Source organism: Plectropomus leopardus, chromosome 15 (genome assembly GCF_008729295.1).
Source record: "Plectropomus leopardus isolate mb chromosome 15, YSFRI_Pleo_2.0, whole genome shotgun sequence".
Lineage (NCBI taxonomy): Eukaryota > Metazoa > Chordata > Actinopteri > Perciformes > Serranidae > Plectropomus > Plectropomus leopardus.
This window is the reverse complement of record NC_056477.1, coordinates 17,063,366-17,133,194: the sequence shown is the minus strand read 5'-3', so window position 1 is coordinate 17,133,194 and position 69,829 is coordinate 17,063,366. Positions and strand designations below refer to the sequence as shown.

At 37.6% G+C, this 69,829-nt stretch overlaps 8 protein-coding genes across 11 annotated transcripts in view; 5 read left to right on the top strand and 3 right to left on the bottom strand.

The window, feature by feature from the left end:
- gclc (glutamate-cysteine ligase, catalytic subunit) overlaps positions 1-5,027 on the top strand; it is a 12,224-nt gene extending 7,197 nt beyond the window's left edge. Inside the window, exons 6-16 of the mRNA XM_042501945.1 lie at positions 72-208; positions 376-450; positions 674-790; positions 1,515-1,653; positions 1,769-1,881; positions 2,005-2,097; positions 2,210-2,314; positions 2,450-2,531; positions 2,610-2,719; positions 4,071-4,191; positions 4,285-5,027. Coding sequence (XP_042357879.1) covers positions 72-208; positions 376-450; positions 674-790; positions 1,515-1,653; positions 1,769-1,881; positions 2,005-2,097; positions 2,210-2,314; positions 2,450-2,531; positions 2,610-2,719; positions 4,071-4,191; positions 4,285-4,466 — 1,274 coding nt within the window. The 3' untranslated portion in view covers positions 4,467-5,027. The remainder of the gene's footprint in view (positions 1-71; positions 209-375; positions 451-673; positions 791-1,514; positions 1,654-1,768; positions 1,882-2,004; positions 2,098-2,209; positions 2,315-2,449; positions 2,532-2,609; positions 2,720-4,070; positions 4,192-4,284) is intronic.
- Positions 5,028-9,343: 4,316 nt separating this feature from the next.
- Positions 9,344-25,499, top strand: elovl5 (ELOVL fatty acid elongase 5). Of its 2 annotated transcripts, none has more exons than XM_042501973.1 (8): positions 9,344-9,417; positions 13,901-13,965; positions 14,337-14,524; positions 17,744-17,821; positions 18,466-18,637; positions 19,165-19,289; positions 20,516-20,650; positions 21,578-25,499. In XM_042501973.1, exons 2-8 carry the CDS (start codon positions 13,908-13,910, stop codon positions 21,698-21,700), a joined length of 879 nt encoding a protein of 292 aa, XP_042357907.1. In that variant the 5' UTR covers positions 9,344-9,417; positions 13,901-13,907; the 3' UTR covers positions 21,701-25,499. The 2 variants fall into 2 exon arrangements, with proteins under 2 accessions (XP_042357907.1, XP_042357906.1); XM_042501972.1 differs by lacking the exon at positions 9,344-9,417 and adding an exon at positions 9,421-9,487.
- A 5,443-nt stretch (positions 25,500-30,942) lies between these two features.
- On the bottom strand, positions 30,943-40,601 carry fbxo9 (F-box protein 9). The gene is made up of 13 exons (XM_042502773.1): positions 40,433-40,601; positions 37,650-37,751; positions 37,072-37,200; positions 36,909-36,966; positions 36,558-36,657; positions 35,074-35,204; positions 34,858-34,972; positions 34,525-34,643; positions 33,315-33,405; positions 33,138-33,233; positions 32,915-33,008; positions 31,466-31,620; positions 30,943-31,379 (listed from the first exon to the last, which is right to left on the bottom strand). The coding sequence occupies exons 1-13, from the start codon at positions 40,433-40,435 to the stop codon at positions 31,271-31,273; spliced, it is 1,302 nt and encodes a 433-aa protein (XP_042358707.1). The 5' UTR covers positions 40,436-40,601; the 3' UTR covers positions 30,943-31,270.
- Positions 40,602-43,405: 2,804 nt separating this feature from the next.
- On the top strand, positions 43,406-53,259 carry LOC121954996 (serine/threonine-protein kinase ICK-like). Of its 2 annotated transcripts, none has more exons than XM_042502769.1 (14): positions 43,406-43,610; positions 45,669-45,931; positions 46,045-46,099; positions 47,229-47,350; positions 47,449-47,528; positions 47,628-47,760; positions 47,847-48,018; positions 48,981-49,148; positions 49,230-49,610; positions 50,186-50,394; positions 50,515-50,657; positions 51,531-51,647; positions 51,734-51,841; positions 52,424-53,259. In XM_042502769.1, the coding sequence occupies exons 2-14, from the start codon at positions 45,831-45,833 to the stop codon at positions 52,573-52,575; spliced, it is 1,941 nt and encodes a 646-aa protein (XP_042358703.1). In that variant the 5' UTR covers positions 43,406-43,610; positions 45,669-45,830; the 3' UTR covers positions 52,576-53,259. The 2 variants fall into 2 exon arrangements, with proteins under 2 accessions (XP_042358703.1, XP_042358702.1); XM_042502768.1 differs by having other exon boundaries at positions 45,665-45,931.
- A 1,425-nt stretch (positions 53,260-54,684) lies between these two features.
- On the top strand, positions 54,685-60,901 carry LOC121954785 (glutathione S-transferase A4-like). Of its 2 annotated transcripts, XM_042502485.1 has the most exons (8): positions 54,685-54,791; positions 54,887-55,010; positions 55,336-55,387; positions 55,623-55,755; positions 55,844-55,979; positions 57,882-58,007; positions 58,781-58,958; positions 59,880-60,901. In XM_042502485.1, exons 2-7 carry the CDS (start codon positions 54,924-54,926, stop codon positions 58,916-58,918), a joined length of 672 nt encoding a protein of 223 aa, XP_042358419.1. In that variant the 5' UTR covers positions 54,685-54,791; positions 54,887-54,923; the 3' UTR covers positions 58,919-58,958; positions 59,880-60,901. The 2 variants fall into 2 exon arrangements, with proteins under 2 accessions (XP_042358419.1, XP_042358418.1); XM_042502484.1 differs by lacking the exon at positions 59,880-60,901 and having other exon boundaries at positions 58,781-59,147.
- A 305-nt stretch (positions 60,902-61,206) lies between these two features.
- On the top strand, positions 61,207-62,983 carry LOC121954312 (glutathione S-transferase A4-like). Its single transcript, XM_042501710.1, has 7 exons — positions 61,207-61,288; positions 61,402-61,520; positions 61,611-61,662; positions 61,873-62,005; positions 62,093-62,228; positions 62,375-62,500; positions 62,653-62,983. The coding sequence occupies exons 2-7, from the start codon at positions 61,434-61,436 to the stop codon at positions 62,788-62,790; spliced, it is 672 nt and encodes a 223-aa protein (XP_042357644.1). The 5' UTR covers positions 61,207-61,288; positions 61,402-61,433; the 3' UTR covers positions 62,791-62,983.
- A 64-nt stretch (positions 62,984-63,047) lies between these two features.
- tmem14a (transmembrane protein 14A) lies at positions 63,048-65,359 on the bottom strand. Its single transcript, XM_042501711.1, has 5 exons — positions 65,286-65,359; positions 64,085-64,167; positions 63,875-63,976; positions 63,693-63,780; positions 63,048-63,570 (listed from the first exon to the last, which is right to left on the bottom strand). The coding sequence occupies exons 2-5, from the start codon at positions 64,158-64,160 to the stop codon at positions 63,528-63,530; spliced, it is 309 nt and encodes a 102-aa protein (XP_042357645.1). The 5' UTR covers positions 64,161-64,167; positions 65,286-65,359; the 3' UTR covers positions 63,048-63,527.
- An 893-nt stretch (positions 65,360-66,252) lies between these two features.
- Positions 66,253-69,829, bottom strand: part of agpat5 (1-acylglycerol-3-phosphate O-acyltransferase 5 (lysophosphatidic acid acyltransferase, epsilon)) — a 15,171-nt gene continuing 11,594 nt past the window's right edge. The window contains exon 8 of the mRNA XM_042501709.1: positions 66,253-69,723. Coding sequence (XP_042357643.1) covers positions 69,498-69,723 — 226 coding nt within the window. The 3' untranslated portion in view covers positions 66,253-69,497. The remainder of the gene's footprint in view (positions 69,724-69,829) is intronic.

Below are 69,829 nucleotides of genomic sequence, written 5' to 3'. Positions count from 1 at the left end.
TTTTGGTTTGCTTCTCAGACTGCATGTAAAAAAAAAAAAAAATATGACTACATTCCTTCTTGTGATTTTAGTCTTCAAAGACAAGTGCACTCCCTCTCCATTTGTGGAGGAGTTTCCTGAGGACGACGGTGAAGCAGCGAGGGCGGCTCTGCCTGATCACATCTACATGGATGCCATGGGCTTTGGCATGGGCAACTGTTGCCTGCAGGTGAGCTGACTGAGTGGTGCGGCGTCTCGCCTTTTAACAACTTTTTTGTTTTCAAACAGTGATGTAACAAAGACGGTGTGACCTGGTCTACTTGGAGTTGTGACTTTACAATCCCAATAAGTGATCTATAAATGTACTTCAGCCTCTTTTTTATGATGCTTCTGCAGGTGACATTCCAAGCTTGTAGCATTGATGAGGCGAGATACCTTTATGACCAACTGGCAACATTCTGCCCCATAGTGGTGAGTCGATCAATAACGCATGTGCTTCCTGTCATATTTTATGATTATTTACCTGACCTCAAGCTCAGATGGCCTCTTGTGTAACTAATAATATATTAACTAAATCACATCTTTTGAAAATCAGTCACAGTGTTTTTATATAATCTAAATAAATCATTGTGTGGGTTTGTGTTTTAATAAATTTCATGAAACAGTACTGAAAACAGTTTTTTTCTCGTTACAGATGGCGCTGAGTGCAGCCTCACCGTTCTACAGAGGCTTTGTGTCAGATAATGATTGTCGCTGGGGAGTTATTTCTGCCTCGGTGGACGACAGGACACAAGAGGAACGTGGGCTAAAGGTGAGCAGACTGAGTGCTAAAACATCCCAAAAAATGTGGCTCGGGCAAAATAACAGGTCACTTTTTCTTAATGTTTTGTTAACACTTAACCTCTCATATTATTTCTGTCTATAACTTTTTATTTTTTATTATTGGCACTTGCATATATACTGAATAGTTCGCTTAATCGCTTAATTTCTAACATTCAAATTTTTTGAAATTTGAATGCTGTGTACCTTTTTTTTTTTTGCATGTTTAGACATTCAGTTTAAACCTGTTATTCCTGCACAGTGCAGATACAGATCAAATGACGCTAGTTTTGTTATTGTTAAACTGGATTATATTCCCAGGAATGTTTTAGACTCATATGATCCAAACATTAATTAATTTATTAAACTTTGACCTAGAGATTTCCAAATAGAATCAAAATGTTGTTTTGATTAAACCTTTGAGGCATGTTTTAAGTGGGGAGTCGTTACTTTTTCCTTCATACTGTATACGCTGTTTTTTGATAGCCATGTTCCTATGTGAGGTGCATATAATTATTCTTCCTCAAAAAGATTGATGTAATTATTTTCAAAATGTACATAATTTATAATGAAATTTCTTACTAAGAAATTATACTGGTGCCTTTGAGTTACTTGAGCCTGTTACAAAAAGCACCACATAGATATTGCAGTAAAAATGTTAATGCTTTAGGTTTGTGTTATGAGTAAAATGCTGTATGTTTTTGTTGTCTTTGCAGCCTTTGAAAAACAACAAATTCAGGATCTTCAAGTCGAGATATGACTCAATTGACAGCTACCTGTCCAGCTGTGGTGAGAAGTACAATGACATCGATTTGACGATAGACGAGGAGATCTACAAACAGCTGCTGGACGCAGGTACTGTTACTGAAATCCTGTCGTCAGTAGAAGAACGCGAAATAAGTGAAAACGACAGAATCCACTAATAGATGCTTGTACAGCAAGAAATAAACAATCATCTTCCTGTGTGCAGGAATTGACAAGCTGCTGGCTCAACACATAGCACACCTCTTCATCCGAGATCCGCTCTCCGTCTTTGAGGAGAAAATCCACCTAGATGATGAAAACGAGTCGGATCACTTTGAGGTGAGGTTCTCTGTATTCCTTCAGCAGTTTGCCAGAGAAAAAGCCAACCATGCACAAAAAAAACCACAATACAGGCTCGACTTCAGTGTGGAGGAGTATTGGTTTAAACTTGTCATCCTGCAGAATCTCCAGTCAACCAACTGGCAGACGATGAGGTTCAAACCTCCGCCTCCAAACTCCGATATCGGCTGGAGAGTTGAGTTCCGCCCCATGGAGGTAAAAACCAACGGCACCACGTACACTTTTAGTTGTAATCTGTGTTTAGATTCCATGACGTGGGCTTTCAGATGCAGAACAACATGATTGTAAGTTAAATTTCATTTTTCAGGTGCAGCTAACCGACTTTGAAAACGCTGCGTACGTGGTCTTTGTCGTCCTGCTCACCAGAGTGATCCTGTCCTATAAACTGGACTTTCTGATACCTCTGTCAAAGGTACCAACAGTCACACAGTTCTCGTCTTTTTTTAAATGTTGAGATGAATTTCATTAATAAAGCAGGCTATTTTGGGTCCTCTTGATATTCCTGAGTTTGTGCACACAGATGCAGTGATCGCTTGTCTGTCATTAGGTCGATGAAAACATGAAGGTTGCACAGAAGAGAAACGCGGTCCAGGAAGGCATGTTTTACTTCCGAAAGGACATCTTCAAAGGTGGGTTAAATGAGAGGTGAACTTCAGGTCGATGCTTCAAATAGGAGTAGATGATACATTTATATCCCCCACCAATAGGCTGCAACCCGGTCCTTGACGGCACAGCCTCGGCTCAGAACGGCTTGGAGACTGATGGCGGTAATGAGGAGTACACGCTGATGAGCATCGACACCATCATCAATGGAAAGGTGATTATTATCTCATGTTTGATAACAACATCCCAACAGCTGTTGGATGGATTTGCATGAAGGTTTGTCCACACATTCATGGTGCCCAGAAGACGAACCCTACTGACTCCGGGGATTGTTCCTTGAGCACTACCATGAGGTTTGTGAAAAGTATCAACAAACTTTGAAATAGGTGCAAAGCAGCCACCGCTGGCAGTTTAAACACTTACAACTGATTCATTTAAGTTTTTATCGGCTTTTACCGTAAAACACTGCTACAAATATGTTTTAAAAAAAATAGCTAATTTAGGCTATTTAAATGATGCGACTACATGACTAACATTGTTTGTAAAGAGCTTCCAAAGTTAGAATAATGGGAGGTTTTCCTTTTTTCTCTTCTTGCTTGAATGTTTTTAGCTTAAATCCCAGATGTGCATTAGTATAGCTTCACAGAGCTGCAAGCATGGCTGCAGACTATTAAACCAATCCCAGTACACCCATTGCCCCTGCCACTCAGCCCTTACCTCTCGGTTTTGGCTGTTCACATCTTCGGGTAGGGTGTCCCGATTCTTGTTATTTGAAATCATCAGCAAGACGCCTGAAGGAGCAACAAGAGAAACCCACAAATGTTAATAAACATTGAAAATATTACAATAGTCATTATATCATCGCAGTTTAATGTTATTTCAATCATGATACTTTTCTTTATAACAAGCATAACAATAGAAACTGCTTGTATGTTAGTGTCTTGGTAGTTAGTTAGCTCGCTAACATTACATGATTTGTGCAAGACATTTGGGCATTTTGACATATTTCCATGTCGCATTCCTTTTCTATGATGGCATATGCAACTACTTTTAACTTCAGTCCAGCAGTAAAGTTGCTGCACTTGTTAACGGTCTCCTAAAATCAGTGCAGACTGGCAGGGTAGGAGCATGGTCTGCTAATGTCATCCTGCAAAACACCATCTTCCTCATAATTCGATGACTTGTTTGATAAATTGATAGCGTTAAACTTGAGTTGTGAATGAATCGCAAGCATCCTGACAATTGCAAAAGGATGCCTTCAGCCCACGCAAGAGAAATCACCACAGCAGAGGACGGCATATTGGCAATGTCCAGCAACACGTCGGTTTTTACATAAATGCCAGGATAGATTATGATGCTACTGCCAATGAAGCATCAGAGTCCAGAAGGGTTTTTCCAATTCACAGTCTTTCACAGATCTCAACTACTACCTCTTATAATTCTGTTTTTGGGGGGCAAGGTGACACTCAAAAATGAGAGGTTGGGGTTTGAAAAAAACAATGGGACTGGGTCTTAGTCTTGTTTTTAACCGTCTAACAATCGCCGCTGTTTTTTTTTATCACCAGGAGGGCGTATTCCAAGGGCTCATCCCGATCCTTAACTGCTACCTGGAGAATATGGAAGTGGATGTGGACACCAGATGCACCATTTTAAATTATCTGAAGCTCATCAAGAAACGTGCCTCAGGTAAATTAACTTTAAAGGACAAATGTAAAAATGATTTGCTTTTCAGGCAGCTTCAGCTCTGAGCGAAACTCTTAATTTGCCTGATCTCCACAGGCGAACTGATGACCATGGCCAAGTGGATGAGGGAGTTTGTAGCCAAGCACCCGCAGTATAAGCAGGACAGCGTCATAACGGACAAGATAAACTATGACCTGTTCAAGAGGTGTGACAAGATTGCAAAAGGCGAAGAGCAGTGCCCGGAGCTCATTGGAAACCCAGTCAACAGGTTCAAATGAGAACTGCAGCAGAAATGCACCGTCATCATACAAACTCCCAAGTAAAGAAAGACCAAATGTGTGGCTCAGAAGGAAAGCGGTCCAATTTTAAGAGAATGCAAAACAGCATGTGTGTGTTGTAAGAAGCACACCTGCATCAAATGTATGTGTATATACTGTATCAGATTTTTATGATTACAGAATTATTTTAATAGGGTTAAGACATGCAAAAGGTTGTGTAATAGAAATCAGATGTGTATTTATTTTTCTCTGGAAATTAAGCCTATCTGTGTGGGAATGTAAATGTAGCAAAGAGTTGTACAGTAGTCCGCTTTTAATCTTGTGTTCTGTAAATACTGTACTTCTGCTCTTTTAAACATTAACATGACTTTTTTTTTATTCCTGATATGAACTTTCTTTGCTTTTGGTAGGGATCTTTTGTTTTCTTCTTTTTCATTTTAAGAGATACGTTTGCTTTGATGACATTGTAGTGGGACCTTCAAGGTAGTGTTGCATTCAAGTGGAAAGGGTGAACCATTATTTGCAATGTGATGCTGCTTTAAAATAAATGCACAACAGTAAGTTAGTCTGTTTTTTTACAATCATTTCAGATATTTTATGGTGTTATTTATTTACTAAAGGTGCTGTATTTAACTATGGAGAAACATCATTCCCCGGTCTTCAAATACTGACGCTTCGTGTTGGAAGTTCAGTCTGTTTACCAACCCAAAGCCTCACTATTTGACCACGTGGGAATGAGGCTTAATCTACTATCCTGCTCCAGAGTTACATACAGCACCTGTAAAAGAGCTAGAGGAAATGGATTTAATGTTCTCGGATATGTTTTGTGAGCCCCACAAAAGCAAAAACAAGTCTTGAAACGAAAGGTAAAAATCGCCACATTAGCAGCATTTTGATTGACGTGCCTACAGAAACAATGCAATCTGCACATTTACACTGTTTGAATGTTGCAGAAGCTTACAGAAAGTCAACAGTTCTTTGTGAGAATTTACGTGTTCTTCCACAGAAATTGAAAAAAAATAACAGTTTTAAATAGGAGTCGACTGATATTGGTTTTTCAGGACCAATATCAATGCAGATTATTAGTAGTTAAAGAAACTTTTAACTGATATTTGGAACCGAAAGGCACTTACAATAAAAATAAAAATCTTTGTCAATATTTAGAATTTGGAATATAACAAACTCCAACACAAAACTTTATTTAACAACCTTTAGAAAATGTTGAATCAAAACAGAAACGTTCAACATCTTATACAGCAGGCTCCCTGCCACTTTTTTGGTAAGGTCAAGTGAAAATTTAACTTGAACCAAAATAACTCCCAGAGTTCCTCCCTTACTGACATTTTCTTTGTTTTTTTATAATTTATTTTATTTTTAACTGGCAAAATGCCAAACACCAGCCCCAATAATCATCCAGACCAATAATCTGTCAACCCTTAGTTTTAAATAAACCCAATGTTTTATTCTGAAGAACAAATGACAAACTAGGATATTGGGAAAAGTGCTTTGAGGTAAATGCTACATAAACATGCTAACGTGCTGTGATGACAGTGCTAACACGCTGCTGCTGAGGATGCGTTCACCATTAGTTAAGTGTGTGAGCATGCCAACAGTTGCCTATGAGCACGAAACACAAACCAAACTGAGCCTGATTGAATGTCAGTAGCTCTGCAGGTGTTTTGTCAGTCATGGAAGTACTGGTAAAATAAAAAGTTTGACTCAATGACGGTACTGCATGCAAAGTCAGGAGATTGTGTTTATTCATGTTCCAGGTAACATGCATGTTTGTAAAAAATGTACGGGCTATTTGTCTGATAGTTGTTGAGGCATTTCAGTCTGGATGAGGTGGACAGAGCAGCATTCCTATCGCTAAAACAATGACAGAAGGAACGTCGTCTGGTGTTCACGGAGAGGAGAGAAGTAACTTTAAAGTAGAATAAAACAATATGCTTTCTTCTATTGAAAGGGTGTGGTGTAAAAATTCAAATTCATATAATGTGTTGCACTTTTTCTCTCTGAACTTCTTTAAAAATGTCAATACCTGAACATTTTCATCCACAAGATGGTGGTATTGAACCGCAGCTTTACATAATATTGAGCCGCAGTGACAAATGACAGCATCACCTCAGTATGACCTCTTAGACCAGATAATGATGATGGCTGGTGCAGGCCATTGCAGAGACTGGGAACATAGACACTGAAGCACCAACAAAGCCCTGGAAAGCACCGTTTTTTAATAACGCCAGGAGCATTGGAATAAGAAAAGTTGCATTAGTGTGTTTAAATAGTCTTCAACACAAGTTTGATAAAATGATAACTGCTTAGATACTCTGTACACATATTTATTTTTTTTAAATTGAAGTTCCAAAGGAAATATTGGGAGAAGAATAAATCCAAATTACCATTAAATAGTTTGCTGTAAAATTAACAAATGCAGAAAATACATTTTTAAGCCACAACAAACATTTTGAATTATTAAAAGCACAGAAGTTACTTTGTCAGATTCATTCATGGCAGTGACAGTAAGTCTGCATGACCAATAGCTCATTACTTTGGTACTGTTAAACTTAACAAATACAGAGGGTACATTTTTAAAAATATAATGAGCCTGCATAAATCCACTGCACATTAGCTGCTCAGCACCAAAAACAAAGTTAGTGAGAAGCTGGTGAGCTCAGTGGAGCATTTAGCTGCTGAAGAGCCAGATATTTCCCTCAGGATTTGATGGGGCCCAAAAACAGACTTAAAAGGAGAGCCAATGTTGGATTTACATGTGCTGGGTCGCCACAAACATAACTCAAAAATTAATTTATATTAATTACATATGAACCACATGTGAGGCAACTGCTTGTCAATATTTTCAGGTAGAAGTCGATAATATAAAAGTTCTTGTTGACAGCTTGATTCTGTTGCCCCCAGGTGGCAAAGAAAAATCAACAAATGCAGGTTTAATTCATACAAATGACAAGGTGAGATTTGATTTGGCTCATTTTGGGTTGTGGATGTGTGAATGACAGACAGGTGGGAAAAACAGTGCTTTCTGATTATCACCAGTGGCATGCCTTGAACATACAACTGCTCTAGTGAAGCTGCACAGTGGCCAAAAGACCAGATTGTGGTTGTAACTATGGCCAAAAGGTTCGTTAATTTGAAAAAAATAAAACACTTGAAAAAACAAATTTTTAAACTGAAAGTTTCTTGAATTCTAAAAATACAAAAAACTGTTCACAATAAAAATACATGTAGGAAAAGGTCCATTTTGATTTAAATATAATGTCGATTTAATTCTGATATTCTTTTGAATGAATCATTTATTTTTTCACTTATATATAATTTCACAGTGTTTCATTGTGTGTAACTGTATCAGTGTGAAATAAAGTGCATTTCTATCCCAGTTGACATTTGCGAAAGGCGGAGTACACCCTTGACAGGTTGCCAGACTATTACAGGGCCAGCCTTTGACTCATGAATTTAAAATCACAAAAAAAGTTAGTCTTTTTTCAAAGAATAATGAAACTGTAATATTTATGACCAATATAACACAAGTGTCATAGACCATCAAGGTCATATTGGTCCTCACACCCAAAGTCACCGTGAACTCTGTTCTTCATCATTCAATCGATACTCATTAAGATTACAGGTTAGTCAGGTTTGTCAGGGAGGGAAGTATTCACATTGCTTTGAACAAAAGACTCTGCTAAATAAATACAATGTACTGTAAAATGTACAAGTGATGCTGCTACAGTGTGAGACTACAGACTGCATACCGATGACGACGACACTTTTACTGTCAGACAAGCACTCTTTTACTTAAAGCGATAGTTTGAATCTTGTCTGGGGTACTTATCATTAGTCAGCACATTACATACAGTATATAGCAGTCGACACGCCCTCAGACTGGAGAAGCAGGCAGGAATCTGACAAAGCGTCAACCTCTAAGGCTGAAAAATGAAGCCAATGCGGACGTGCCAAAAACTGCACTTCTTCTTATGGCCACTTGAGGCTGACTCCGAAACAGAGTCAACCCCCCTAGATCCCCATGTTAAAATGCCCAAGTTTAAAGCAGAAATAGATGTTTATGTTTACAGCCTGGTGCAATTAAAAAAAAAGGTCTCTATAACTTATTTCAACATTCATGACAACTCATCCATTTAAATTGTATTAAGGCACTAAATAACAGAGCTCTTGGGGGACAGAGCCTTTGTCATTGCTGCCCCAACCCTCTGGAACTCCATCCCTCCAAACATCCGCAACGCAGACTCACTCCCCTCATATAAAAATAAACTCAAAACCCACATTTTCAAAAAAGCCCACAATACCTGTCTCCCACTGCCTCCCCAAATCTGAATTTTGATATCCTCTGAATTTTGCTTTAGTATTCTGTTCTTGTATCTGTAACTGTTCTGTTCATGTAAGCATTTTCAGTATTTTGTATTCTCCATCTTGCATCTTTTTGCATTTCATGTGAAGCATCTTTGAGTACTTAGAAAAGTGTATATAAGTCCTTTCTATTACTATTGTTATTATTATTATTATTATTATTTCTTTCACTACAGAAGATATGTGCAGCTTTAATTTGTACAAATATATACTTTTAGGCCTACTTTTTTTTCTAAAAAAACTGGGGAAAATGTAAATAAATAAAGTTAGAGATGCACATCCCTGCACAATTTTACAGTCTTAACATGTATCGTTGAGTTAACAATTACCACAAAACTGAATTAAAATGTAGCCCAGAGATAGCCTTGATGCCATCTTTTTTGACTGTGTATGTGTGTGTGTGTGGCTGCAACACACCGGGTCACCTCCTGGCTGTGACCCTCCTGCAGGGCAATGGGCCAGTCTGCGTGTTCCTCCCACTATTTTCCACTGAGCGACAAGGCTGCACATTGTGCTCAGACCGGCCAGCCAGCCAAGGTTACACAGCCGCTGCTCTGCCCCGCCTCTCAAGGTAGGCACACAGCTGTATCTCTTCATCTCAATATTTCGCTGTCTGTCTAACTGGGCTGCAGAAATTTACGGTGAGGATTTCTTTTCTATTATTTTAAGGAAGGAAAACGTTGCAGCGCGCATGGCGCCTGTGTGTGAGCTTTGAGTTTGGGTGATGCTGAAGCTGTGACCTCTACTGTTACTGTAGCCTGGATGCGATCGACAGGATGCGATTTTTTTAATTAATTCCTCTGTGGAAGTTTGACTTATGAAATTAGAGGATGATGTAATGAGATAACCGCTGTCAGCAGCTCAGCGCTCACAGCTGAAGTGGACACCGGGCTGCTGTTTGATACCGGAGAGTACAGTCGGTGTGTAAAGTGCAGTTTACATTACACGTGTGACCCCGATGGAAAATTACTAGTCGGCCTATATAGTGCCATATTGTGGTGCAAATAAGCGACGTGACGCGGATATAGTGCGATATCGTCCTATATATTTGTAACGCAATCGCGATACTGCAGCAAATTGACGCGAAAATAGGTTACTGTAAAGACACAGCCTCGCGAGCACACTGCAGCATGTTGTATGTAGGCTAGCGAGTCTGCCATTAGTAGTTGTCAAACTTCCTGGGGAAAACTTTTCCATGTTACTCATGCTGCTGTCCCAGGGCAGGCTGTGATTTGCAGTTTTTGCATGTCTGTACAAAATCTTGTTCTGGAGAGCCATTTCAAATATAAATACCATACTATACTAGTGTTATTTGTCCTTTCCAGTGTCTGTATTGCTTCCAGTAGAGTACTGAGCTGTGTATTAAATCCTTACTCTATAACACAATTCAAGTGAAGTACCTTTCCAGACCAATGCCCAAAAATATCCTATAAACAAGACTTGCACTGACCATGTTCAGTATTTAGAGTTTTTGGTGTGGTGAGTTTTTTCAGTTTGTTATTACTTAATTTATTATACCCTTTGATTATCTATCTATCTATCTATCTATCTATCTATCTATCTATCTATCTTTCTATTTCTGTCTGTCTGTCAAGGATGGAAAACACCAGACAAGCCCAAATATGATATCATCATGACATTGTAGTGTCAATACAGTATTTTTACGATTTATAAAGGTCTGGGAGTATAGAGTATTGTGATGTTGTAGTATTTATCTTACCTAAACTATGTCAAAATCTGTTTATCTAATCAAAGTTTTCAGTCTGTTCATCTTACTTCATTTTTATTGCAGCAAAATGTATCTAGTGGAATAACAAAGCACTTGGTTGTCATTATTCTTGTGGGCTACAAAAAGTTAAATTTCTGTTAGTAATGTTAATAACTTACATAACAAAAAAAAATTGATACTTGCCGTCACAATTTTTCCCCTACTCCTACTATCTAACCATCCATCCATCTATCCATCTATCTATATGCAAAATACATTAAATTCTCTATCATGACATATTTGATTTTATGTTACGATCAGGGTTGCAGCATAAACTGGCTTCAAGGTGTAACATACTATGAAAATTGACAATTACCACATTGTGTACATTTGACTAGGAATCTGTCCTATATTTGTTTCAAAAGGGATACTTTTTACACATACTTAATTTTCAAAAACAGTTTCAAGTTTCAATTAAAGTAATAATAAAGCCTTTGTTAAAAAAAACCCGTCTGATTACATGCCTTTACGTGTTTTTGTAACTTACAATAATAACTACGTAATAACTATGTAGTGATATTTTCAAAGACGGTTATCATACTGTGAATGTCATACTGTTGCGACCAGCTTACGTCGTCAATAAATATCCCAATAGAGTAAAGTTTATGGAAAATTTACTGTGAAACTGTCATTGATGATGGATTGTTTTTGGCTAATCCAGTTAAATCATTATACCTAACAAATACAGGTACATCATCACTTTTATATAAAAATCATGTAATAATCTAGCATGACTATGAAGAAGTCCTGCTATCTGATTTACAGCATCGATCAGCATACAGTTTTCTGTGGTGACTCCCACCCCTGCCTTCTATGAGGATAGATATATTGTCGTATATACTGTCGTATCGCCCAACCCTGACTCTTACAGTATATTAGACTGTTTGAATAAATCATAATCAGCTGCAGTGATGAAACCACTCTTACCAAAGTCCAAGATGCATTAGTGTGTTGGAAGATCCAGCTCCTCCTTTGATTGTTTAGTTATGTTTCTGCAGCAGTTAGATAGCTGACTCACTGACTGGCTGCTAACATGCTCTCCTGTTGTGGCTCATCATGCTCTGATTAAGGCCCTGCAGATTATCATGTTTTGGTGCAGCCTAATGCATCTCTTATAATCAGAGCCCGGATATTACTGCACTGAGGTTGACCAGAATAAGCCATATTTGGTTCCTGCAGACAAGTGATTATAGTCAAATGCAACTATCAGTAATGTGGTTATTGGTTGCAAGCAGAGTTGAACCTTTGACTCTAAATGTCTGTACAGAAATACCTTTGTAAGCTGGGATACATTTTGTTTACAAGGGTGTTTTTCTGTAAATACTTTCATTACATACTACATATTTGTTGCATGTGTGCAAGATATGGCTATTTACAGAGTTTAAGTGAATATTTGGATTATAGTAAATTCATTATATGCATGTAGACAAAGTCACCGTGGTGCCCCTTCAATTCTTTCAGTCATATTCCAATATCATATGACTTTAATGCGCGCAGATTAAATTGAGATGCTTTAGCTAAATTTGATAGATGGGCTCACATTTCTGTCTGTAAAGTACAAGGGTATTCTGTTAACCTGTAAAGCTGCTTTACCTTCCTCTCAGACATAAAGAAATCGGACCGGAGCCAAAGGATTGCAACCAGTCAAAATTACATTTGTTTATCATATTAACTTAGGTTTTGTTCAGGAGTCTTTGTTTGAGGAAAAGGTCAATGAATACAGGTTCAAATAGCTGAAGAAGGCATATGGAGGGAGTACATACGGTATTTATTCTATATTTTATCCAGCAGCATGCGCAGGTGTAGAAACTGCCCAGCGGTGCAGCAGCCTGTGATGTAACAGTGCTGAATTAAATGTATAGCTCGGAAAACACGTCAGTGGAAATAAAGAATTTCTGCGGCTGCGAGGCATCTTGTGCAAAGCCTGAAGTGATACAGCAAACAATATACAGGCAGGACTGTGTAAATACCTCCGAGGTGATAGTGAATAAAGAGTGTGTGTGCCTGAGAGCTATCTGGTTTACTGTATTAAAATCAGCTGCAGGGATTTGCTTTTTTGCAGCAGTGTGAAGGATGCTGTCACAACTTTATATGAGATTTTTCTGTTGCGGCTGGTTGTTTCAGAGCAGTAGGTTTTGTGTGAGAAAGCTACAAAACTGCTGCTATTACAAAGTATGATTTTAGAGGAAGTGAATTCTGTCTTTTTTGTAAAAAAAAAAAACAAAAACAAAAAAAAACATGACTTTGTAACTTGACATGTTTGTCCGAGTTTAGATGTCACTTTTTGCAGTTTGACAATACATTAGTCTGGAGTGGACCTGAGACCAGACAATAAAACTTTTTTGTTTAAGAAAAAAATATTCAGCTGACAATATCCAGATATTCATACAGTCGTCTGCTTTATATCACAGGGTTGATCTAGCTGTCACAAGCGTACGTGGGAAATTACATACACTGTTTATGGAAAATGCACTTATATCTTATGGAGAAAAACTGCACTTTTAAACTATTTTCTTACAGTTCCACAGGCAGCCGGCAATGTGTTTGAAACACTCACAGGAACATCGTTTTTATACAGTCATGCACCTCCACAATTTGACAGCTATGGCAAGAGAACATGCATAAAGATTTAGAGATGTTTTTTTTTGTCAAAGTAAATGTAGCAGCAGTGCCTGGGCCAGACAAGGTTATGCAATTATTAAAGCCCGGACCCCATTAGTGGTGATAAATCTACACATTTCATGACCTTCAGCAGTTTAAAAGCCACAGAATCACTACACAACTGTCTGGTTATCGTCCGCACACACCTGCCCGCTGGCTGCTTGTTTTACAGACACATTTGATCTCTTGTTTGAAAGCACAGGGATGGGGAGGATCACTTGTTGGGACATGAGATGTATTAGAGAGTTTAGATGGACAGGTTTGAGCACAAACAGACATATCACAGACATGATTAGGGCTGGGCAATAAATCAGTATTATATTAATATCTTGACCTGAGGATATATTCTGTTAGATTCCAGATATTGTAATATCATAAGTGGTTTTAAAGGCTACATCACAGAAAAGTATTGAAATTTTCTGAACTTATCAGACTCTTCTAGCTTCTTTTACAGCATCAACTTGCTGAAATATTTCAATCATGTACATGATGTTCAATTTGATATATATATATATATATATATATATATATATATATATTATATATATATATATATATATATATATATATATATATATATATATATTAACACTGCTTTAACTTGTTTTATTTGTTCTGTTTTTAGGTGACAAATGGAAGCTTTAAATCATAAACTAAACACTCAGTTTGAGACATGGATGGGTCCCAGAGGTAAGCTGTCATCTGAGCTGCTGATATTAAATCTGTTGCTGTCGTCTTTAATGTGTTTGTCTGCCAAAATATTGCAAATTGTGTATCTACTGCAAAAGTTCAGCAGAGCACTACAGTGAACAGAAAAAGAAAGTAAACATTACCAAAAACCTTTGACCCAAATCATACATTACATGCTGTACACATTGCCTGGACTTAGACAAGAAGCCTGCTGGGGTTTTTCACCTTCTTGCTGCTAACCTTTCCAGGTGTTGAGCAAACATTCCTCAGTGTGCCTGCTGCTGCTTTTTCACGTCTCAAGTTCATCCGCGGTTACCAATGAGGCCACCTTATCGGCGCTGAAAACCAGACTCTTTATCTCCATATTTCAGATCAGCGTGTGCGGGGATGGCTGCTGCTCGACAACTACCCACCAACCTTTGCACTCACAGTCATCTACCTTCTGATCGTGTGGATGGGGCCCAAGTACATGAAACACAGGCAGCCATACTCGTGCCGAGGCCTCCTGGTGCTCTACAATCTGGGCCTCACGCTCTTGTCCTTCTACATGTTCTATGAGGTAAACAGGCTGCGCAGCACTGACACGTGTGTTGAAGTCGGCCAAAGCTATCACTGCAACCTCACACTGCAGACAGACTATGAAAGAAAGGAAACAGACCTGAACGTGACTGACTGAAAAACTCTAGTGTGCGAATATGACCGAACAGTTAGCACGGTTAATTAAAGGAATGCTTTAAAAGAGCTGTGTGTTACATTTATATAACAGCAAACCATTATTTGTTATTTAAAGTTAGTGGAGTAATGACGTCCTGAGCAGAGCCCAGGACCCTGTGCCCTAACCAATCCCACTCCTCTCGCCTAAATCTAACCAATCCAACCAGCAGAGGTAATGAGTATTAGCCAATCATAGGGAGGGTGCAGCGGGTCATGCCTTTGCAATCCAAGGAAAAGCAAATTCGCCTCTATGCTACGCTAAGCTAACATAGCTGTATCTTTATATTTATCAAACAGGTATGACGGAGGTATCAGGCTTCTCATGTGACTCTCAGCAAAAAAGAGAATATGCATATTTCCCCAAAAATGTTGAATCACTTGACTCTGATTAGACTCGGGCCTGCTAGCGTCTCTCACTGACTGCTCAAAACAATGCTATCAGGGGGTGAGAGGGACACAGCTGGACGCTGACAGGCTCATTGTTTCAGCCGTCAAATCCCTCATACGCCTTCGCAGACATCCGCACAGCCCCCTATTGTTTGCTAGAAAACTGCTTTTGATAAACAGCTGACTAAATAACGGTAATTGATAGATGCACTGATGAAAACAAACGCAGATTATTCAGCAAGGTGGCAACGTCTGAGCTGAATCTGCAAGTTTAAGTTGTCGCAACTGTGGCCAGACTTTACTTATCACACTGATCGTATCTGTCGTTTTGTGTACCTGTGAACATCAGGAGCTGAGAACCAGACTAAGCAGTTTTGTGCACGTGTAAGTCTAAAGTATCTGTGCTCTCCTCCCCATCCAGCTGGCAGAACAGGCTTCTCGACTCTGTCTGCATTGCGTAAGGCCGCAGCAGACTGTCGGCTATGTGATTCATTAAACCCTGTACTCTGACAATGCCCCGGCCATGGGGTGAACTTTTGGCAGTCCAAAATCAATGCCACCTGATGTGAATCACAGTACAGGGCAGTTTTGTTCTTGTCAGCTTTCCAGGGCACAGCGGCTCGTCACATAACAATTGTGATCAAATCTGATTGTGATTAATTTTGTTTATTTATAGGCTGATTAATGCTGCTGCAGGTCTGAAGAAAAATCAAGGAAGTATATCAACTTAGAGGGCGGTTAATGTCTGCGTGCTCCTGATAACATACTTCATTCTCTCGCTGGTTCTCTACTGGAGGCAGTTTCTTGGCTCTGCGGTTAGTTAGTAAAGTGTTTTACAGCGGCAGACAAAGACAGCGCACCTACTTTGATTCGGTGAATCAGCATTAAGCTGCATTCACCGAATGCTGCTAGTTGCATTTGAATATTAACTGTTTAAAGGGGCATAACACCAGTTTTACACACACAGATTAGTTTACTTGTCACGGGGAGCACCAATCAGACCCCAGATTAAGTTGTATCATGTATTTTGTGGCTTTTGATAAGTCTGAAAGTCTGTATTACAAACTGTTTTTTTTTTGCCTAGCAGGAATGGTCACACTAAGGATAATAATATTCTTGCTTTTAAAGAATAGAATCGCTTTTACTTTGTCCCATATATTTGTCTTGCTGGCATGGTGTGTCATTGACATTGTATAGATGCTTTTAACTGTGAACGGACTGCAAATCAAAATTATCCTTAAGCTTACTAAGCTACAATAGCCTACATCAAATAGTTACATTTTTGTTTAATATTGTGCATGGCCCATTACAAATTAATTGAATAAATTACTGAGTTGCTTTATTGGAAGTGTAGGATTGATCAGTTTTGGAACTGGGGACAAGCGGCTAAAAATCAAGACATCTCGGCCTTGGTCGTATAAATTTTAGCCATTATATTAAAGAAACTTCATACAATATTCAGATCATTTATATAGCAGCATACAACTATTTTCTATGTAAAGATATAGTGTAATGTCCTGAGCAGAAAATGAAGTCTCCCTCTATGTGTGCTGTAATACAAGCTGCTCTGTTTGACGTTGTAGTGGTCTGTCCAGCCGCATGAGTGTATCCCACCGACTAGCTAATCGCCACCCCTCTGCGCTGCGCACATACAGCAGTTATCGCTTATATCGGGACATCATTGTCATAGAAGTCTAGCGCCCACCCTCTGGTTCCCCTGTGGTTAACACCTCTGTCAGCACTGTTGCCATTGTAAGCACTATTTATGTTATTATCGCACGTTAGCTGCTGGCCACCAGCTCGGCCACGTCTATGTTTAGAGCCATGTGCAGGTAAACTTCTGAATCATGATGCGTCCTGAATATTGTATAGAGTTCTTTTAAAATCTCTCCTTTGCGAGTCCCTCTACGCTAGGATAAACCACTGGAGCATCACTTTAACATACAAAGGCATGGGGAACATTCACTGCACAGGTATACAGAGTAAGATTGTTACTTTTAATTAAAACGTTGTTTTTCTTGCACGCCTTAATGACGAATATTCGCGATGAGAGTCAACTGGGGCTGCATTTAATATCAGTAAAACTATGTCTAAATTTGTTTACAAATTCTCATATAACTTGTGCCATATAATCCAAGTCTAATTTATCCAGTCATATGCTACGTACTTCCCAAACACATTCATATAAGCTAAAATTTTAACTAATTAAAGAACTTACATATATAAAGTCTCACACTATTCACAATACAGGGTGAGTAACTGATATACAAATGATCATTTTGTGGTAGAAGTACTCCTTTAAACTGTAACATCCTAATTAAAAGTAAAAGCATGATGAGCTTTCTGTGCTACTGAAACATAATGTATAATATGATTTCCAATGGGCCTCAGGTCATTTTAGAGCATGACAAGAATATTTGAGGCTAAGTGATCTGAACCCGTCACCACAACCTGACAACAAACAGATATGGGACCAAATCTGACTTGCCTTCTGTCTGTGCATTTGTTTAAGCACGTCTGTTTTACTGTAGCGAAGGAAAAGTCATATTTCACAAGTTAGTCACATGTTTACAAGTTGTACTTTTATAGTGCATTTATCCTTTACGGTGCCTGTAAGTTTTATGTATTCAGACATTTGGTAAAGAATCCAATCATCATTCATCTTTTTTGTCTTCAGCTTGTTATGGCAGTGTGGCACGGTGGCTACAACTTCTACTGCCAGGACACTCACAGTGCTCAAGAAGTGGATAATAAGGTGAGTCAGTCCCATTTACACCCTGCAACCTTTTTATGTTTATTGCTAGGGTTTTTACTTTCATTTGATCACATTTGACATCATTTTATAACTAAGTAAATGATTTACCATTATGTTTCTTTATCTTGTAAACGGTACTGAGGGCCTAAAGGCATAAATATCAAATACTGTAGGACAGCTATACAATATTAAGCACAATGTGCGTTTTTTCCTTGCTCTGATTTCCATGGACGAGTACCTTTAAATCCCAGCGGATAAGCTGCGGGGACAGGGAGTCAATTTAATCTGACTCGTGTCATCATGATGACTCTCTTCAGTTGCCCTACTGAGCTCTGCGGTGGAGGTGAAAACAAGGTTCCCTGTGAAATGTGCTCGGCTTTGCAGTTCTGCTGTGATTAAATAAAAAAATATATCACTGTGTCACTGCTACAGATAGTTAAATTGCTTTATGATTCATCCCCAGCTTTCAAGGGCCTTTGGTACGGATGTCTGCGTATCACCTTGTATGATAAACAGAGTGTGCAGGAATTTTATAAGAACTTTTGCACTCTGTTTTTCTGATTTGCAGCCTCTGTTGTCTCCACATTGTTCTCTTAAGTAATGCACAGGAGGTTTTTCTGCAACCGTTTCTTGTCTCCTCTCAGATCATAAATGTCCTGTGGTGGTACTACTTCTCCAAGCTCATCGAGTTCATGGACACCTTTTTCTTCATTCTACGAAAGAATAACCACCAGATCACGTTTCTTCACATCTACCACCACGCCAGCATGCTGAATATCTGGTGGTTCGTTATGAACTGGGTACCCTGCGGCCACTGTGAGTGTGTTTTAACACAACTTCGCCCTCCAGTGACTCAAATCACTCCAGTAACCACATTTACCGTTTGGCCCCAAAGCGAGCTAAATAATTCAAGTGCTCTAATGTTAAACCCATTAGCCTTGAAAACGGCCTGTTTCCCCAGTAAAGCCTTAAAGGACACTAAGTGACTTTTATTGACCTGAACGCTGCTGCTCTGTGTCACATGTAAAAGAAAAAACACAGCACAGCAGTTTGCAAGATGTCTGATTTCTTACACTGAAAATCTCCTTCTTGTGCCTCTCACTATCGATTTAAATTTAATGTGACATGTCTGTTCTGTTAACACGTTTCATTATTCATCAGAGGTTCGCTCTATTGTTTCTGTATTACTGTACCGTAAATGGCTTCGATCGATTTTAAATGAACGATGCAGTAATGGTTCCAAACAGAGCGGACTAATGAAAAGTTATTCCCAAGAAGTTCATTGCACTCACCCAGTGATTGCTCTCAGTAGATGGATAACTTTATCATCTGTTTCTCCTCAGCATATTTCGGCGCCTCCCTGAACAGCTTCGTCCACGTCGTCATGTATTCATACTACGGCCTGTCAGCCATCCCAGCCATGCGGCCGTACCTTTGGTGGAAGAAATACATCACACAGTTTCAGCTGGTGGGTTCATCCTTACTTAAGTAAAATAGCAATAATAGAATAATAATAAAAAGTATTTATGTCGAAATGTACTTAAAGCATCAAAAGAAACAGTACTTATTATGCAAAGGCTAATTTGATTGTGTCGAAGTATACATACATGGACTGTATATCAATTATACAGTGTTGCTGTCGAGATATACCGCTTTGACAGTAATCGTGATATTTTAAAATGAAACGTTCATTTTTAAAAACCCTTTAAGGGCAGTTGCTCTTGTTGTGCATTTTTGAACAGTTACACACTTTATCTCTCTCCAACTCCCAACACTTTGATTGAGTGCTCATGTATTTATGTGTAAATAGCCTTTTACTGTTGTAGCTGGTAAAGAGTACATTTTTTCTATATGGTGTTGGGAAGTTTAACTTACAAAATCCCAAATCTCATTAACATTTTTCAGAATAATTACATCCTTAAAATTCATATTTCTCAAAAGTAGTGATGTCAGAGAGTGCAATAGGAATACTCGTTCACTAGGTTTGACTTTTGAATCAGTTTGTGTAAAAGATTCTCATGAAAGGTAAAAAGTTTCTGCACAAGAATTATGAAAAATTAAGCTATTTTGGAAAATAACTGAAACTGCATTGAAAATAAGTTGAAATATGTCTCCTGAACTTTGCGATTTCCTCACATTTATTAAAGAAAACAGCACTTAAGTCACAGACTAAAACTTTGTGCACTGAACAATGTATTGTATTTAAAATACAAATAATGTGTTTTGCATAAAAAAAGACACACTTAAAGCAATTAGTAACTGTTGTGGAGCAAAAGTAATATATTTACCTTTGAAATGTAGTGAATTGAATGTATAAAGTAGCATGGAATAGAAATACTCAAGTAAAGTACAAATACCTCTAAATTGTACTTAAGTCTTGTATTTGAGTACCTTAACCAATGTTTGTTTGCGAATTTTATCTTTTCATAATTAATGGATGTGAAAGAAGTTGAACTAAAAAGTATTTTCAGCCTTTGACCTTTGATTTGTTTTGGGGTTTTTGAAGCTGATGTTGCTTTTTAAATGTTTGAAGTGTTTTTGGACTTTTTTCAGAGCTTAATACAGTGGAGACATTTTCACTGTCCATTAACAGATATTTTAAGCTCTGGATCAATGTTGCGTTTCTATAGGCTCTCTGTGTCACCTTCTCACTCCACTACGTGTCTGTGTGTGCGTCTCGTGTTTCGTCCACAGATCCAGTTCTTTTTAACCATGTCTCAGACGATGTGTGCAGTTATATGGCCGTGCGACTTCCCTCAGGGATGGCTGTACTTCCAAATAAGTTACATGGTCACGCTTATTTTACTCTTCTCAAACTTCTACATTCAGGTCAGTTGATTTTGACATTTTACCTGTTAATTAATTATGTTCAAAGATAAGTCTGGTAATATTTTCAGTTGACTAGAGCAACAATATGTATCACTCTGTGGCTGAAAAACAAATACACCGTTTACTTCTTGTTTGCTGAAAACTACAGTGCCCAGCTGCCTGAGAATTCTTTTTTATTTAAATAAATGTATTTCTGAACCAATTACCAATAAATCTTCAGTGAGAAGCAAACGAGCTGAAAGAAAGTGCAAACTATGACAGTGGTGTTTTCAGTATTTTCAGGATATTATGACTGTAAGAACAACAGAGAATAAAGCCAGCTCTACCCTTCATATTATGAATAAAACAGCATGTGTTTTTACAAGGACAAAAACAAAAACAAGTGCTACAAATGGGGCACCGGTTAAAATAGAAACACTCCAATAAAATGTAATAACTCACTAATTTATCGGTAAGGTCTTTAAAAGGAGGGCGTCTGGGGCCCATATTTTGGTAATTTTTGCCAACAACCCAACAACATCTTGCTGACTGTCCCGCCTATGTAGACGTTGATGTGGCGCTGTTGCTAACTCCGTTGCCGGCTTAAAGGCGAGACAACTCTGTCCCTCTATTCTGCAATTGTACCTTTTATTCAGAACGAGGCAGCATAACAGTGCAATACTCCCACATGGGGAGGCATTGTAAAAAGGTGCTTATGTTGGCCTGTGCAATACAGAAGTTTTGAGGCTGTTATAATTTTTTTTTTAAATCTGATGATAACATATTAGCTAAAGTCATTTTTTCATTGTGACTAAGTTATGTTCAGATTATTTTACTTCAAACATGCTATCTTACAGTACAAATAGATGTTTGTGTTTCTGTATTACATTTAATTATTTCATTTTTAATGATCACATTTTAACATGTTACCTCTGCCTCTCTTTCAAGACTTACAAGAAGCACATCGGCTCTCAAAAGAACCAGAACGGCACTCCTGTATCAACAAATGGACATGCAAACGGGACGCCGTCTACGGAGCGCACTGCACACAAGAAGCTGAGGGTGGATTGACATTTGAGAAACCGCCAGCCAATTCTCACTGTAGCGTGTTAGCTAATGCTGCTAGGAGGTATATGTATCTCTGATCTAGAATAGTTTAGCGCTCACTTGAGATGAAATAAGCCATAGCCACATATATCCAGAGACTCTCCATGTTTTTGCACACGTTCCTACTCATGGTATTGAATTATTAAATTAAGACAGACGAGTATTGTAGTGTGGTTCCACAATATTGCCTCCCCTGACCTCTAAAGGAAATTCACTCCAATGCAAAAAATCTCTTTCTTGCTACCAGCAAACGGACATTGACTCATTCAGCGATGCTTTACACACAAAAGGTCCAAAGATGAAAGCTGCAGACGGTGTGTTGGCGGCTGAAGGTTTCATCACCCTCTATGACGTCTCTCTTTCAATGACCGAAGGGACAGTTAAACTAACACAGCATTTATGGTCCTTAATATGTAACTAGAGCATGCATCTTATGTCTTGCTTTATCTCACTCCTGTCTGTGCTGTTGCATAATCCTAAATTTTGCCCTACTGTAGTGCATTTTTATTGACAGGCTGTGACAGCAAATATTTTGCTGTATATTTGCAGAGCAGGGTCGCCAATTTGGAATATTTAGCCATCTAACCAAAGAATAACCAAAGCATAGATTACTGCATATACTAGGATTCATATTTAAACCAGTTTAAGACACGGTGTTAGTGGGCAGTTATGCTTTATGAGCACAATATAAACTCTCCTTAATACCCGCCATGATATAAAAATGTGTTTGTCTCCTCTCACACTGTGCTAAAATATCTACTGTAGCTCTATCCAGTAAATGCAATTAAAACTCAAAATCATTTAAATTACTTCAATAAGGTGGTGCCCACTTGCAGTGCAGCTGCTTATTGGTAACTATTTAGGTATTAAAAAAATATAAGAATCGGTATAATTCAGTGCTTAACACTCAAATACGTAAAATTCAGATAAACTCTACTATATAGTTGAGAATAAAGTTTATCATTGACCTGGAAACAATAGTTAATCTCACCACAAGGTCCATTTAGTGGATCCTCCAGAGCTTTTGATTATCACATGGTCTTCCTCAGTTGATGTGAGAAGTTTTTAAAATGGCCAGAAAAAAATCGAGATTAAAACATCTATAATTTTACCACATTTGGGTGAACCCCATCTTCTAAAAAGATCATGGCTGCGTCTGAAAACGCTAAAACAGTAGTGAGATTTTTTTTGGCATGTCCAAAACCTTAGTATGAAACATAGACTGTCTATTTAGACAGTCAACTGGTCAACACCTACTGTAAAAAAAAGGAAGCCAAAATACCTCAGCGGAAATCACTACTACGCAGCATCTGCCTCCAAATAACATCATTAATGCAAGATGGCATTTGGAGCCAGATGCTGCGTAGTAGTGATTTCCGCAGTATCAACTTCCGGCCCATACACCAATCTGACCAATCGCAAACCAACTGGCACACAAAGCCATTAATCGTGACGTCACAGCCCCTTTAGATAACAAATTATAACCAAACTTAACAGAAGAACGAACACCTGAAAAAACCATCTGTGTTCAAGGTGCATCCGAAAAGATATATACTAGTGTTTATTTGCAAATATTTTGAATAATAGTACACTTTGGGTTTTTAATTCAAAGTATGCAATTTTGGACAAATGTGATATGGTCGAAAGCTCCAGAACAGCTTCTAAACTGACCTTGTGGTGGAATTGTTTTGTTAAACAATATATAATTTTTGGGGTTTTTTTTTTGTTTGTTTTTCAGGCTTTACATTAATAGGGTGCCTTCTGGACCAGTTGTTTCTAATTTAGCATTTTTTCATCTTTTTAGTGTGCTATCACCAGGTTCACATTGGTCTGTTTCAGACTAATGTGTGTCAAACTTCCTGTTCGAATCCTGTGCCTGATTCTTCTGTTTCTGAAAATGTTAGATGTCCTGAACTATGAACAATTAACATACTAAAAGCAACAGTGATGTTTCTGTTATATTAAAGGAATAGTCTGGAGATACGCTCATACACTCTCTGCTGAAAGTTAGATGAGAAGTTACCACTCTCACATCTGCACGAAGTGACTCTACAGCCAGCCGCTGGTTAGCTTAGCTTAGCATGAGGACTGGAAACGGGAGACAGCTAGGTCCAAAGGCAACAAAATCTGCCTACCATACCTCTGAAGCTCAATTTAGATTTTGTTTGCATTTGGACAGAACCAGGCTTGCTTTCCCTCCATTCACAGTCTTAATGCTAAGCTGTGCTAACCAGCTGTAGCACTGCATACATGTAGCATAATTATGGCTCAAAGAAGTTGAAATTTCGACTGGAATGCCCCCTAAAGTTGGATTTCCAACACAGAAAAACGGGGGAAGCGCTGGTAATATACTGTTTATTTGCACGTCTGTCTTATTTGTGTCTCACTAAAACAGTTATCTATCTGTGGATAAAATACAGAATAATGTGTTGTTATGAACTGGTAATGCTAACAGCGGCTAACCTGGCTTGAACTGGTATTGCTAACATCATCTTGGTTTTCTGACTTGTATGGGAACTCGGGAGCAGCAGCATAAGCATACAGAAATGAGTGGTATCTACCTACTATCAAGCTCTCGGCATAAAGTAAACAAGCATATTTCACAAAATGTTTAACTATTCTTTTAACATCTTCCAAAAGTGTTTCTCAATTTACCATGTTTTTTGTTTGTTTTTTAAGGGACTGTCTGTTATTCATGAGAGAGCAGAGGTGGTGCAATATGGAAAAGGTACTTCAGATAATTACTTAAGCAGTGGGGAGGGAGTTATGTTTATGATTTGGTTAAGGGTAGGGAAATTCAACTTTAAACACTTGTATTTTGTATTTATTATAAATATCCTCAGAACTCCAAAACCCAAAAGGCATGTTTTCTTAAAAAATCTACAAAACCACACAATTTATCTCAGCGAGAAACTGTGGAAAATGCATATTGGTGGTGAAGGGGCGTTCATACATTTCCCTCAGTCACTGAGGGAGGCTCAAGAAAAAAATATTTGAAGCAGCGAAAAAAACAAAGTTACACCCCAGCCACCCCCCTACTCTGTAAATAAAATACAGTCCCTTAGTGAAATTAAAAAGTCATAGGAATGAATTGTTTGTTTTTTGTTGGCAAATGAGGATTAGTGATCCAACTATTAATTCATTTTTGTTCCTCATGTTTATGTTGTTTTTTTTTTTTTAGCCTAAACCATTACCAGGGGCCTACACAGTAAATGCTGGTATATAAAACAAAAAGGTACACGGTTGTTTGATTTATGAACTCTGTAAATCTGATACACTCGCAGCGGAGCACTGCTGCGCTGCTCTACCATGCTGAATCAGTTTAATGAGGTACAGTATGGCCTTATAACCACTGAATGAGCATGTTGCTCATATGTAAAGGTGACCTAGATTCATGTTCACTGCATTAGAAATTATTGTTAAATTCTGAATAATACATACAATGGCCACATTGTGTCTGCATGATGAAACTGGTCCGCAGATATCTGCTGATAATAACAGGAAACCTGTTTAACATGCATGAGCCATATCTACTTAGAAATTAAATTATAGTTTAATTATTTCCAGCTACATGCCATCCCTGTTACAGTTCCTCCTTTGTACAAGGTGATAGCGCTGAAGGTAACAGGGTTTATAGGCCTATTTAAGGGCTGGATTAGCAGTAGGTTGGTAAAGGCCAAGAAAGCGTGTATGTAAGGATATATTACATACATTTTATAGACTGTTAAAATAAATATATATATTTTCTGAAATCAGGGGTAAACCAGGGTTAACACGTTGTGACTCATGCTTTACTCACTGTAACACATTAAAAACAAATTATAAACCAATTTGTTTTTTCCTTCTTTGATAATGATGTGAATGCTACAAATATGCATCTAGAATTATATATATATGTGTGTGTGTGTGTGTGTGTGTGTGTGTGTGTGTGTTCAGCAATAGAGCTGACAGTTCACTGAGCCGTTAAGTTATGTTTACATTTTAATTCTATCTATCATCCATTAATGATAGGCTCTATTGATAGCAATGTGAGTTTGATGGTTGGGTTAGAGCTAATTAGCTAATGTTGGCATGCTAAACTAAGATGGGAAACATGGTAAACATTGTGGCTGCTAAACATAAACACACTGTCATTATGAGCATTTTGCTGCTGCATGCATTTTCCACTTTAACATTATCATTAAGCTCAAAGCACCAAATGGCTGTAAGCTTAGTCTTGTTTTTGAATGTCAATGAATATGTTTTAAAAGTCCAAACTGTATATAATACAGAAGATGCATGCTACTATAACACCAACTGTGCTTGGCAAACTACTATAGAATAATGTAGAAAAGCTTTTTAAATTAAAGCCGTATTAAAGATTTCAAGGAATAGTGTAGTTAATTTGGGCTGTATGAGATACTTATAGTCAGAGTATTACCTATGTAGATTGCGGTTGGCATGTCACTGTTTGCAGAAACAGACAGGACTAGCATCCCAGAGGATTAGCAAAGACTGCCCTAGTAATGAGTCTTAAAACCTAGAAATGTGTGATCATTTCAGCACCTACTGTTCCCTCTTCATAAAGTCAGTGGGTTTTTTGAACGGGTTGCTGGTTAGACGCCTGCAATAAGGTCTGTGGTTAACACGAGCTGGAGAGACTTTCATGTTTTGTTCTATGACAAAAAATATGTCAGTAAATACTCCAGTTGCGAACTTTGTAGCCTTTGTAAAGTTGGTTGCTAACAAGTGGCTATAGAAGACTACACAACGTCATCGCCCCGAGCTGCACTGAACATGGCTTTACAGCCTTATTGTGGTGGCAACCTTAAGTCATGTGTAGTGTTGTTTATTAATAGGGGTGTAAATCACTAATTTCATCTTGATATGATAATATATCAATATTTTGGACAACAATACAATATTTGCGGACAAATTCTGCCACAATACAAATTCAATTTTTTTTTTTTTTGTAAAGAATTTTGTTCTATTATTTTGTAAATAATTAAAACTGGTTCATTCTGTCACAAAACAAGATCGCTTATCCCTCTGAAACCTGGATGCAGATGATTTTTCTGGTGCTGCGTTCAGAACCCTTCGAACCTTAAGCACGTTGCTTTCTTTTCAAAACAGGTTTTTAAAAAAGGCAATGAGCAAGTGTTCCACAAATTGCAAGAAAATAGATTTAGAAAACTATTTTTTTAAAGGCTAGGGGAAAATGTTTTTTACAAAAAACTTCACTTGAAATTATTTTAATGATATATTTTGCAGCGTTAATAGCATGGCCATTCCCCCGTTTGTTTGTTTTACTTTTTTCTTTTTTGTTTTGATTTATTTATTTTTGCTGATTTTTAGATATATTTGTTGAACTTTTTTATGCTAAATTTGCTAAGCTGCTCACTGCCTTCTTCCCATGTTTTTGTCAGAAATCAAGCCAGTTTGTTCAGGTTTCAAACTGTTAACGAAAGTACAAAACTCAACTCAATAGCTGTCGAGGACATGGACAAAACTACTGTCCTTCACAAGTCATGTCCCCACACATGCTAACGTTATTAGCATAAATCTTTTGCATCCATTGCTTAAATTAGCTTAGCGGCTAGCGGACTTTTCCTCTACTCCTACTTTAACCAGTGTACACATAGGCTATTATTTATGCTTTGTTTTACTCACCGCTGGTCGCAGCATCTCCCGACAGAACAGCACAGGTGAATTTCAGTCTGCACGCTGGGTTTTTTTTCGGTCTGACATTGTCAAAATTGAGCAGCTAATGTTGCTGCATGAGCTTAGCATGAGCTTAGCATGAGCTTAGCCCCGCAGGAACCTGAGGTAACATTTCCTGTTTTGTTTACTTAAGACATGTGCTCTGTATGTTGACTCGCACTTTCTCCGGAAACTAAATATTTACACACTGCTGGGGGGTATTGCACACTTGCACAAAAGTAGAATTTAGACATCCGGGATAACGGAAAAAGCGGGGCTTGACCTCCTCTTATCTGTGCCTCCTGGCTTAATCCGTTGCAGGTTTGCAAAACCAGGATGAGACAGCGGGACTCAGTTTATGGACTCAAGCCAGGTGTAACTATTCCGGATAAATCGATTTATAATAGAGCCATGGGATAAATGGGCGCTCAGGACTGTCGTGAGTAGACCACATGTGTCGATCACAGATGGTCGTGATGCAGATGTGGCGAAAATACATACAGAGTTTTTCAGCGAGTGAGCAGCAGCATCTCATGGCAATGTATGAGCGGGTAAAGCATATAATGTGCAAAAAAGTGAAACCTGGACGTTACAATAAAACACAGGAAAAAATATTAAAGAAAATAGCGGACTGATAAGGTAATGAGATAAATATATCAATATTTAAATTTGTTTTTTGGATAATAAAGTGGAGTGGATATCCATAACCTTTTCCACCAGCGGGTGTCGGGTTCGAGTCCCCAATAAGGCGACCTTTGTCTCTTCAGATTAAAATTTACATTTACATTTTCATTTAATTCTGTCCGTAAAATGATCAGGAGGACAGGTGGTATTATGGACAGGAGTGCTGACTTTTTACTGTTTGGCCCTGGTTTAAATCTCCCCTCAGCATGCACATTTAGCTTTACACTGAAAATGATAACAGCCCACTTTAATGAATTACAGAGTGGACGTTCATTTGAATGCAGGCTAATAAAAATGAAGAGGCCAAGTAAACCATGGATTACCACTCCAACACTTTACCTCCACTGTCCCCACTTACGCACACACAATGCACCCCTACGCACATATTTATATTACATACATTCATATATAGTACATATACATATGTATACTTATTAATAATGCATAATGCATACTGTGTATGCTTGCATATAGATATAGATACCTTCAGCTGATGATATATATATTGTGTCTTTTTTCTTTGATATTTTTATTTTTAAATTGCTGTATATCATGCTACTCTTCTTATTTACATCTCTTTAAATTGCTGTTTTCCTTCCGTCATCTGTATCTGAGCTGCGGCAACACACAAATTTCCCCAATATGGGATCAATAAAGTTTTATCTATCTATCTATCTAATTGTGAAACATATTTATTTCAGATCAGAGTGACGGCGGACTGAAGAAATCAGACACCAGAATTAACAAGCCTGGTTTTTAGTCTGGTCAGGAGCAGGCTAGCTGCACAGAATAAATATCCATGGTAACTTATCTGAATCTGCTTTCATGCAACCGAGTCAAGGCTAAATTGAGCCTGGATACCTGGAAAATCCTGGCTTAATCCACTGTCCCAGTTTTGTACAATTGCCCTCAGCTCCCGACTCTTTGTGAGCTTGGTAATGATAAGGAACGTTTGGCATTCTTGGTTATTATAGTCCAGTCTTGACTGTAACTAAAATAATTATATGTGATGTGGATCAGGTTTAGTTCATTTAGTTTGACAGAGTAAGAGCTCGGGGCTGGTGAACTGCTGCTGGGTTTACTGGGTGACAGGGAGCAAGAAACAAGTTTTCCTAAAGATGTTTTCTTAGAAAGCCGCTCCTCTCCAGACAGCTGCTTTGACTCAAATGGTCCAGTGATTTGTTTTCACTCTCCTGTCAAAATACCCAGCCAGCGATACAATTTACACAGAACCCTTTACTTCCACCTACAAGTCCTCTCCACCTAAGTTTCCTGGTCTGCTCCTCAGCACTGTGTGCAGACGTGTTGCTCTGGTATGCGTTTTGTCACACACAGCTCGCATTTGACAGGAGGACAGAGCAACTGTTTGTGAGCTTTGGTGGCGTGTCTGCTGGCCAGCCAGTATGCAAACAATGCCTTACTCACTGATTTTTCAGAGGCCATGGCCTGAGGGAGACAGAGAGGGTGGGGTGAGGGGGTCGAGGTGCTCCTCTGAAAACAGCAGCACAGTAAGCATGTGTCAGTTTACTAATTTCTGTGTAAACGATGTGTTGGATAATAATTTCTCTCATGCAACAAGTGTAAATCCATAATAAAAAAGTTACCAAAAAAAGCAAACTGTGTGTGAAATGCATGAGTTGATTAAGAGTATTGGAAAAAGAATCCAGGACTTTGTTGTGTCTTGGACAGGGTTCTCGCAGATCCTTAAAAAAGTCTTAAAAGGCATTAAATTCATTTATTTAAACATAAGGCCTTAATTGGTATTAAAATATCTGAAATAAATTGTTTAAAAGTCTTAGAAATGCTCAGACATGTAAAGTAGGATTTTTTTTTTCTGACGTTGCATTGCAAAATCTCAAAATAATGGGTAAGAATTTAGAAAGAAAAAAAATGCCTCTTGCCTCTTGACATCACCAAAAAGTAATGCTACAATAAACATTTGGGAAATTCTCCCTAACCTCAAGTAATTCATGTCGGTTCATGTTCTTTTTTTTTCATTTTTGGTTGTTATAAAATTGGTTTTAAATTTCATTCTCAGTGGCATTAAGTCTTTATAAGTTTTAAATACCACTTGAAGAAAAAAGTTTACATTTCTAAACAACCCAACTGCCACAATAAATGTTGGCATGGTGAATTTTTGTGAACACGATGAAACTTAAAATTTAATAAATACATTTTCTTAATGTTTCAATTTTCATTTTTATGTTGTGACAACGCTGTGGTTAAGTTTAGGCCAAAAAAAAAACCCACTTAAGATTCAGAAACTAAATCATCACAATTTAGCTTGGAATACCCGGTTCATCTCATTTTCTATTGCCTCCCTCAGAAGCAGAAATAGATTTGCTCGCCATTTTCACTGAGAATTTACAACAGACTACAGTGCTTTTAGATTGTTTCTTAAAAAAACAACTATAGTTAAGTCAACAAGCCACAAATCATTCTGTCCTAATCCAATACAACTTTCACATTCATTATTTTTTTCCTCTGCAAATCCTGTTTGATCTGTGCGCGCTTGGTTCCCAGAAAATGTAATACGTGGATTATACCCATTTGCGTCCTCAGCAAGACAAATGATGCACTGTAGAAGTCTGAAATCACATTTGCAATGTCTTTTCACTGAGGCTGTGTAAGAGGAAATCTATAACTTAACTATGATGTATTTCTCCTATCACGATGAGTGTACATTACACGATGAAGAATTGTTTGATAAATCTAGTTTAATAAAATAACTGTTCAGGTTACACATCAGCGCCATGGGGCTGATGTTTGAGTTTTGTAACATTTATCCAATTCCTTTATATGTCCCATTTGTCAGTAAAAAAAACAACAACTATAAGAGCGTATTCTGTTTATCACTGTTTATTTGAGGGAGAAAGTGCACCATAAGACCAACACAGTATGAACATTCATTGCTTCAAACAGGTGGGAAAGGTTGCTAAGTATTTTAGCTCTCAGCCCATTACCATAATTTCTGAAATCAGAAAATAAGTAGTATTCTATTATGTAAACCCAAAACATAAAGAGTTAGGACGTAGGAAACATGAGGGTTTATATATTAACACCTTGATCCAGCTGCAGTACTGATTGAACAAGCGGAGGAGAATGCGTTTTGTTAAAATGATGCATGGTTGCTGTGGTCTCTGTGGGAAAGTGTGCAGGTCTGCAGGCTGCTTACAGAGGCTGCTCGGAGAAAGCAGTGTAACTCTTCACACGTGCAAAGACGAAGGGTGTGTACATGCTGTCCAGGTTGAACGCTGTGACCACCGTTTCCCCCGTCAGCCTGAAAACAGAGTTTATGTCAATTCTGAATCAAAAAGAAATGTTTTATTTTTCTTTTCCACTGCTGTTGGTACTGATGTCTCTTACTTGTAAGTGATGTGGCAGGAGTGGTGGATCCACACCAGCTTATTGAAACTCTGACGCCCCCCAGTGGACAGATACAGACCCACGTGAAAGTTGCGTTCAGTTTCCGGAGCTGGGTTCCGCCTGCAGAACCGGTTCCTTTGAAACTCGGTCGCTTTCTGTTAACAAATAACAAAGTTTACAAGATCAGCCATAAACTGACTGGTTAACTGTTATACGGTCTTCTTTTTGAAATTTTGATTTTACAGCGCAGGTGAGTGTTCATGTGTAACTCAATAACTGTGTCACTGTGACAAAAGGTCATAGGTTTTAATTCAGCATTAGAAGGGATGTGATTTTTTTTTCTTACGATCAAAGACTTAAAAACTTAATTTCCTGCATGCCGCTGAATTTCAGCTTATGTAAATGTCTTAATCTTAATAAAATCTTGTTAATTTAGTCAAAATAAAAGTCCTCTACTACTTCACTATGAGATTACTAGTTAAGGAGTAGTGTAACAATTCATATTTGATTATTAGAAAGATTACTATTATAAGTAGAGGTCTTCTTTCTTTATTTATCACCCCTCGATGCATGTTAGCTTAAACAATAAGAAAGCAGTCAATAACAGATTCTCTCAGAGTTCGTGTCCATTTAACCTTTTAAATTTGCCTGAAAAATACTACATATGTGTTGCCACTGCATTCACACCAATATGATGAGAATACTGTACATTAAAACATGTTCAGTTTGTTCATCATTTGCACAGAAGCTCAGAGGAACTCTGAATTTAAGAAAGGAAAAGGATGCAATAGTTTGTGTTGTAACAGAAATAACTACTGCTAACTATAACAATTTGATTTGAACTTTATTTTGTATACCTCTGCTAGAAATATAGAATTAAATAAAAATAAGGATATAATATAATTATTATAATAGTTATTCCCTGGTTTAATAATAAATGTAACATTAATTTGAACAGCAGTGACTAGTGCCTAAATATGTATAACATATTTCAAGTTCGAATACTTCTTTCCTCTCCTCTGAATTGTAAGTTGAAGTTTTTTTTCTGCCAAAAAAAGAAAAACAAAATGCTAAAAGCAATGTAATGGAAAATTTAAATTATAAGTATGAAATAGTAACTTCTACTATGATTTTTTTTTTTTTTCAAACATTTGTTTTGTGATTCTTTTTTTTTTTGTTTTCCTGGGGGTAAACAGAGTTGATACACATTTTTCAACTTTGTTTAAAATAAAAAAAAAAAGACCTGTCAAACCAAATTATTAAATATAGTATCTCTCATTTCAGAACTAGCTGCAATTGGATAAAAAAATGTCACATGGCTTTTTCAAAATATCCCTTTAGACACAAAACCGTTTCTTGTTGTACATTAACGGATGAACAATGGCCACTCACTCTTTCCTGCAGTGGTAATTTATCTCACCACACAAACTGCCACAAACATTTTCTCACCTCCTCCTTCTTCTTGCAGACAACAGCATAAACTTTGGTTTGATTGTCTGTCTCCTGTGACAGACGGAAATGACCGAACAGAACAGAATCCATTCTGTAAAACGAAAAAATTAATTAAATTTTTTAAATCCAACAACTATGAAAAGTGATGCCACTGTACTTAAAATTATGTTTGATGTCCATTCTGGCTGAGACTGTATGTAGAAAAGAGAAAAAAATGCACCTGATGTTCTTCGTACGCAGGCAAGGAACAACGGACAAAGGGTCCTCAGGGGTGGTCAGCATGACGACTTGGCCGTCAGGGAAGAACCGCAGGTACCTGTGATAACAATGTCAGCAATTATCTGTGCTATCTATACAATTGAAAATCAGAAAATAATGATTAAAGTCAAACATCTACCTGTAGTACTCAACATGATGCCAAGCCCTGTAAAATCCATCCAGTGACTTCTCTCCTTGACGAAGGTATGACGTCTTGCTGATGTAAACGCCTGTGAAAATAATATGAATGGAAATAAATCACCTTGACAGCATGTTCTGTGCAGTAATAATAGAAAAGTGATAAAATTGGTAAAATGGTAAATTTGGCAATAGAAATTTCCAGTATCCAGTGTCAATTTAATGGCAAGATTGAGCTAACTTTCTTTTTGAGACATGTGGCTTACAAACTGATATTTTTTGCATACATTACTATTGTTACTATTGTTACTTCCATTAACATTTTTTAAATAAACAAATCATTATATCCTTTATGTGTGTAGTCAGAGTCGGAAATTAACACCCACAAAGTGCAAAATAGATAGCTTGAGAGATTTTCCATTTGGCAACACCATCTGCACCCTGACAGGTAAATGTTTGTAAAAAAAAATAGTCAGGTAATAAAAACTTTGCTTAGTGTCATTTACAGGCACAGTATCCTCCTCCTGTCCTCTGCTGTCTGTGTAGGAGTTTGACACACATATACGAACACACTCTACCAGATACCATAGAGGACATCAGTTACTCTGTTAAATTATCGCTTGCAGCTGGTCTGCTTCTGGCTATCATTGGGCTAATTAGCTATTGTATGGTGATATTACAAAAACACAGCCAACCTTTTATAACTTTAAAGTTTGTATTCTACATAATACTGTATTTTCTTAATAAAATAAACAACTATTATATGTTTGACCCAATAATACAATTTTTTACTTGGATTTTTTTTGGTCTAGAAGAAGTCCTCTTGACTGGTACGTTATTAATTATAAAAGCTCAAAACCAGTGCATTTTTTGCTGTGCTGTTAACAACAGAGGCAGCTTACTGGAAGCAGCAAATTGACTGTATATTCTGTGTAGTACTAAAATCTAGCACCAAGCCTGATGGTATCGAATTTTTGAAAATTGGATCATTTTCAGATTTTTGCAGTGACTAACTGAAATGCTCCGTCTGCTCCAATAAAGTTGCTGTAGAGTTCCTCCAACTGCAGGGGGCAACAGTGTGCTGCATGTTATGAGCAGGTGTGTCTTCAATGTGAATTGTGATAGTTGCTGTAGCTGTGAATTCTGATGGGCTGGAAAATAAAAGATATCAGTACTGTTGGTCTCATAAGTTATAATACTTTTCTGATTACCATCGAAGCGAACACGAGGCCTTTGCAGGAACATCTCCCTCCAGGATTTGAAGGGCAAAACTTTAGTGCAGTTCCGTCCCCACACTCTTAAACAGGCTGAATGCCAAATCCCAGGGTCCCTGGAAAGAAATAGGAAGTGAAAAAAGATATTAAGATCAATGAAGCTACATCTATGCATACAGGAACTACTTTATCTATTGTGCAGCAACAGTGTGAGATCGTTTATTGCCCAATCCCAAATTGGCACTTTTGAGAATTTTGCAAAACCTGAGGGAAGCATGTAATTACAAATAAGCTGTTGCACATCTGATCCTTTATGGCAGAGGGGCTGACCTTGCACAAATGTAAAACCCTCTGCAAACCAAAGAGAGCTGCTCCAGGGCTCGCATGTCCAGATCACTCGACACAACCCAGCGAAATATGTACATCAGGATTTCCCGTGGCAAGGCTGCCGTAAAATGGAATAAGGAAACAAGTTAGTTAAAATAATAACATATTGATGATGACTTAAGACATGTTTCTAATCTAAAAGATATGACAGATTTTTACCTGAAATGTGTGTCTGAGTCAAATCCAACTCAGGAGTGCAGATCTTTGGAAAGGAGCTTTCCAGAGTGAGCTGCTGCTCAAAGTAGGCAAGTAGATCCTCGATCTCACCATCAACATCACTGTCTTCCATGCTGCAATAAAAACATGTTCAGACGTGAGAATATCTCTTTCTCTCATACAAGCACGACACCATTTTAATCATCTCTCAGACATAAAAAGGACCTGTGTTTATTCAGTTGGAGTGAATGGGTCAGCACACATCCAAACTGACTTCATGAGCCAAATCACAACTGCTTCTCTACTAACTTTAACTAAAAGATTACTAGCTTTAATACAGTAACCTTTTAGTTAATGTGGCAGATAATTTAAGTCCTCTCAGCCATAAATTTAGCGGGTAAAGATACTCAACCACCACAAAGACAGAGATGCTGACTTAATGTTTTCATTAGGGGAGTACGAAATAACTTGTGTTCCGTCTGCCATGTAGACAAACTCAGTGTAAAATGTGTCAAACTAGGGTTGCAACAGTATGAGACTTTCAGGGTAAGGTAACCATCTCAGAAAATATCACAGTATCACAGTATCACAGTATTACTGAATTATCATTATTATTATAAATTACAATGACCCTTAAAGGAATGAAAATGAATTTTTTTTTTTTAGTTGAACAAAAGTTCTATTACTATAATTACAAACTGAAACATTTACTAATGAAATGTGTAAAAAGTGTACTTTCTGAAAATAACTATAATAAAGGAGACATTCTCCATCCAGTCGCATTTTTTGAACTATCGTAGATAGTACACAGTATGATAACCATCAGTTTTTACACCACAGTATACCTTGAACCCATTATACCGCTGCAACCCAAGTCACAACTTACCATAACAAATGAAGGGAACATACGTCTTTGTTACAGGCTCCAGCACAAATAACACTCATCATTCTTACATTTTTTCAGTTAAAGTGCAAAAATTACCATTCCCATAAAGTCGCAGCTCATAAGCAATATCTGACTAAATAATTGCAATGCTTCTTTTGCATCTTGTGCAGCCCCACTTTTGGATGCGTAAAGAAACACCATTGCTATGATAATCATATGACTTTGAGGCAAAGGCATATAAATGGTTCAAAGGTTTAAGCTGAAGATGAAAAACAATGAAATTTGTGTTTTAAATATACTTATATATTTTTTTGGGCTTCTGCCTTTATTTGAGACAGGACAGATACAGCGTGAAAGGGGGAGAGTGTATGGAGAAGACATGCAGCAAAGGGCCGAGGCCAGAATAAAACAAAAAGCTGCGACGAGGACACGGCCTCTGTACATGGGGCGCCCGCCCTACCAACTGAGCTACTGGGCGCCCCCCGAAATCTGTATTTTAAGAGATCATAATGTCAAAATGCAGACCTTTTAAAGCATGTTGAAACACTATAGATTTTATTAATCCCAGTCCCCGAATATCCAAAAATAAAAAGCAGCTTACTAGTTTCCTCCAACTCGGTCTGCATCGGAAGGACGGCTGTAGTTGATTTTAGACTCAATGTCAGGCACAAGCTGCATAGCCATGCGGTAGAACTTGATAGCTGCAAGTAAAAAAAAAAAAAAAAACAAGACGTGAACAAGAACATAAAAGTGCTCAAGCAATGCAAGCACCTGAATGCAGAACTATAAGGGTGGATTAATGTCTAAGATATATGAACTGTTGAAATATTTCCCATGTTTCATTTCAGATCATGATAATGATAGAAACTCCTGTATTACATTTCTGCATTTCTGTTCCGAAATGATTTATTTTTTGATTTTATAATATATAACAAATATGCAACGTACATACCCTCATAGACGGCTCCATTCTGCTCTTCCTCAACTGCTCTCAAGAACAGTTCAGTAGCCTGACAACAGAGGACACACATCAGTCATTCAACAGCAGTATACATTTCAGCGAAAAGCGCTCTACACACATCTACCTAAGATGTAGAAATCAGCTCACAACTTACTTTTTCCTCCCGCGCAGTCTCTTGCGTCCTCTTCAGACTGCTCATTCGCAGCAGTCGGTCACTCAGTCCGCTTGAGTCGGAGCTCGGTTTAAGTTCAGACATCCACTGAGCTCTGAACGCATTGAGCTCCTGTTGTAGTTCAATCAGAGAGTTAATATGTGCCAAAAACACAGTCCTTAGCGTCTTTGTTGTCAGTCTTACTAGAACGGCAGGATTAATCAAGAACTATATCTAAATGGGAACCGTGTGAGATAACGTACATTAAACTTCTCTGTGGCTGCCAAAATAGAGTATATTAATGTTAGTCTTTTTTAGAGCCAAATATGCGCTTCAAGTAAAAAGTGGAAATTGCAATTATAAAATCTGCATAATGGAAACATGACAATTTTGAAAAAACCCTGTTAACATTTCATTGGCGCAACCAAAACAAACACAAAGATCACTCAAACACAAATACGGAGCATACAAATATTGCTCTCACGTCGTGATAGGCTTAGAAAATAAGTAAGAAAATAATAAATAAGAGAATGAAACAAAATTAAAAAAGACAATAAAAGACATGGTTAATCATCATATACCCTACTGCATGTCCGTTGACGATTTCTCACTGGAACGTTTGGGTCGTCTGAACCTTCATCTTCATCCTCGATCGTACCTCCCACATCTGTATTGTCTTCAGCCTGTAAAAGGGAGAGATTAAGTATTTGTTTAGTTGCAGGAGCTGTTTGTCTTTAAAACCTGTTTCCACTGCAGTTATGGGTGTGATTAGTTTTTGGGTGTGCGTGTTATTGCAAATGAATGGTTTCACAGCTTACATCAGCCAATATTATTCAGCTCCTCATCAAGTTCCAACTAAGCCACACTGACCTCATTTGAACACAGATAGTTTTGAGCGTGAGTGCCTTGAGGAGAAATTACGGGGCGGTCTTTTGTCAGAGGTTTCCTCCTCCTTAGTTAGATTGGGTTTAGCTGCAATGTCTGTTTTTACTTCTGTTGATTTATTCTTTGTTTATTCTACTGATAAATACATTTTTTGTTATTTTGGTTGTTCATGTTAACTTTTTTTCCCCAAAAAGATGATACAAAATAAAATAAATAAGCAAAACATTTAGTATGAGATATCCTGTATCTTGGTTTCTCGTTTCAGGGAGTGAACACTCTGATGCTGCAACAACTAGTCCATAAATCAGTTGGTAAATTAATCTTGAGAATCACTTTGTAATTCAAGGTAAAATGCAAAATATTTTCTGGTTCCAGCTTCTCAAATTTGAGAATATGCTGCTTTTCTTTTGTTTCATATCACAGAAAATAGAGCTAGATCAATAAATTGCCCAGGCCAATGAAACTGAACTGCAGATATATTGTTACTGTTGTAAATATCGACTGGTAAGTAACAAGGAATTGCAAGACAATAATGCAGAGCCAGCTTCGAGTTGATTTAGAAATGGGTTTCCCAATTACTGTTTGTCCACTACAGAGCACCAGGAAGTACAATTTTCAACTGTCCAATGTCCCACTTATCTGTATCATGGTCACAATCACTACAAAAACAAAAAACAAAACAAAAACATCCAAAGGATTCATCTCAAGATTATTGTTTGTGTTTTTGAAAATTGTTAACAGCCAAATATATCATTCGATTGTTGGTCAGAAAAAATACATACATTTGAGGACATTTATTTGGGCTCTGTGGAATTGTGATAGAAAGTTGTGAAAATAGCCTAACATTTTATGAAGGAAAATTTTGGATTCTTTTCCTTTAAAACCTCAGAGATATTAATCAATATAATCATTACTCACTAACATTACTTGCAGCTGCTTTTTCTCTTGCACTTTAGCCTCTCCTGTAAGGGTCACATTGCTCAATAAACTGTCCATGGTGCCGCCATGAATCTACTCAACCTAAAAACCAACTTCAAACCTGCAGAGGACGCAGAAAGGCTGATTGTACTGCAATGAATTAAAGATGAAGGAAGATGATTCATAAATCTAAAGTTAGGTTAGTTTGACTGGTCTGGCGGCAGTTATTTGGAAATGGAAAGGCGTAGGTTAAATTGTTTTGACAAGACTCCCTTACTTGTTTTTACCTGCAGTAGAAAAATAGCGACTCAAAACCTGAAAGGGATGGGCTGTGGGTAAAACGCATTTGCTAAATATTGAACTCTACATTGCAATACATTGCGTTTCTACTCTGTTATGATAGTCCTTATTACATGCTTTGTATCTGCATTACTCTAACTTTGTGTTACCACTACTGCTCAGTAATTTTCCTCTGGATTATAAAATGTTCAGACGCCTATCACAAGCTATTTAACCCTTTGAAACCTGAGCAAATCCATCTGAATACTTACAAATATATATCTTCAAAAAGCTCAGTTATTTCACTCTGGATTATAAAATGATATGTCATCTTGGAGCAATTTAATGCCTATTCTATACTGAATGTTATTTGTTGTGTTAATATTACACAAGATGCCGTCATTTCTGATCTTTATCCCTTGGAAACCTGGATTGACCTAAGTTTTCTAATACTGCTTTCAGACGCCTAACACAAGCTATTTAACCCTTTGAAGGAAATCCGTTTGATTTCTTAAAAATATACATTTTCAAAAAGCTTTCTTATTATGTTATATAATTGTCATAATTCTATATTTATGTTTATGTCAAAGAAAAAAACACAGTTTTCAGCATTTTACCCTCTTTGTTTTTTAACGTAACTTTTTTTGGTGCTTATTTTCAGGCAGTTTTCCTGCAACTTTTTACTACTTTCGTACTAATTTTTGAGGAATATGCTGCTCATCACCTGTATTACCCATTCTGTTGTTGTTGTTTTGATCTTATCATAGTTTTGTGATACGTGTCACTTCAGATTTCACTGTACGTCCCGGTGTTTGCATAATACGAATAGAAACCATTTCAACTTTCCATTATGTTTGTAATGCTATATTGCAACAAACTGAGCAAAACACATGTGCGAAACAACTTAAAGTCACAAGTGCAAGGATTATAATAAGACTTGTTCAATAAACTTGATTTCTACTGAAGTTAAAACCTTAATCTGATTTAAACCAATACACGGCAGCTACACGCCCCCACGAGGCTTCATGCTAACGTTACTTCAATGGACGATAAACACAACCGATACAACTGCTACTGACTCATGTCAGTATTTCGTTTACTTAAAATGACTTGTCGGTTAATCCATGCTAGTACATGTCAGTATTTGGTAACAAGTTAATCCTGCAAAACACGTCGAGCAGAGTCTGAACTACAGAAATCCAGGTAACGTTAGCTACGTTAGCTAGCTAGTTGGCTAACTCGGCTCTATGTGAATATCAGTTAAAAAGGCACAGTGACCCACCATGACAGCTGAGCTAGTAGGTGTCCTTATTTATCTTCACAAGCAGAAAGCAGCACCGTTTACAGTTCACGGTCGGAGAAACGGACAACACAGCGGACATATTTACGAGCACGCAGAAACGCAGCCATTTCGCTGAGTAGCCGCGAGCTCCAGTAATGCAGGAAATCAGGAAGTATGGCGAAGTTAGGAGACGGAGAGGAGCAGGTTGGTTTGCTATGGAGGACGAAATGTGACAAAATAAATAAATTAACCAACACACACACACTATATAATATATATATATATATATATATATATATATATATATATATATATATATATATATATATATATATATATATATATATATATATATATATATATATATATATATATATATATATATATATATATATATATATATATATATATATATATATATATATATATATATATATATATATATAATATAATAATAGACTTTATTACAGACTCAATGGTCCAGATAAGAGCAAGACAACACATACAAAAGATATAAAAGACACATAGAAGTACCATACACAACATATTCACAATGCAATAAGATCACTTAAAAAAAAAAACAAAAACAAAAAAAAAAACAAGTAAAAAGTCAATGACCTCAGAAGAGACTACTATACCAAAAACAGCATTCTACAATTCTACAATTTAGAGCCGTGCTGGGCTGGAAGCACCAGGCGTCTTTCGCATGCAGAGCGTAGTGGGCGAGAAGGAGAGTAGACCTGGATCAGGGATTCCAGGTAGGCTGGAACATATCCCCAATACAATATGTTCAGATCAATATGTATATATAGAGATAGATAGATAATTAAATTATTAAATAAAAATACAAAATAAATAAACGTATACACATATAGCCTAAATAAATACATAGGCCCACTTAGACCAACTCTGAGACAATAGAAACACAGGATTAATTTGTTTCAACAAAATTAATTTAATCTATGTAATCTATGTCACAAGCATCACCATTGTTTCCTTACAATACAGCGAGCCTATCAGGCGCCCCCTCTTGCTGCTGTGCAATACTTTTTCTGGCAGTTTTTGTGCAAGCATAAAAGTTAAACATTTTTCTGCTTAAACGGCATGGAGTTATACAGCATGTCTTTTGGTCACACGCACCCAGCCTCGCTCCACAAGCGCTCCTAGCTGTTTTTCCAAGGCGTTTTTGGATGTATCACCTGATGTGATGTGTCAAAATGGCATTGCCCCTTATGATTCATACAAATCAGACTGACAGGACTGACAAAAGTCAACAAAAAAATGTTTTTATGACTATTAGATAACTTTCAGGAAGAACAGAAAGGCATTAAAAAAGTGCAGGTCCATATTAGAGTTAGTAGTAACCAAATTAAAAACTGATGCTGTGTCTTTATTGCCATGATCTGCCAGTTATTACTGCAATCAGTTGATTGGTCTAAAATGACAGAAAAGAATGTAAAATGGCCATCAAAAGTTTCCAAGTTGAAACCGGAAAATTATTTGGCATATTGCTTGAAAAAATATTTTGAAATTTTGATTGATTAAAACTGTTAGTGATTCATTTCCTGTCAATCAAATAGACCTAGGGGTTTCCGCTCAAAGAAGAAGCTCTTAATAATGTACTAAAAAAAAATCAATGAAACACGTAAAATAATTTCCAATAGCTAATGACATTAACTTCGGCATTGACTTCATCTTTCTGTTAATGTAGCATTTTAGTAATCTAGTAATCCATTAGTCATGTGACAGCTGTTAATCCAAAATCTGGCACTCACTCTTGAGTTGACCAAATGTTTGCAGGTAAAGTGTTAGTCCTCTCAAACAGAGCAATTCAATACTGGCTCTGTGCTGCTGCTATCATACCTTACACCATTTTTGGTAAAAACTGTCAAAAACTGATGGATTACCAAATTCAGTGCAACACCTGCTCCATATTCATTCATACATTCAACCATCATTTAACTGAAATAGGAAATAACAGACCTACCCCTGTGTTGAGCAGCTCCTCTGTCAGGGTGTGGTACCTCCATAAGGAGGCTGTTTGCACTCATTTTTATAGATGTTGTACATCACTGCAATTATTGTCACGAAATAACTGGTTTCTCCTCCCAAACTTTTAGTTTAGCAAATGTCCAACAAAACCCAGTTATCTATGATAATCATAAAGCCAGTTAAAATTTAGGCTAGAATGCGATATCTTTCTGAAGGTCACGACAGTTAAAGTATCCTCCAGCAACAGACTAACAATTTTTAGGGCAAAGTAGTTTTTCAAGTGTATGTAAACAGCTGGTTTGACCAGATACTTGAGGGGAACTCATCACTTGCCAATGCCATCAAAATGTCTGTAAGATTTATGTTTGCAAAGCTTGCAAAGCTTACATGCAAAATTAGATTCCCAGAAGAGTATGCGTGTGTATATGTGTGTGTGCATGCATTTCCTAAAGTCTTTAATGGATGAGTATTCTCATTTTTATCTGTAGGCTACTTCTAATACAGATAATACTAAATTGTAGGTGGTATAAACCCAGACACAATTACATTATACACCTTATTTTTTTAATGCATACAATTTTCCCAATTATTTAAGAGGGCCTAATAGGTTTCTTGTTAATTCCTCTTACAGATAAATGGCGTGTCCTCTTTATTTTACTAGTAAAATGAGCAGCGAAGAAGAATACAAGAGCGTACCTTCTCAGCCACTTCCGGCTTTGCTTTGCTCCGGAAAATCTTTCCCGTTTTTTTGGTATTTGTTTGAATAATATTCTTTTTCATAAAGTCGGTTTTATAAACGAGACTTATTATGGCACTTACCACTCACAACTTTGACTTTAGACATTTTAAGACTTTGAACATCACTATGTTGCATTTGATACAATCGGTGCCGACGTCGGAGACAGGGAAGCAGTGATTTATTTCGTCTCATTTTGTATCTTTGTCGACGGAGGAGCAGAGCTGTGATTTGTTGTAAAGAGACCGCAAACTGTTTGTACAGCAACGCGAGATTATGATGAGCTCTGTGACGAGAGGGCCTTGATGAAACTGTATTTATGTTGTGTGTTGGACACACTGGATGCGGTTATCATCCCTCTAATGTCAACTGGTTGTCCCGTTAAGCCATTTGTTGAACATCGACCACGAATGCCCGGCTATGTGTTGTTCTCAATTTGACGTGAGGACGGTGAGTGTTGTCCGCCGCTTCTCGTTTTTGTGTGTGTAAGTTAGGAGACCATTGAGTCCAAACAGGCCATTTTTTTGTATAATGTTGTCAGCAGCTGGGCCAACACCAGCGCCACAACACAATTACAAGCTAGCGTTAATTATGCTATGTTTGCCAACGTTAAAATTTAACCAAAACGCACAAGCCAAGTTGTAGCATTAAGACAAATCAACAGGGACTAACTTCAGTATGAATGTTATCCAAGCGATGAATGTTTTAGTGATAAATAACCATTATTTTTAGTTTTTACTCTCCCCAGTTAACGCTTATTAAACTGGGAATATAACCGTTATATCGTTAAGGTTAGTTACATGTCGACAAAACATGAATATATTATGCTAACATGCTAGTAAAGGTTGCAGCTGTTGTCTTTTTTTCTGCAGACGTACTCACACAATCAATAGCTATATTAGCAATTTATTACGAGTAAATAAACATGATCGCTGTTTATTAAGCATCCGTTTACAGTAATAAACGACGTTTAAGCCGAGAGATGATTACTAATGGTTATACCTACTTAAATAACCACTTTGAATCCTTATTATATGAAGATACCATTAAACACTGTAAAACAGTGTACATCATTTCACTTACCAGTGATCAATTAGTTACTCCACACATGTACAATTTGTGTAAGATAATGATTTTTTTTCTCTCAAAATGATGTTTGTTTACCGTGTTTATAATGGTGAGATTGCATCTACTCCTTCCATAATGAAAAATACTAAATCTATGAAAATATTGTATTCTTAAGGAATTCAAATGCTAGACATGATTAATAATACTTTTCAGAAAAGTCCAACCTGAACTAGAGGTTTCGAGTTTTCACCTCGCATAGGGTGTCTGCAGGTCTGCAGGTCTGCAGGTAAAGTCTTGAGATGATATAAATTCAATTTTATAAATAATAACCCTTTAATGTCAATAAATAGTCTTAAATTTGAATTTTTGAGGTCTTATTTGCAGACGTGAGCTAGTTTCATTTATCCATCCTATAATTAATTTTTGTCAAAATGAGTGAAGCTCTTCCGTGTGAAAGTCTACATTACTGATACTACAAATGTTTAAAACTGCAGCTGAACCTAACACTCTCGATTTACTTAATACTTGTACTGGCCTTTTGACATAATGCAGATTGATCTAACTCTGCACAAGGACACATGCTACGTACCTTTTATACTTCTGTGCAATGCTTGAATAAGAAAAAATTATTTGTCCAAAAATCACACTGAAATTCAGTTAAAATCTAAGCGCAGTAAATTTAAGAGTCGAATACCTGTACACAGCCTTTCACACTTGTGTTAGTTGCATACTTAATCATGATTGGCTGCCAAACTAGTTGTGATGTGACAAAATCATCTAGTATGTACACATCTAAAACTCAGATTTAGCTGAACACAGAAACGTAACCCCTCTTCATCAGATGAAAACAGGTGTCAAACAAGCATCAAACTCTGAGCATAAATCATTCTGCACAGTGAAGCTCGAACCTAAACACATTTTTGAGCAGAGAGAAAAGCTTTGATTTTTTAAAATTTAATGTTGCAGGCAGATAAAACGGTGGTTAATCATTAGGCGTATTTAGGATTGGGACACAAACATGTAATTTTGTGTATTTTTGAATGGCTAGCATAACAAGAGTGCTCATTACATGTTGTCACCTAGATTGCAATGTAGTGAGGCGGTCCACTTGACACTTGATTTGCACTATGGAGAAACTGTAATTGATATATGATATATACTTGATATATACTGATACAGCAACATATCGTGGCTGATGCATACCAAGATATTTCAGTACAGGAAAGTCAAGATTTGTTGGAGGTAATTTAGAAATAGTGTCTCAGTCATGTAGTTTGTGGCAAGTTCTCCAACTTTTAAATGTCCCACTTAGTCGTTAGTTTGTGGTCGGCTGGCTAAGTCACGTCCTACTCGGTTTAGAGTGGTTCTTATGGATTGTAAGTCATACTGATAGATAACTAACATCAGCTTTTATCGTCCATCACTCACCTTCTCAGCCAGAAGGAGGCAAGTCCATGACACCATGAGTCCTCCAGCTCTGCCCGTGGTCTTCTGCTGTTGTCACAGGAAAATCTGGCTGCATTCAGCAGCAGGAGGCAAACACATCTCTGTTTTCCACCCGAGAATTAATTGTCCCCACGATGCTATGGAAGGAGAAGCATAATGAATAGATACACAACTATCAGACAGCTCGGGGATGGCACCTACGGCTCAGTCATCCTCGGCCGCAGTCTGGAGTCAGGAGAGCTAGTTGCCATAAAGAAGTGAGTATCTGCTGCGATCACTGTGTGTGTTTGCATCTGCAATGGTTTTCTCTTTCTCTATGCAATCTGATGTACTTTCTTACAAATAAGTTAATGTGAAACATATTTCTCAGAATGAAAAGAAAATTTTACTCGTGGGAAGAATGCATGAACCTTCGTGAAGTCAAGGTGAGTTAATCTTCTACATCTTAACACATTTTTACACATTTCATTGGAACAATAAAATTATGGAAAAATCCACCCAAAGTTAATGAAGAGGGAATGCCCTTTTCTAGTCTTTAATACAGAATGTAAGCAATTTAAGAGTTGCATTTCCATGTACGATTTGGGAGAGAATGGTCCATAAGTACTGATATATAATAAAAATCTGAGCCTGTTTGTGGCAAAAACAAACACATTTAGTGGACATAAATCGACAGTGCATAATGCCCCGAGTTAGGTTAAACAAATACAGATGTTTCCCTTTAATGTTAAATATGCTGTTAACTGCTGCATGCAGTGACCAGATAAGCAGCATTTAGGTGCCACACCCTAAGACTCTGCTTCTGTTTGGGTCGATTTTTCTATATATGGTAAAATAGATGAGTAACTTCATGATAACTTGATGATTTGTGAGTAATGCAGTAATGGTGATATGGTTAATATATACTGTACATTTTAGTCCAGTTGTCAAATACTCAAAAGATTTTTTTTTCTTTTCACACCAATTCAGTATGTTACTGTCTAAATTTCCTCACAGCTCAAAGTCACACACCAGCTCTAAGAGTTGAAGGTGATTCTTGTGTGCTGTTGGTTTTGAGCTCTGGTTCCCGTCCCCTGGCCTAGACACCTCCTCTCCTAGAGCTTGACCTTAACGCAACGCAGCAAAACATGTATAGAACACGCTATTTCTTAGAGTCCTGCTAATTGGATCATAGTTACAGCATGTCACAGCATAAAATCTCAAAATCCCATTACAGCTTCTCCCCCCCTTACTAAAATTTAGCATGTTCAAACCTTTATCATCCCAGTGCATGGGAATAGTGTATATTTTTTTCCATCCTGCTTTCTATTTTCCCTCTTTAAATTGTAAGTATAAATCCCACCTTTGCAGCATTTACCCTTAAACTCCATTGTGTTCTTAGCCATGTTTTAACAAGAAGGTTTTGTTTGATAGCTGTGGGGTGTGCTTTTGAATGTGCCGCAGTGACCTTTGTGTACTTTCCAGCATGATTAGAGTTTTTATTTCTACCACTGTTTTTTTTTTGTTCAGGTGTTCTACCTATTCTCACATGATCTGTTTCTTTTATTCTTTCAGTCCTTAAAGAAACTCAACCATGCAAATGTGATTAAACTTAAGGAGGTTATTCGAGAAAATGATCACTTGTACTTTATATTTGAGTACATGAAGGAAAATCTATATCAGCTAATGAAAGACAGGTGCGTACAGTTGTTACTTGTTGCATCATTAATCCTGCATTTAAAACTAGAGTCTTTAAGTGCTCACAGTTTCTTAACTGTTTTGTTTCTTGCTGCAGGTCTCGATTGTTTCCCGAATCTGCTGTAAGAAATATTATGTTTCAGATACTACAGGGCCTCGCGTTCATTCATAAACATGGTACGTCTGTTCACGACTCCGGGGTGTTAAATTAAGTGCTGCACATTTGGCAGTTTGTATTTTTGAGTCAAGACGGTCATGCATTGTGTCTTTTTTCAGGTTTTTTTCACAGGGACATGAAACCTGAGAATCTTCTGTGCATGGGCCCAGAGCTGGTGAAAATAGCTGACTTTGGCCTTGCTCGTGAAATAAGATCTCGTCCACCATACACAGACTATGTCTCCACCAGATGGTGAGTTTCTCTAAGAGTCAAAACAACGCCATGTGTTTTTATAGTTCAGTGCAGTCAAGTGCGACTACCCTCTCTTTTTCGACCAGGTACAGAGCGCCTGAGGTGCTCCTCAGATCCACATCCTACAGCTCACCTATAGACCAGTGGGCGGTGGGCTGCATCATGGCAGAGCTTTACACCCTCAGGCCTCTATTCCCGGGCTCCAGTGAAGTCGACACCATATTCAAGATTTGCCAAGTCTTGGGTACGCCAAAGAAGGTAAAAGTTTCTCACACGAATTACAAAGGGCCCTATATTTGTCAGTCCAGGTTATACCCTGTCAACACCGGATGTGTTTAACCGTACTTTTGAGTATAATATCTGACAGTAGCAATGTACTTTCCTATTATATTATTTAGATGTCTACACCAGCAGTGTAATTCCTTCTTTTTCAACTGTACTTGATGCTTGAAACTGAGGCCATCTCCAAGTCAAAATGTGCTTACCATAAAAACTCAACATCCAACTCTTAAAAGGGTCTTTTTGTACAAAAACACTGAACGAGACTTTAGTAGGTGATCAAAATGTTAGTTAACTTTATGAACTGAAAGCACACTGAAACAGCGACAGCTAAGGCTGCACCTTTACTCCATGAATCTGGTTACTTTACTGAACCAACATTATTACAAGGTCGTGAACTGTGATCGGATGGCACCTACCTGTCACTCAAAGCAACCGCAGCCTCAATTATGTGTAACTTTAACATTAAAATTTGAACAGGTGAGTTTAAAAAAAATCTATCACCTGTACAGCTGTAAAAAATGGGAAAATTAACTTTACAGACCAAAAAAGTGTGTTAAATCAAGCTTTAAATATGTTTATTTCTACTGTAAAGTTGGGGATTTCACACGGGTCAATGGGTTGCCATTTCATAACTCCTCACTATTCAACTGCATTCGATGCATGAAACTGAGACATTAAGCTTTATTTTTCATCTAAAAGTCTAATTTTTGCTTGAAAAGTGAGACAGAGACATTTGTATATTGTACTCGAAATATGTATTGTGCACAGTATGTTTGCATATACTAGTGCAGGTATTTGTCCCAAGTTATACAATATTTTTTTTCAATTAGTATTCTACTGCTACTGTTGTTACAGTGAATAAAAAGAGATTTTCTTGTTCAATATGATGTTATGTAAATATAATGGTATGTATGATGGCCTGCGTCTTCTCCCTTCAGAATGATTGGCCGGAGGGATACCATCTGGCCAGTGCGATGAATTTCCGTTGGCCTCAGTGTGTTCCCAGTAATCTGAAGACACTGATCCCAAATGCCAGTCCTGAAGCCATCCATCTGATGACGGACCTACTCCAGTGGGACCCCAAGAAGAGACCAGCTTCTGCTCAGGTAGTGTCTGACCCACACTTTCTCCTCATAGCTGAATATACAGAACGAACGCTGATTCTTCAAATCTTGACATCGTTTCAGGCTCTCAGGTACTCTTACTTCCACGTGGGCCAGGCTTTGGGAACTCCTCAGCAGATCCTGGAGCAGGGCAGACCTCAGCCAGGCCTTGTTCCGCTGCAGGCTCCTTTACAGTCCCAACAGACACTTCAGCAGCAGCCCCTGCTGCTGAAGCCCGTACCCCCCTCCCAGCCTCCGCCTCCCAACCAACACTGCTCCCCCTCCAGGCCTCTCCAGCAGATCCAGCCCTCCCCGGTCTCCGCAGCCGCCCAGGCGGCGGCGTACCAACGGCACACAGAGCTGGTGCGAGAGCAGCAACCGAAGCACATCCTGAAGCAGGAACAGAGCGGAGGAACGCCACAGAGCCATCTTCCTTACATCGTTGACAAGAGTCTCCAGAGTAAGGTGAGGCGTGTGTATTTACGACATACAAGGTTCCTGCAGAGCCTTAAAAAGTCTTCAAAGGCATTGAATTAATTCATCAAAATAAGGCCTTAAATTAAAAAAAGCTCAGACATGGGAAGTAGGATTTTTTAAAAATCTCAAAATAATTGGCAACAACAATTTTTTCATTTTAAATGTATCATCAATCCAGGGAATCCAGGCAGTAAAATCTTACATGCAGAGTGAAAAACTCAAAAATTGCACAGAAAGCTGCAGGAACCCTGTATGTCTTTTACTATTATTAGTTATCCTGATATTGCAACTATTAAATCTTTATTACATCTACTGAATTAAGCCTTTTACAAATAAATTGAGATGCTAAAACGTGGGATAACAAACCTATAAAGCTGGCCTCCTACGTATCCCTGATAATGGCTGATTGATGTAAAAATGTAATCTCCTGACGTCAAGTAGTCTTCGTTTTGTATTTGCAGTAATTACTTTAAATTTAGTATAAAATGGTTCCATCAAAAGGAGGCTGACAGAATATCAACATGAATATACCATAATAAATCTGATTTACGGTTGTTTTTTAGCAAACGAGACAGGAATCCGAAAAAGCGAACCTGCTGAGCTATCAGTTAAAACCTAAAGGGGGGCGACGGCGTTGGGGCCACGGTACAGGACACCTTAAGAGTGATGACTGGGATGACTACGAAGAAACCGATCTGACATCGATAAGTATTCTTGGAAAAAGCAACTTCTCCGCAGAGAAGTCGAGACAGGGGGAGGACGCACTGAGAAGGTGAGATTCAGGTGCAGATTCAGTAATATGATATACAGACAAAAATGTAAAAAAGCAATACAACAAACGCATCTCTGCTGCTGGAGCTAATGCCATCATTGAATACCCGCTGTCTTTCAGGTATGGGAATGTTTTGGATTTCAGTCGACCCAACGGAAAGGAAGATGCACCTTTGAACCTGAACAAGAGCGCAGCCTACCAGGAACCATCGAGAACCGCTTCTGCCAAACAACATTACTTGAGGCAGTCCAGATATTTACCAGGTGAAATAAATTCAAAGACTTTCCTGCAGTAGAGTGAAAATGATCGTAGGACTGAGAGTCTTTAATAAATCTGTATCATCGGTGCTTTCAGGTGCATTCATGCTTGTGCTGTTTCAATTCTAATTTACTCTGGTTTGGTTTTCAGGTAGAAAAGGAGTTTAAAAAAAAAGGCATCTGTATTGTGGCAGTAACTGTAGACGCCTCTTTTTCATCTTTTTTCTACTCAGTTGTCATTTTACATAAAAAAGCCTGGCTGCTGTGGACGGGGGCAGCAGCAAAATGTATTTTAGTCACCTTTGAAAAAGGACTGCCTAAAATAAATCAATATCAGTCTGTACGCAAGTGTACGCAATATTTATATTATTTTACTGCTTTATCTTGCTGTCACACAGCCTTCTCCGACTGGGAATTGAAGCTGGCGTTGAGAGAAACTTTAATTTTGCCTCACAGCACAAGGGTGTTGCTGGCCTACCATTACGTCAATTGTTTGTGTTAGTGTGTGCCTTTCAGGGTCAAATGTTGCATCCACAGCAGTGTATGGGTCTATATGTAAAAATGTCGTCATGCAGAAACCTACATCAGGTCAATAGGGAAATTTCCTTTAGAGGGGCTTGGGAAAATAGCAATTTGATGCCAAAACATACTAACTTCATCCAAAATGTGCAGTTTTGGTTTTGTATACAGAAGAAACACTGCTAGGAAACAGAAAAAAATATAATCTTGTAAAAATAACCCCTAAAAATTTTGGAGCTGCCTTTTAATTTGTAAAGAGTCAGTGTAACCACTACCTGGACCAGAACTAAAACCATGTCCCCTTTTCTCCCCCGCTCCTTCTTTTTTTGTTATCATCTAATTTCTAACTTTCTCCTTCAGGCATCAGCACAAAGAAAAACGTGGCCATCAACGCCAGTAAAGACTTCACTGGAAGCCATCTCTGGGGTAACAGCAGTATCCCATTTGGAGGGACTCTGCCGAGCAGAGGCGCTCACGGTAACCCATCAGGACGCCTCGTACTTTAACTCACCGTAATCTCTGTAATTTACTGTTAAATGTTTAAATAAATGAATCTGTTTCAGGCACAAATACAATCCCAGGTGGATACATGCCGTCGTTTTACAAAAAGGACATCAGTTCTGCCGGGCACAGAGGACACCACGGTCCATCAGTGGAATCAACAATGTCAAGTGAGGATGAATTTCAGAGATTAGAGTTTCCTGTAATATTCAGCTCTTTATGTGTAAACTTACATAAACCTTTAAGCACTTTGAAACATGAGCAATTTGGCTTTATTTGTCTCAAAAACATGGGAAGAAGGCATATAGCCAGAAAAAAAGGGAGAAAAAACAGAAATTTGCAAGAAATTAGAAAAAAAGTACAAGAGAATTGTTAAGTAAAAAAATAATAAATAAAAACTAAAAAAAATAATTGAATTTAACATAATTAAAAAAAATTAAATTCTGATAATTTTAATATAGTTTTTACCTTGCTCGTTTCTTTATTTCCCTAGCTTTTTAAAAAGTAATTTTCTAAATATACTTATTTCTTGCAATTTGTGGATCATTTCTTACCTTTTTTCCCATGTTTTTGAAAGAAAATCGCACTACTTTGCTCAAGGCTCAGAGGTTTTAATACTTGCAAAAGGCGTCTGAAAGCAGCACAAGAAATATGATGTTTCTCCAGTTTTCAAAGGGTTAAAAGTGACCAGCCACATAACAAATCCTCTTTACAAACCTCAAAACAAAGCTGTTGTTTTGATGCTTTTTCAGATTATGCAACATGGCAGTCTGGCCGGAGTCAGATGAACACCTCCACCAACATGCCGCTGGCTAACAAAAGCACCCCCGGCCTGCTGCCTCGCCCGCCGGTTCAGACCATCCACGGGCGAACAGACTGGTCTGCCAAATATGGACACCGCTAGTGGCCTGCCTGGAGCTCTGATCTGTGCTCCAACGAACTCTTTCACCTCCAAAGAGTAGGCCTAGTTGTTTTCTATTAGAAAAAAACCCTGTACATACATCTTACACAGCAATAATTTTCTTTTTCATCATGTGTACTCTGGATGTTGTGAGTTGTAAAATATCTCAGTGTATGTGTATATTTAAACACAACCAGCCAAAATTTGAGCCCATATTTGCTCATCAGTGTTTTATTTTGTATTTCTGTAACATAACTGCTGTTCTATAAGAGGTTACAAGCTCTGTTTTGTATCAGAATTATCATTGAATGTTCACCAACATGTATACATAATATGCATATTATAAATCTCATAAAAACTTCACTGTGACTTGTTTTGGGCTACAACTAATTACTTTGCCTCTGTACTGTTCAGTCATTTTTTTACATTCCTGCTGTTTTTAATTTGATGATGGTAGCCTTTTCTATCAGGTAACTATTATTTGTGCATTACAAGTATTGAATGAAATTTAAGGCTGTGCTTTAATTTCAGTATAATGAATGCAATGCAAGTGGTTGCCACAATGTACAAATCTGTTTCTAAAATGTAAAATTATCCAAGTTACCAGTTCTACCCTGTTGGCCAAAGTGAGTGTGAGTATTGAATTACCAGGTATTGAGTATAATTAAACTTTTGACTGGGTACTAATATGTTCACTGTGTGTAATTTTTCATGAAACACCTTAAAATGACTGACTGTTTGATTGGCTTTTTAACCAAATACTATTGGTCAATTTTCCATGTATTCCTAAATGCTGCACCAGAGTGTGCACCGCAGCCCTGGTAGAAGCTGGTCAGCTAGATTAATCTGTAAGAGATTAATCTGTCCATAGAAGCTCACTGTAAATGCTGTACATGCATGAAGCCAGTGCATCTATATTGATGTGGTATTATGCAGTCCATTACATAATGTAATGAGATGTATTAATGCTGCGTTGGTATATACTGTGATTGAAAGAAGAAAGATGTTGCAATTTCCACCAGCAAAACTGTCTTCTGAGCTCCTTAATGGACAATATTCCTGCACCTATTGTACTTCCTTGACACCTGATATGGGTATTCTCCTCTTTGTGGCTATGTTTATGTATGTAATCACATTTAAATGAGAAAAAAAGAAATATTCAGAGCACATCAACAGTCAGTTAACTCTCCATTTGTTACAAATTACCACCATCTACAAGGGATACAGTCAAAGGCCACAGATAACACATGCTTTAAAAAGTGCTGAAATACTGTAATACCTTTAGGATTATCAATGAAGTTATGACAAAATTATAACAACAACCCTGCAGAGAACTAAATTTGCTTTTTTAATTTAAACAAAATATATATTTTTAAACGTAGCCCATTAAGAAGTGGTTGAGATGTTTATCTGGTAAATTAGTGTTTTCTCTCCTTAGCTTGATAATATAGAGGCTAATATATCATCCATTTATATTTGTATTAAATAACTTGAATTTTGCAAAAGTAACTCATGAATATCCGACCTTAAACATTTGTTTGTTTGTTTTCATTGTGTTTCTTTTCTCTACATGTGATGTTCTTTAATTTAAATTATTTTTGCATAATTTTTTTTTATCATGTAATATTTTTTTTCCCACCTTTTAGATTGAAAATATGGAATATATGGTGGATACATATTTAAAAATAAAACAATTAATGTCCTAATGCAGTCGACCAGAAGTACTAAGTAACAGTACACCGTAACACTCGTAAAAAGTACAAACACTTCAAAACTGAACTTATGTGCAACATTTGATAAAATACACATTAACTTTCTGTTACTCTAAGCAATTAAGATCTGACTGATACATTACGTCCGTTCATTGTTACAGTAGCGAATATTAATTTTTATATTGTGTTCGCTGCGACACGTTTAAAAACGTAAATTAGTTAAATAACTAAATTACGTCGATATGTTGAACTTGAAGATTATCAAATGAAAATAGTCAGTCAGATGTGTTTTTTTTCCTCCATGATGCCAGATAGTCATATTTTTCCCATGGTATCTAGCGGCAATATGCTAATGAGCCATATTTCTATTGGCCAGAACCAACCAATCAAAGACTTAGATGTTTCCGCATACTTTTATCCGTGTTTATCGACACCATTACCTTACATAACAACTTAACTTTATTTCACGACGCACTCCAACTTGATTTCTCCGCTGAAGCTGCACAGGTTTGACCAAAGAAACTTAACTCAGTTTATAACTTTATAATGATTTAAGTGCAGTGATATGATATTTAGTCCGTCTTTTTTCTTTTCTTTTTCAGACAGGGGTCTATCAGTACACACCCAAATACTGCAAAAATGTCTGAAAAAGTTGTGCTTTACTACCTTAATGGTAGAGGGAAAATGGAGTCTATCCGTTGGCTTTTGGCAGCTGCAGGAGTCGAGGTGAGTATGGTGATATTGATCTAAAGCTCTGCTGCATTTTAGGACCCCCAGACCTGCTGAATGTGCCCAAAATCTGTCATGTAATCTAATTTTCACAGTTTGGTTTATTTGGTGTGTGTATGTTTTAAATGCTATTATTGTCTATTTGTAATTTGTCCGAATTTTACTTTTTATACTTACTTAGTAACATTTTTTAATTCAAGTATTTTTTTTTTTTTACAGTTTGTTATAAGTAGCCTCCATCACTGTCTGAAGCTCTGCTGCATTTTAGGGACCTCAAATCTGCTGAATGTGCACTAAATCTGTCATGTGATCTCATTTTCAGTTTGATGAGATTTTTCTGACAACTCGTGACCAGTATTTGAAACTCATGAGTGGTGAGTTGGTTTCAAAAAGTTATAATAAACCTCTGGACTCTCTGGCCTGTTTCCAAATGACACTTAAACTTTTATATTTGTTAATCTGTTGACCTGTGTATGATGTCACCTGGGGTGACACAATCATTCAAGGTGAAGGTCATTAATAGCTTTTGACCTGTAGACAAAGAAATCAATGGTTTACCTCTTGGGTGTGTCGCTGTCTGCATGACATGCTGCTGTGTTTCTTCTGCAGATGGAGCTCTGATGTTTCAGCAGGTTCCCATGGTGGAAATTGATGGCATGAAACTAATTCAGACAAAAGCAATCTTGAATTACATCGCAGAGAAGTACAATCTCCATGGAAAAGATCTGAAAGACCGAGTCATGTATGGTCCATTTCTTTTAAGATTACAACAGCAGCGTGCTCTATTATGATGCGATTTTAGCAGGTGAATGCATATGCTTTACCCTCAGGATCAACATGTACTCAGAGGGACTGATGGATCTCATGGAAATGATCGTGATGTTGATGTTCACCGCAGATCCAAAACCAAAACTAGAGCAAATTGAGAGTAAAGCAAAAGAGCGCTACCTTCCTGTGTTTGAAAAGGTACCACTACTGAATATGTGAAATTATGTGATTCAATAACTGAGTAATCTCCGCTAATAACCCTTTAAGACATTGTTTAGATTTTTTTGAGGTGGCGCTGTATGGGGTACTTGTCTATAGTCAGATTATACAGTAGAAGTAGTCGGCACACCCCAAGTTTGGAGAAGCAGACTGGAGCCTGACACTGAAGCAGACCAATGTACTGCTGTGGATGAGGTTCAGCAACAAAATGTATTTTAGCCACCTAAAATAAGTCCCACCTAACAAAAATCAATATCAGTTTAAGTGTATGCCATAGTGAAAGTATTTTCACTGACGTTACCTTTCTGTCAGACAGCCCATCTAAAGGGAGAGAAGTTAACAACTTGAGTTACACATCTATGCTATCATACACATATTTATATGTCTAACTTGACATAGCACTTCACTAGTGCTAATTGTTTTTATTATTACAGTATTTTACATTTTTACATACTTTGTGCTGGTGCTTATCTCTACATTTCTATAATTCTATGCTCCCATCAAAGCCACCAGACTCCATTGAGAAAAATAGTAATTTTACATCACTGAACACAGGAGCTGCTGGTCTTCCCCTACTTCGATCAGTGAGTTACTTTGTGTTACTGTGTGACTTTGGTGAATCTGAACTAAACCTGTTTAACCCCAAATTCACACAATGACACAAAAAAACTGATCAAGGCAGCAGTAGATCAGCAGCTCTCGTGTTCTGCAGCGTTAAATCACTGTTTTTCGGAATGGAGTCTGGTATTGAAGAGAGTGATGTAACTACAGCTTCACTGCTGGAAATCACTGTCTGATATTAACCCTTTGAAATCTGAGAAAATTGTCTTGATTTCTTTCAAAATCATGGGAAGAAGGCAATGATCAAGAAATGGTCCACACATTTTAAATAAGTTTGTAAAGAGTACAAGAAAATATCTGAGAATTGGTTTTAAAAAAAACAGGAAAAAACAAACAAAGACATACAAAAAAATTTTTAAAAAAAAGGAAGGAAAAACAAACAAAATTACTTAAAATGTATAATAATTCTGAAACATATTTTGAAATATGTAATTATGATAATTATGAATATGGTTTTACACTCGCTTTTTGTCCCCTAGACATTTCCCCAAACTTTAAAAAAAAATAATTTACCAAATCTACTAATTTCTAAATTTATGTTACCAAATTTCTCATTGTCTTTTTTTTTTAAACTAAAATAAATAAAGCTTACACTTAAACTGATATTACTTTCTGTTAGTTGGGACTTTTTCTAGGTGGCTAAAATGCATTTTGTTGCTGACCTGTCCACAGCAGTACATTGCTTAGTTTCTGTGTCGCACTTCAGCCTGCTTCTCTAAACTGGGGGTGTGCCGAATCACATCTACTGTATGAAAAATACTGTCTATTGATACGCACCACATAAAGCCCCACTTCAAAAAAATCTATCCCTTTAAAGATGGAAAATGCTCTTGTTGATGATTATGATTTGGTTGTACTCACCGGTTTGTTCGATGATCCAGGATGCTTCAGTGTAGATTGATTTGCAGGAGTTGCTCTGCGAAGCTAATCTGATTTTTCTGACTGTTGCGGAAAAACAATATCAAAACCCCAAACAAAAATTCTTCCCAAAAAACAGGCCTTTACGAAAACAAAGTTCATATCAATGAGGCTATAAACAAATTCAAACTAAGATTAACCAAACACACTGCGAGTTGGTCATTTCTATCTTCCCTGCTTTACTAATTCAGCACACCTGCCTTTAATGAGGAGATCCTGGGATGCCAGGACAGGTGATGCATTCAAGTGACTAAAAAAAAAGGGAAAATAAAAGGGCTTGCTATAAGTGGCTGTAACATGTCTGATAACTACACAATATTGTGTTTTTGACGGACATCTCAGGCGCTGACTGGGCCTATGTACCTGGTGGGAGGTAAGCTGAGCTGTGCAGACGTGCAGCTGCTTGAATGCACGCTGATGTTGGAGGAGAAATTCGCTGGAATCCTTGCTGACTTTCCCAACGTCAAGGTAAAAGATACTCGAAAAGGCTGGATATAAAAAGGAACTGCAATAACTTACCCCCATGAAATCTCAGTGTGATAGTTTTAATCACAATTTCTTGTGCTGTTTTCAGACACCTTTCACAAGTGTTAAAACCTTTGAACCCTGAGCAAATTAATGCAATTTCCTTTAAAAGTATGGGGAAAGATGGGGTACCCAGTAGCCCAGTTGTGAGAGCAGACGTTACGTCCTCACAACAGTGTCTTATGTCTCTCTCCCCCTTTCACGCTTAAAACAGTTTTGTCAATAAAGGCAAAAAGCAGGAAAAGATCAACTTAAAAAAAAAAGAAGAAAGAAATATGGGGAAAAGGCAATAAGTTACTTGATTAGAAATGTTCCACAAATTGCAAGAAATTAGTAGATTTAGAAAATTATTTTTAAAAAGCAAAGGAAAAATATAAAAAAAAGAGGAAAAAAGTCAAATCAAGGGAAAAACTTAATTATCATAATTACATTTTTTAACAGTATATATTTATTTGTTTATTTTTTAGTTTTAAGAACTTTCCCAGGTGATTTACTTTTTAAATTTGTTTTCTTTTCATTCTTCCTTTGTTTCTTTTTTATTATACCAATTTTCAGGTAATTTTCTTGTGTTTTTTTTTTTTCTTTAATAATTTATTGCTAATTTTCTGGTCACTTCTCTATTTGTTCCTCATTGCCTTCTTCCTATGTTTCTGAAAGAAATCAAGCCAAATTGCAGAGGTTTCAAAGGGACTGACTGTAACTGTGTTTCCCTCCAGTCTTTCCAGGGCAGGATGACACAGATTCCCGCCATCAGCAGGTTCCTGCAGCCAGGCAGCAAGAGGAAGCCGCAGCCAGACGCTGAGTTCGTGAAGACTGTTATGAAGATCTTCAACATCACACGACCACTCCAGTGAACTCTACATTCTTCACACCGGCAGTGTGAATGATTCACCGGTGCATCATACACACACAGCATTTAGAGCATGTGGATCAATGATATTTGCTGGTTTATGTTGAGATTAGTGCTGCACTATCCATTATAAATCCATTTAGCATGAAGGAAATGCATGTAATCCTGCATAACGTCACAGTACTTCAATGTTTTAATGTGAAGGATCAAATAAATAGTTTATCTTTGAGGAACATTTGACAAATTGCTGTGTTTTTGTTCTGTGTAAAAGGCATAGTTCATTTTTTTTTCTAAGTGCGGCTGTATGGAGTACCTATCCATAGTGAGTGTATTACAAACAGTAGATGTCAGTATGCCCCAGTTTGGAGAAGCAGGCTGGACTCTGACATGGATGCTAAGTAATGCACTGCTGTGGATGGAGGTAACAAACGATATTTTAGTGACTTAAAAAAAGACAAAACTAAAAAAATTAATATCACTTAAGTGCAAACTATATTACGATTATTTTAAGCACCTCACCTTAACGTCAGATGGTCCTTTACAACCAAGATAATGAAAAAGAAGGGAAGGTTATCACAAGTTTAACTTGCACTGAAAAATCATTTCACCAGATTAAAAAACACAAATTACATGATGCTTACTGACGTTTTTCCCTAAATAGGCACAATTGTTTTCCTGCCCTGTTTGTCTGTGTATCATGATGTAATGTTATCTTGGACCAAACGGGCTTGAGGTGCTGCTGCTGTACACAGTCGTGATCTGTCTGGAGACCAATAACAAGAAAAACAAAAACACATATTTCAATTAATAAAAAAAAGTCAGTAAGCATCATGTAATGTTTGTTTTTGAATCTGGCAGAGGGATTTTTTAGTCAAAGTTAAAACAACAAAGAAATGATGGATTGTACTGTGACCAGTCATACTCGCTCCATCGTGACTGACTCGTGAACTTTCCTTCTGTTACAGTTTCGTTGGTTATGAAGAGGAAGCAATCAAGCTTCAGTTCCCCATCTATGCTCTGGCCAAAGCATGACCTCGAGTGTGATACTGCTTAATTGACAACTAACAGGGATGTTTTCATTGTCGTGGCTGTATGAAGCCACAAGTCAAAGGAAAAGAAGGAAACGTTCACAGCAGACCAACACTATTTCAACTTTTCATCTGCTACATAACAACATCTATAGGGCCTCCAGTGAAACAGGGAGACGCACAAGCTACATGCTTAACCATGCAAAAAGTGACAACACATCTGTGCTTTAACAGTGTCATCCTAATTAATACGGTATTCAAAAAGTGATGAAGATGACAGAGGTACAAGACGTGGTCATACAGCAGTGATGCCAGAGGAGGATCTTTCTTACAGCTGAAAGAGGTCCTAGCTAAGCCCCTGATGTCCTAAAATCCTAGAAATGTCCTATAGTCCTAGAAACATGTATGGGGCTGCTGTGATTGGTCCCCGGCCCCCTGCATTTTGCAAAAGTGGCCAGCAGGCAAAGCAAACTGAGTTGGATTATCAATAAATACATTGATTCCATTTTTAATGCAACAGTTTACAGTGCTTAATCAATACCTTATCAATCGATAAAATAAGTCTTCTGAACAATAAAGTGAACAAAACTAGTCAGAGAACCACATAGATAATAACTAAACCTAATCCAAAGGAACCCTGATTCCCCCCATAATATCAGAGCTCTCGGTTTGGTCTGTGATGGTTTTCTTCAGCCAGGCTCTGCCCTCAGCCCCATTTTTGGCCGACTCCAACCTGGAGGTGAACATAGTTGAACTTGGGTAACTCAAAGACAAAGATAAAGGAATCAATAACTTACAAAAGCAAACAGCAACATGACAAAACAATGTAAACTAAGTGTGCATGCTTCATATAGAAAACTGTATGGTCAACAAGCTGATTAATCACTTTTAAACTAAACAGACTTGGTTTGTATGTAATTTAAGTGACTGCAAATTAAAGGGAACTGAACATGTGGTAATGTTGTGTGTATGTGTGTGTGAATTATTCAACCTTTTCCGTGGCTGTGAGCACGGCCATCACAGCTAAATTTAAAAGTGGCAAAACTACAGTATAAACAATACTCCATACCAAAAAAAGCAGGCCTGCTCATAAAGAATAGACAAAGGAACAGCCTTTTTTTCCCCCATGATGCCAGTTTATTCATTTTTCTCCAATGATCTCTACCGGCAACATGGTAATGAGACATGTTTCTATTGGACAGGCCAGCCAGTCACAGACTTCAGATGTTTCCGCCCACCTTCTCTTTTATTTTTTTTATTGACACTTTAGTCTTATATAACAGCTTAACTTTATTTGACCACGCACTTCACCCTCATTTCCTCACTTCAGCTTGGACTGTGCACAGGTATGACAAAGGAAAATTCATCTTACTTTCTGTTAACTTTTTGTTTGCAGAGTTGCACTGAGAAAGAAATGTAATATTTACTCTTTTGTACTCTACTTTTTTTTCATTTTTAGATTTAACGGTATACTTCCAAAATATAAGAACCATGTCTGGAAAAGTTTTGTTGTACTACATTAATGGTAGAGGGAGAATGGAGTCAATCCGCTGGCTTCTGACAGTTGCAGAAGTTGAGGTTAGTGTGATATTAAAGTTCTGGTTCATTTTAGGAACCTAAAACCTGCAGAATGTGCACTAAATCTGTCATGTAATCTCATTTTCACAGTTTGATGAGATTTATCTGACAACTCGTGACCAGTACTTGAAACTCATAAGTGGTGAGTTGGTTTCAAAAAGCAAGCGAACCTTTGGACTCTGGTCTGTTTACAAGTGACATTCTGACCTTTTTCCCAGGTGCTTATCTGTTCACTTTGGCCTACCTATGGTGTAACCTGGGATGATACAACCATTTACGGCAGAGAAAATTACTGGTTTACCTCTTGGGTGTGTCGCTGTCTGCATGACATGCTGCTGTGTTTCTTCTGCAGATGGAGCTCTGATGTTTCAGCAGGTTCCCATGGTGGAAATTGATGGCATGAAACTAATTCAGACAAAAGCAATCTTGAATTACATTGCAGAGAAGTACAATCTCCATGGAAAAGATCTGAAAGACCGAGTCATGTATGGTCCATTTCTTTTAAAAGTGTAATCATAAGTGTGTCTTTTGTTCTAACATGTGATTTTAGCGGTTGAATGCTTTACCCTCAGGATCAACATGTACTCAGAGGGACTGATGGATCTCATGGAAATGATCATGATGTTGCCCTTCACCCCAGATCCAAAACCAAAACTGGAGCAAATTGAGAGTAAAGCAAAAGAGCGCTACCTTCCTGTGTTTGAAAAGGTACCACCATAATTACTGTAAACATGAAATGTTGTGGCCTAATAACTGATTAATCTTGATTAAAAACACAAGATGTAAAATGCTCCTGTTGACGATATTATTTGTTAACTAAACAAGATTTTGTGTGTCTTTGACAAACATCTCAGGTGCTGACTGGGCATGTGTACCTGGTCGGAGGTAAGCTGAGCTGTGCAGACGTGCAGCTGCTTGAATGCACCCTGATGTTGGAGGAGAAATTCGCTGAAATCCTTGCCAACTTTCCCAACATCAAGGTAAAAGATACTCGATGAGACTGGATATTACAGCAGCACAAAAACATAACTTTTCCACTATGAAATCCCACAATATTGTTATTAATCATAATAAAAATACACCCTGATTGCTAATTGTTCTGTTTAAGGATGACTCTGTGTTTCCCCTCCAGGATTTTCAGGGCAGGATGACGCAGCTTCCCGCCATCAGGAAGTTCCTGCAGCCAGGCAGCAAGAGGAAGCCGCAGCCAGATGAGCAGTACGTAAAGACCATCATGGAGGTGTTCAACATCACATTACCACTGCCATGAACCCAGTTCATTCCTCACACCAGCAGTTTAAGTCATTCACAAGGGAATTATACAAGCATGTTCAATATGTGGATCAATTATATTTGCTGGTTTATACTGAAATAAATACTGCACCATCCATTGCAACTCTTCAGCATTTTCCTGTAAAAATCTCCAAAATAAATGGTTTATTTTTGAGGAAAATTTGAAAAAACTGCTGTTTTTTTTTGCTCTGTTTGGATTATAATCACATCATGTACATAAAAAGAAAAGTCTTATTTTAAGAATCACATCTGTTTATTTAGTGTTGCTATTATTACAAAAAACATACTAACTTTGAGTCCTTTCAAAGTGATTAACATGGTATGTGAGCAGTCGAGAAAACATTATTCTTTAAACTTGGTCAGTAAGATGAATATTAGAGGTTACAAACCTTGCAGCCTGTTAAACTGAAGTGGCAGTGTACGCAGCAAAGCCCTGCCAACACAAACAATACCAGCCACAAAGCTCACGTACATCTGTTCATCTCAAAACACGAGAGATTCATTTGTTAACATGCTCATGAAGAAACACCAAGTTTTTAGTAGATCAATACATAATCTTAAATCTCTTAAACACTCACTCATGGCTTTTGCAAAGTTTCTGGTCACATTAAAGTTACCAAACAAAACAGACAACTGGGAATGATGCTTCCTTTAAAACAAGGTTTGTTCATTGAGAGTCAGACAGCGCACTGAAAGAAAGCGTTATTCCTCCATTCACACCATGAGGAGCAGCAGCAGTCGAAACACCATCAACAAACTGTGAGAAAGAAACAGATCAAAAACCATCAGATTTACCAGTGTGCAACAAGCTGTTACAAAACTTCACAAATGTGATTGCTCAATGAACTTTACTGCACGTTGAGCAAGTTGGACTCTAACCTTAGCCCTGCCATGATACCAGCAGGCAATAATTTTCCCGATTTCTTGTATCTTGATCCCATCACCAGTGCGAGGACTCCAGAAGTAACTAAAAGAAACAAAACACCACGACATGTTGATTCTCTAACTCAGGAGCTGCTGAAAAAAAAGCTAACTAGGAGGAGGAGTGCAGCCATACTCACGCAATGACACCTTGATGTCCTTTGGGTCATTAGAGATGTTGTACGCACCGTAAGCAGACAACACACCAAAAACTACACCCGCCATCATTGACATCACACTGCCTACAGCGACACAGAGACACATGATGATCATCAGCTGTTTAACAAATAAATAATGAGAAAGAAAATTTCCTTTGGTTGAGCTTTTTGCCAAAATGAAAAGCTTTTAACCTTTTCTCTTGTATCCCATAAATCCTCCAAAGGCAATGGCTGCGGCAAAGCCGAACCCAATCCAGTCCACCGCCATCTCAAAGCTGTGAACATAAAGCACAGTACAGAGTCAGGTAGCTGCCCAAGCAAAAGATTGTGTTAGCTGAAGGACACTTAGTATACTTCCATGAGCACATTATTAATAAACTAAAAGTGTGCTATTTAGAAATGTACTTATAATATACTGAATTTATGTTGTATTCTACTAAAGAGTTAATGAAATACATCTAAGTGGCTTTTAATTCTGTGCTTTTAAAAAATATACTTAAATCCAACTTGTTTTTACTGGAAAAATATTTTAATTATAATTTAAGTCGACTCAAAAAAAAAAATTAAAATAATACTTGAAATGTTTTTAACACATTTTACTCTAATTATAAATACATGTATTATATATTATAGGCGCACTTACAGTTGACTGACGATTTATTGAACTATACTTAAAGTAGAGAGAAGTACAATTTTTAGAAGTACAGCATTAGTAATAAGTAATAGTATATTTAAGTGCGTCTCAAAATAGTAATAGTCAAGAGCACTTAATTGTATTTTAGTAACTCTTTAATAGCACTTATAGCAAATAATTAGTGTATTAAGTATTTTGTTAGTCCATTGAAAATAGCATGCTTTTATCACATTTCTACTAAGTGTATTAGGTATACTTATTGGTTGGTACTTATTGGTTCCAGTGCTTTTTTAACCTGGGACTAACATCACACATTTGGTACATTTTAATAAGCACACTTTAGATTAAGTCTAGTTGAGAGTCCTTTGTTTGTACCTGGGCTTCATGCTAAATAGCAAACTTACAAAAAAAATTAATAATAATAATTCAGCTCTAAAACTGAAGTATTCATGAGACAATTTGTACCCCCAGGAGAGCAGCCTTGCTAGATTATAGTTTATTGACAACAATTTACCTTCTTTTAAACTTTATAGCACAGATTTACTTTAGTTTCAGTACTTTGACCGTGTTTTTAGGAGTATTTTCCTGCAGGAAGTCTGACACATCTCTAGATGTCGCTGTGAGACTTTTAGTGGTAAAAACATAAAACAACATTAACAGATGCGTAAAGACAAACAGCTCTACGCGCACATATTCTATAATAAATACTATTGTCATTGTTATTTAGTACTTTAATTCGTCTTGGTAAATATTACATACCTCTGATCCAAACAGCAGAGCAGCAGCAGTTAGAAACGTTACCCTCCAACTGCGACTGCACTTCCTTGTTTCTGCACAGACTGTAACACGCATGCGCCGTTTGGTTCGTGCTGTGTTCGCTGACATTTGACAAAGTGGGACAGTAGTGTTTCACAACATTAAAACCTATACCAGTAGATTTTTTTTTCTCACTGAAATAAGCAAATAAATAAACAAATAAAAAAAAGGGTATTTGTCATTTGATTTGTTGTCACTCAGTTAATTGTCTTGTACTTATCAGAGTAGGGGGTTGGCTATACACACATACATACATACATACATACATATACATACACATATATATATATCTCAATTAGAGGCCCAGTTACCATGCAGTTCATTTTTATATACATTTACTGCTCCCTGTTTTTAAAGTTAGTTAGCTGCTTTGATCGCACTAACAAATAGAAATGTTTTAATGTTCTTTTGTTAATATGAATGTGCTGCAAATGTATTAACACACATAAAACCTAGGGAAAATAAACTGTATTATTTGAACATAGTAGCACTGGTTGGTCTCTGTACTTACATTAATACAGACGTGGAGGCAATATGGTACATACACAATACACAGTGAACAGTAGGTGGGGTGTGGAGGTGGGTGGTCAAAATTGGCCAAACAGCAAATTTAATCTGGCAATAATCTGTCCCTCAGGCAGCTCAAGCCCTTAGACCTGCAGGATTTACTTTAAAATCTTGCTCTTAACATGAAGTTTTTAAACATTACATAAAAAAAAGTTAGGTGCAAATTACAGAAAAATATCAAACTGTGCATGAAACATTTAAACATTTTCATCGGATGTGCAATTACAAAAATGACTTCTTGGGTGTGCATGGTTAACTTAGTCAACAATCAGCCTAATTCCAGCAGTAAAACATTAATCACATACTCAGGACAGTCAGAAAACACAGAAAACTTGACTCTCTCCAAAGAAAACCACTTTATTTCACTCTGACCCCATTTCCAAAACTTACATACATTAAAGGTTTCATTGTATAGTCCTCAAAAAGTGTAAATCAATGCATTCTTCAAGCAAAATAAGCCACTATGAACCGTAGACAATGTGACCACATGCTGCAGTGAGCAGCAGCTCCTCATGCAGTCACCTGATGGGAAAGAGCCACTGTGGCCCCCACTGAGAGGGCTGAGGACCAACTCCTCCAAAGAGAAGGCACGCATTTCCAAAATCAGTTGGCATTTAAATACTGTCTACATAGTTTTCCTGATGAGTTACAGTCTGATCTTGTCAGGATAAAAATGACTATAAAATGGCTGACAAGAGTCATTTAAGAACGAGGAAGGATTATTCAAGTGAGGTATTGGAGCGACATGTAAAAACTATGAGACTTACTGTACCATCCACATGAAGAAAAAACACTGCGGACTAACTCTAGACGAGACGGCTGACATGTAAAGTGACACGTGGAAAAATGCAATGGTTTCATTACGGTAAACAACAACAATGGACTTACAGTGCATTTTACAATACAGTGACATTTATAATACAAATGGCTTTGAGTGCACAGGATCCTGTGATATACTGTTAACATGGCTTTGTCATCTTTTTGCTAGGTAGATACTTTTGTGTGAGTAGTAACATGGTATTCAAAGTAATAAATGCATATAAAAGTTATGGAACCATTATACAAAAAAAGGATAATGTATTTAGGCCAAAAAAAAAAAAAGACCAAGTTTCTTTGCTGTCATCTGGGCTGGCATCAAACAAGTATTGCTCAACTTAAAACACACGTACAACATTGTGGAAAATACACCAGGTTTTGGCAATGACTTACATTTTAAAGAGTTATTTCAACATTTTTCAACTTGGACCTTATTTTCTCATGTTTTTGTGTCTAAGTGACTAATGTGAACAACTTTTTTGAAATTGGTCCAGTATTAAGAGAGCGAGAGCTTCATCTATACGGCGCCTGCAATGTAACCAGATGAGGCAACGGTGCACCATCACAGTTTTGGCCATTAAAACTGGTTATTTTTGCAACAGACAGGCTCAGATTGTTATAAGTGCCTGAAGTGTCTCTCTACCTTTTCCTTCATCCAGTCTGTTTGTTATTCTTGATGTCTTGCTCTGAAATCTCACAACACGTATGCTCTAGCCCAAATAAATTTGGACAGCCATCGATTTCAAAAGCCTCATCCACATTGTCAATATCAGTTAAAAAAAAACAAAAAAACATAACATTGAAAATCTTTTAGATAACTTACAGATACGCTTTCTTTACTGCAATACAACAGACAACTCCCTTTCACTCGCATTTCCTGTCAGGCTACTCCCTGAATGTCCGAGATTCGAATAATCAGTCCGACACCCCTCACTTTGACTGAGATCGCTTCAAGTCGAGCAGTCATTTTTTCTTTGCTTGTCAGTGTGCAGCAGTGTTTTTCTGGGGACATTTTGGTCATGAGTTGTTGGGGCAGAGTGAGCGCTCTTAATTTTCACGCCACTCTTTGGTACAGGGAGCTGTGGACATGTAGGCAGTGTCACAGAGGAGGAAAGGAGAAAAATAACATTATCTTCCCTCTTCTGCTTACTGGTAAATTTACAGCTTACAGCAACTTAATACAATACAGTCTCTTGCTTTTGTTTGATAAATAGTGTCGACAAAAAATGTTGCACATTTACAACCCATCATTAACACAGTTAGCTTGCTTACTATATTAAATGGCTGCCGCTGTCACACCTTACGTCCCGCTGAGCCAGTTCGAACTTTAAGCCTTTATATGAAGGAAAAACCCCAAATCGTTAAATATTCATACGGATCAGCCGAAAAAGATTCAACTAACATAATTTTAAGTTTTGTACAGTCCTGGTTTCCTGCATTGTTTTCCTGTAGCAAGTCACGTGTCCTGAGATTTCAAAACGGGGACGTCCCCTTGAGCAAGATTTAGACACAATAAAAAACATTTTGCATCAAGCGAAAGGTAGAGACACACTTTAGATACTTAGAATCTGAGCTTGTCTGTGGCAAAAATATCAACTTTTAATGGACAAACACTGACATTGCACAATTGTCCTATATGCTTATATTGCAGGCGTTACACGGCTGCAGCCATCTCTCTCAATATGGGACCAATTTCAAAAATTGCTGTTCACGTCAGTCATGGCGACTCAAAAACAACAACAACAACAAAAAAAGGGTTCGGCTTAAAAAAAATGCAGGTGTGACGTTTTGAGATTAAAGCAATATTTAGTGGCAGAACATCTGCATTCCTCCATATGAGCTCACTGGCATCTGCAAGTGCTCTGCGACAAAGACTCAAAACTCTATAACTCAAACTCAATAGACTGAATTTATCAATATTTATCAATATCAGTAAAATCTTGGGTGTTGGAAATAAAAAAAATACTCTTTCATATATGCATAAATGAGAGTGTTTTGCGGCTACATTCATTAATATATAAAACAAAGTGATGTCAGATGAATGTTTATGGTAAACAATGCAGCTGGTGTCATGTTTATGAGCCCCTATAGAGGACTGCATGCTATTCATGTTCTCATGTAAAAACGTCTCTTTAAATGAGCAAAGTGCATAAACCTCCTGACCCAGAACTTGGCATCAAAAACATTACAACCAACGTCAATGAGTCAGTGCACTTTAATAATTAATGATCCATCATCAGTAGGCTGGTGTACTGTGTCAGCTACATACAGCAGCTGAATGTGATCATTAAACGTGTTTTCAGAGTACGAAAACACGTTGTACTCAAAAGTCTTACAAGAGCTTTAAAGTGGCCAATGTTTGATGGAAAAGTGAGCATGCATGAATACTAATTTGGCTAAATCTAATGACTGGGGCATTTATTTTAAGAGAAGTATATAGCTATTTTTATTTTATAGTAGATAGTAACGGGTATTTTAGAGAATTCTAAATGCTTTTCACCAAACCCACTCATGTTTTCTCATCATTTCAGGCTGCAAATCCAAATAACGCGAGGGAACAAGTAGCACAAAAAGCTTAACATTTCTCCGTATCTCCGCTCAGCTTGCAGCTCAAGGTCAACAGTGAACCAGACATGTGGGGTAAATCTCTGAGCCTCTTATCAGATACTGCGCTGCATCTGGAACACACCTTGTGTTGTGGCGATACAGGAAAACGGTGACGTCTCTCCATGTCTTTTGTGCGTCTCATCGTGGCAGCCTCTGCCCTCTTTGTTAAGGAAACGCGTTCACCCACAGCCAGCCCAGCAGCGTCCCGTACACCCAGGTTCTCACGTACAGTTTCCTGCCGTTCTCCGTCAGCAGTAATGGCAGTGTCAGCCCCCCCAGGATCATCACTGACGGAAGGGTTTTAGAAAGGTTCAGAGGAGAACGTTTTCCTTCCCCGGGGAACCTGCATAGTTTGTCTGCATCCTCCGACTCGTAAAAATTCGTCAGCAGCCTTTGAAAAGACAGATAAGTCCCTTAGGATTTCAGCTTGTCTTTGAAAAGCACAACAGCTACAAAAGTGGGGAGAAGCATGGCGAAAATCTGTCAGACAAACAGGC

Bases quoted from the DNA above. Each gene is read 5' to 3' on its own strand.
- elovl5 (XM_042501973.1), top strand. From the start codon at position 13,908: ATGGAAGCTTTAAATCATAAACTAAACACTCAGTTTGAGACATGGATG. The intron at 14,525-17,743 runs GTAAACAGGCTG...TTTTGTCTTCAG, and splicing joins CCTTCTACATGTTCTATGAG to CTTGTTATGGCAGTGTGGCA. The intron at 20,651-21,577 runs GTCAGTTGATTT...CTCTCTTTCAAG, and splicing joins TCTCAAACTTCTACATTCAG to ACTTACAAGAAGCACATCGG.
- LOC121954996 (XM_042502769.1), top strand. From the start codon at position 45,831: ATGAATAGATACACAACTATCAGACAGCTCGGGGATGGCACCTACGGC. The intron at 46,100-47,228 runs GTGAGTTAATCT...TTATTCTTTCAG, and splicing joins TGAACCTTCGTGAAGTCAAG to TCCTTAAAGAAACTCAACCA. The intron at 49,611-50,185 runs GTGAGGCGTGTG...GTTGTTTTTTAG, and splicing joins ACAAGAGTCTCCAGAGTAAG to CAAACGAGACAGGAATCCGA.
- LOC121954785 (XM_042502485.1), top strand. From the start codon at position 54,924: ATGTCTGAAAAAGTTGTGCTTTACTACCTTAATGGTAGAGGGAAAATG. The intron at 55,756-55,843 runs GTATGGTCCATT...CTTTACCCTCAG, and splicing joins GATCTGAAAGACCGAGTCAT to GATCAACATGTACTCAGAGG. The intron at 58,008-58,780 runs GTAAAAGATACT...GTTTCCCTCCAG, and splicing joins CTGACTTTCCCAACGTCAAG to TCTTTCCAGGGCAGGATGAC.
- fbxo9 (XM_042502773.1), bottom strand. The intron at 33,406-34,524 runs GTAATCAGAAAA...TTATTTTCACAG, and splicing joins GCCTCGTGTTCGCTTCGATG to GCGTTTACATCAGCAAGACG. The intron at 33,009-33,137 runs GTGCATTTTTTT...TTCGTTTTACAG, and splicing joins CTGCGTACGAAGAACATCAG to AATGGATTCTGTTCTGTTCG.
- tmem14a (XM_042501711.1), bottom strand. From the start codon at position 64,160: ATGGCGGTGGACTGGATTGGGTTCGGCTTTGCCGCAGCCATTGCCTTT. The intron at 63,977-64,084 runs GTTAAAAGCTTT...GTGTCGCTGTAG, and splicing joins TATGGGATACAAGAGAAAAG to GCAGTGTGATGTCAATGATG. The intron at 63,781-63,874 runs GTGAGTATGGCT...TGTTTCTTTTAG, and splicing joins GGACATCAAGGTGTCATTGC to TTACTTCTGGAGTCCTCGCA.
- LOC121954312 (XM_042501710.1), top strand. From the start codon at position 61,434: ATGTCTGGAAAAGTTTTGTTGTACTACATTAATGGTAGAGGGAGAATG. The intron at 61,521-61,610 runs GTTAGTGTGATA...TCATTTTCACAG, and splicing joins TGACAGTTGCAGAAGTTGAG to TTTGATGAGATTTATCTGAC. The intron at 61,663-61,872 runs GTGAGTTGGTTT...TTTCTTCTGCAG, and splicing joins GTACTTGAAACTCATAAGTG to ATGGAGCTCTGATGTTTCAG.